The 69,793-nt window shown below is 37.1% G+C and overlaps 11 protein-coding genes across 11 annotated transcripts; 6 read left to right on the top strand and 5 right to left on the bottom strand.

The window, feature by feature from the left end:
- The first annotated feature begins 10,296 nt into the window (after positions 1-10,296).
- Positions 10,297-17,380, top strand: LOC106401980 (E3 ubiquitin-protein ligase UPL6-like). Its single transcript, XM_013842609.3, has 26 exons — positions 10,297-10,706; positions 10,980-11,077; positions 11,159-11,286; positions 11,669-11,780; positions 11,930-12,110; positions 12,242-12,424; positions 12,615-12,797; positions 12,924-13,005; positions 13,133-13,251; positions 13,359-13,654; positions 13,784-13,880; positions 14,051-14,191; positions 14,291-14,374; positions 14,472-14,558; positions 14,742-14,882; positions 14,986-15,111; positions 15,235-15,333; positions 15,545-15,612; positions 15,710-15,776; positions 15,927-16,097; positions 16,197-16,286; positions 16,413-16,493; positions 16,588-16,661; positions 16,769-16,840; positions 16,916-17,005; positions 17,126-17,380. The coding sequence occupies exons 1-26, from the start codon at positions 10,548-10,550 to the stop codon at positions 17,190-17,192; spliced, it is 3,096 nt and encodes a 1,031-aa protein (XP_013698063.1). The 5' UTR covers positions 10,297-10,547; the 3' UTR covers positions 17,193-17,380.
- Positions 17,381-17,848: 468 nt separating this feature from the next.
- On the top strand, positions 17,849-18,841 carry LOC106397045 (stress-response A/B barrel domain-containing protein HS1). The gene is made up of 2 exons (XM_013837585.3): positions 17,849-18,155; positions 18,450-18,841. Exons 1-2 carry the CDS (start codon positions 18,016-18,018, stop codon positions 18,631-18,633), a joined length of 324 nt encoding a protein of 107 aa, XP_013693039.1. The 5' UTR covers positions 17,849-18,015; the 3' UTR covers positions 18,634-18,841.
- LOC106397044 (pectinesterase inhibitor 2) lies at positions 18,714-24,722 on the bottom strand. Its single transcript, XM_048744347.1, has one exon. The coding sequence runs from the start codon at positions 24,705-24,707 to the stop codon at positions 24,255-24,257; it is 453 nt and encodes a 150-aa protein (XP_048600304.1). The 5' UTR covers positions 24,708-24,722; the 3' UTR covers positions 18,714-24,254.
- LOC111201789 lies at positions 22,276-23,738 on the top strand. Its single transcript, XM_022694112.1, has 4 exons — positions 22,276-22,688; positions 22,955-23,151; positions 23,252-23,515; positions 23,701-23,738. The coding sequence occupies exons 1-4, from the start codon at positions 22,276-22,278 to the stop codon at positions 23,736-23,738; spliced, it is 912 nt and encodes a 303-aa protein (XP_022549833.1).
- A 4,667-nt stretch (positions 24,723-29,389) lies between the features above and the next one.
- On the top strand, positions 29,390-30,218 carry LOC106397046 (stress-response A/B barrel domain-containing protein HS1-like). Its single transcript, XM_013837587.3, has 2 exons — positions 29,390-29,625; positions 29,864-30,218. The coding sequence occupies exons 1-2, from the start codon at positions 29,486-29,488 to the stop codon at positions 30,045-30,047; spliced, it is 324 nt and encodes a 107-aa protein (XP_013693041.1). The 5' UTR covers positions 29,390-29,485; the 3' UTR covers positions 30,048-30,218.
- A 41-nt stretch (positions 30,219-30,259) lies between these two features.
- On the bottom strand, positions 30,260-30,917 carry LOC106454958 (pectinesterase inhibitor 2-like). Its single transcript, XM_013897030.3, has one exon. The coding sequence runs from the start codon at positions 30,864-30,866 to the stop codon at positions 30,342-30,344; it is 525 nt and encodes a 174-aa protein (XP_013752484.2). The 5' UTR covers positions 30,867-30,917; the 3' UTR covers positions 30,260-30,341.
- LOC106397043 (F-box/kelch-repeat protein At3g17530-like) lies at positions 30,913-35,544 on the bottom strand. The gene is made up of 2 exons (XM_048744348.1): positions 32,226-35,544; positions 30,913-31,918 (listed from the first exon to the last, which is right to left on the bottom strand). The coding sequence occupies exons 1-2, from the start codon at positions 33,464-33,466 to the stop codon at positions 31,795-31,797; spliced, it is 1,365 nt and encodes a 454-aa protein (XP_048600305.1). The 5' UTR covers positions 33,467-35,544; the 3' UTR covers positions 30,913-31,794.
- Positions 35,545-45,138: 9,594 nt separating this feature from the next.
- LOC106451564 (stress-response A/B barrel domain-containing protein HS1-like) lies at positions 45,139-45,996 on the top strand. Its single transcript, XM_013893508.3, has 2 exons — positions 45,139-45,360; positions 45,599-45,996. Exons 1-2 carry the CDS (start codon positions 45,221-45,223, stop codon positions 45,780-45,782), a joined length of 324 nt encoding a protein of 107 aa, XP_013748962.2. The 5' UTR covers positions 45,139-45,220; the 3' UTR covers positions 45,783-45,996.
- A 2,307-nt stretch (positions 45,997-48,303) lies between these two features.
- On the top strand, positions 48,304-52,520 carry LOC106453727. The gene is made up of 4 exons (XM_013895943.2): positions 48,304-48,398; positions 48,440-49,198; positions 49,343-51,507; positions 51,982-52,520. The coding sequence occupies exons 1-4, from the start codon at positions 48,304-48,306 to the stop codon at positions 52,518-52,520; spliced, it is 3,558 nt and encodes a 1,185-aa protein (XP_013751397.2).
- A 57-nt stretch (positions 52,521-52,577) lies between these two features.
- Positions 52,578-53,312, bottom strand: LOC106451563 (pectinesterase inhibitor 2). The gene has a single exon (XM_013893507.3). It carries the CDS (start codon positions 53,252-53,254, stop codon positions 52,730-52,732), a length of 525 nt encoding a protein of 174 aa, XP_013748961.1. The 5' UTR covers positions 53,255-53,312; the 3' UTR covers positions 52,578-52,729.
- LOC106453726 (F-box/kelch-repeat protein At3g17530) lies at positions 53,304-56,016 on the bottom strand. Its single transcript, XM_013895942.3, has 2 exons — positions 54,616-56,016; positions 53,304-54,308 (listed from the first exon to the last, which is right to left on the bottom strand). The coding sequence occupies exons 1-2, from the start codon at positions 55,854-55,856 to the stop codon at positions 54,185-54,187; spliced, it is 1,365 nt and encodes a 454-aa protein (XP_013751396.2). The 5' UTR covers positions 55,857-56,016; the 3' UTR covers positions 53,304-54,184.
- Between the last annotated feature and the right edge of the window lie 13,777 nt (positions 56,017-69,793).

Below are 69,793 nucleotides of genomic sequence, written 5' to 3'. Positions count from 1 at the left end.
CCTAATTTAAACGTAAATCGACTGATGCGAATTTCGGTTCCCACAACTGCCTTCATTTTTTTAATGAAAATTGTCCGTATTTATTGACCAATCAGAAATAACTTAACTATTTTAAAGTTCAATTACAGCAACATTAAAACCAAAACAGATTCGACCCAATCACAACACCTTTTAAGCTCAATCTAATAAAATTCAGAACAAACCCTATATCCTAATACCATAAAATTTGAAACTTTTGTTTATGAATTTTAAAAATACATATAGTATTTACATTGTACTACCAGCATAATGAAACCATCAATTTAAACCCACAATTTTAAAAATATAGTATTTACATTGTACTAAAAATAATAATAATGAAACCATCAATTTAAATATCAATTTTGAACTAAAGTTAATACAGTATATATACAATTTATTAATTAGTGGATTTATAAGAATAAAACATGTATTTTTAGTTGAATTAAACTCTTAAACAACGACTAATTCCAATATCCCTTGCAAACCAAATCTTTCCCCAGATATATACCTTTACTCATTCAATTATTGAAATCGATTCAATAGATTAGAAAGAATATTCTGATTTTTAACTACTTGGTCATTAATCGATACAATTTATTTCTAATAAAGAAAAGATTTGCTAGAAGATTATACAAGTTACCTGATATCACGGTGCAAAGGATTCAACTTATAAACTTAACGTGAGAACACCCACCGAATATTATGAAGCTTTAAAAATGGCAACAATATTAACAATAAATTATATCGATTTTATAGTTTAGCAAATCTGGTGGGATACAATTTGGAGTAGGCCCCAAGGTTTCGTAATAACCTAAGCATCTCCCCCTTTAACCTCTACATATTATAAATATCCAAGATTCTCTTCCTATTGAAACCACTACCGTCAAAAACTCTACTGTCAAAGACACCTATGGCTTCTAACATGCAAATCCAAATTGGAAAGCTTCTAAGGAGAAAGTGACATGCATTAACGATCTGAAGCCCTGGAAGAATACTTGGTTTGTTCATGTGAAGGTTCTACACTCTTGGAAACAAAACATATCAGGGGAAACCACTGAATTCATATTCGCTGATGAGAATGTAAGCGTTCATTTGTGTTCCCTAGCCTAGTAGTAAACTATCCAAGTAGTCAACTCATTTCCTACTTATGTTTCTCAACATCGTTGATGTCTTTTTAATATTGTGATTTGTTCTTAATAATTTTCCTTCCTATTGTAGAAAAAGAATATTTTGAGTCTCTAAAATAGAAAAGAAGTATACTTATCTTGGTAATCATTTTTGATAATCTTAATGTCCATATTCACTTTCATTTGGTGTTGAAGTTCGAAGCATCTGTATGTAAACAAATGAGGTGCAGTGAGTAGCGATAATATCATACTCGATCAAGTTGAAAGAACAAAAAATTATCAAAAGACGTGAGTTAGTTTTACCTCCATGGACCAAAGAAGAAATGTTATTTTATTTGTTTTAAGAGTGGCTTCAAAGAACTCTTCAACTCTCTTTTCAAAGTGAGTCAACCCAAAGACTTTTCTGAATGCTCTTTGCTTTCCTTTGCTAATGTCGTCATTTTTGGCAGTTGCTCCCAGCAGTTTAGTTTAAACTTCTTGCAAAATAAAATCAGAACATGTATTTGAAGTTGTCTGAAGAGACTTCAAGTCTTTTAGTTCCAGTTGCTCATTCCCGACAAATAAATAAAAATTTAGATATACTTCCTGAAGAACAAAGACAACCGATACTTATATTATTGTAACTGAAAAAGGACTTATCTAAAAAGCTCCTTCATTCGTCTTCATTACTTCCAACAACTGCAAACAAAGATTTTTATTAAAACGATTAAGTCAAACTAACTTTCACTTTGAACCAAAATATTTTTTCAGACACATATTTTAATATTTGACCCGAATAAAACTTAGGCAAATTTTACATATTGAAAGAGATAACCAAAGCCCATATTTTAATTTTGCGTAAGTAGATTAAAGTTTTATTCGCTGAAATTTACTTCACACACATAAAATAGCTCTATGAAGAACAGCTTCGCTTAGATCGACCATCGGAATCAACAGAGGAGGAGTCTGATCTGACATGCAAAAGATTTACAAAATGAGAAATTTTAAATCTTTCAGATTCCAGCTCAAAAATAGTTCCGATGATCCCTTACAGATCCATGGAGTTTATTCTCAGACGCCCCTAAGACCTTTGAAAAATTCTAACTTCTCCCATCATAAAAATATAATTTGTTTTCTATTTTTTTTAAATATGAAAACGTGTTAAATACATCTATAACCCTAACTAAATCAGATAATTACATAATCCAACCACCCAAACCTGACCCACCCAAACACATACGAGTATAACCCAGTTCATAAACTTAAAATATGCGTTTCAGTTTCTTCTCTCCTCTGTCTCTTTCTCTCGTGTTCTCCCCCCTTTCCTTTTGATTCTCAGAAACGACGACAAAGAGACTCTTGTCTTCTCTCCAACAAAAACCCTAAATCGAGACTCATTGTTTCTTCTCCTTTCTTCTTCTTCCTATGTTTTAATCAAGACTCTCGAATCGACATTCTTCATCTTTGTAAGTAATTTTTTAACCTTGATTTCATTTTATTTGATATTTATGTCAGATAAAAAATTAGGGGAAATTGAAGATTAATTTGAGTGAATGAATGGTTTTGAGATTACATAAAGTAATTATTCTGGATTGTGCATGAATGTGTGTTATTTGTGTTATTTTTGGATGTTCAGAGGAAGGAGATAATGGCAGGCAAGCGTGGAAGAAAAAAACCGACTCAGAAGAAAAGTGGGAACTACACAAGAGCCCGAGAAAACGTTGCTCCTGTTGTAGAAGAGCATGTGGAAGAGCAATCCGACGGGAACAATAGTGATGATCTCTCTCCTGATCAGTGTGAACCCTCTAAGGTATAATATTCTTTTGGTTTAACTAGAAAAGGAGAAATAAAAATCATGGTGAAGTTTTATTGATGTTGCTATTGCATATAAAGTAATTGAGTTGTTCTGATTAACATTTTGTACTTGAAATAAAGGGCCGGAAAAGAAAGAATCCATCTAGTATATCCGGTGGAGTCTCCACTAGAACTAGAGCTAGAAAGGCGGACTCAGATGGGAATGAGCCGGTTGGAGAAGATGTAGTCCATGAAGAGAGTACTCGAGTGAAAGAAAACACTGCAGTTTCGCTCTCACTTGATTCTGAAAGTGAAGTCATGTCTGCTGTATCATCTAAGGTAATTTTTTGCATTTATATTAATCATTGTTAGTGAGAAAGTATAATAGTTTTAGTAGTAATGAATGACTAATACATATATATATATATATATATATATATATTATGGTTGCAGGCAAGGCAACCACCGCAGCCCCTTGAATTTTATTTCAAGAGCAAAGAGCTTACGAAGACTTGCAAGATTCAAACCAAGTGCTCTGTGAAGGACATAGTCGACATGATTAAGAAGCTTAAGGAGGAGGTTAAATGGTTCACAAGCCATCCTCAGTTTCGTCATTTCTTCCACATGTCTTCAGAAAAATACTTGAAGCTCCAAGCAATGTGGATGTTACTAATGCGCACCATTCGTACTGAAGAAGAAGAATATGTTGCATGGTTTGCCGTGAATGGTGTGCCCATCCGCTATTCTATGAGGGAGCATGCCCTCATCTCTGGCTTAGACTGCCATAAGTATCCGAGGAAGTATTTGAAGCTCGGGGGTACGAAGTTTGTGGATTATTACTTTGGTGGACTAAAGAAAATCACCATAACAGATGTTGAGCAGAAGTTGTTGTCTATGAAGACGGCATGTAATGATAGATTGAAGATGGCTATTTTGTTCTTCCTTGGTTGGGTTATCAGAGGACAGACAAAGGATACCGGATCAGTAGACCCGTTCATCTTAAGGATTGTGGAAGATTTGGAAGCTTGCAAAACATTTCCTTGGGGTCGTCTAACATTTGAGGATGCAATAAATAACATCAAGCATATGATGGAGCTTTTGAAGGGTGAAGTGCACCCGACATGCGGCTTTCCTGGATTTGTAATTCCATTACAGGTAAAGCATACAATTTAGTAAAATATTAGTTGTTTTATGACCGGAGATCTGATACTGTGACAATATTTGAGTAGGTTTTGGCTTTTGAGTGTATTTCTAAGCTGAGAAAAAGATTTAGACTCTCTCAGACAGCCCCTGTGAAGATTGTCCTAGGATGTGCAAGAGCCGGTTTACCAAGAGTAACATGAAGGGTTATTCTTTAGAAGATATATATGCTGCTCTTGGAAAAACAAAGGTATATGTATATATACTTTTTAGTAGAAACTAGAAGAATATAAACTGATCTTACTGATTGTGTTTTTTTTCCAGGTTATTAACAGTGTGTTGGTTCCAACTCTAGATGAGGAAACTTTGTTGGCTCGCATCATTGATGAGGAGCCAGAGTGTAATCCTGAGAGTAACGCAAGTGATACATGGAACCACTGGTTAGTTGTGAAGGAGAAGAAAATTTGGTGGAAAGAACTTTATGAGCAAGATACTGGTGCACGAGTGTTTACAAAGCAGAAAGACAAAGAAAATGTGACGTTTGTAGAAGGAGGTTCATCTTCTTATTCTGGTTTGGAGTCGAGTTTAAATGGTCTGGAAGAGAGGATTTTAGCGTTTATGGATAAAGGATTTTCTGGTGTTTTGTCATCGGTGGAGCCAAAGTTGGAAGTGATGGACTGGTGGTGTCAACATTGTACCTATCTCCTTCAAAGTAACATCTAGCCCATTTCCTCTCTTCAACATTTTTGTCAAGATACTCCGTTGCAGAAGGATACTTTCTGCGAAAAGCATCATAAAGGTTTAAGAACTCAGCCACTGTATAAGCGTGTGTGCACTCTATAAACTTAAATGCACAAGTGTCTCTGTGGTTACGGACGTGACCTTTAACATTTTGAGACAAATGCCATATATAATACCCATGAGCGGCCTGAGGGAACACTACACCTACTGCATTGATTAAGCTTTTGTTTCTATCTGAAAGAAATACCAATCCCGGGACATCTCCTATCATTGATTTCAACTGTTCCATAAACCACATCTAGCTATCATTTTTTTCACCATCTGCGACACCGAAAGCAATTGGGTAGGTGTGATGATCAGGATCCTGAGCAGCCGCAACAAGTAGAACTGCACCATAAACATTCTTGAGGTGTGTTGCATCCACAATGAGGACTTTCCTCATCGCGCTGAACCCTTCTATGCTAGCTCCCAAGGAAAAACAGATACTTAAGTTTGTTGGCCTCATCCACTACCACACGAGTTACAGTGTCAGGATTCGTCTTTTCGAGCATGTACATGTAACTGTGTAATAAAGAAAAGCTCTCTTCTGGAGTTCCTCGCACTTCATTAGCAGCTTGTCTTCTTCTTGTCCATGCTGTTGGGTATGATACCTGCACACCAACCCTGCGATGAACCAAATCGATCAGAGTATTGGGAACTGGTGTGTCAAAACTACCGGGATAATCTTGAGCCAACATAGCCGCAACGATTTGTGGTGTGCCTCTCCTTCTATTAGACAGTGTTCTTGTCGTAACAACAGAACATGTATGCTGCTTGATGTAACTATTAACCGTGCAACGATTTGAGTTCACTAGCTTTGCAACTCGCACAAACCACTTGCAGCCGTCTTCGCTCCTCGGCATTTTATCACATACCTCACTCTGTCCGACTGAATTATGTCATACTCAAAACATTTCTGATGAGAAGCCGTCTGAATATGAACTTGTGCTTCCTCCTTAGATCTAAATTCTTGGTTTAAAACCAAATCCATACCATCATCCCGAGTCTTATAAACAACAGGTGTGACTTCAACTGATGGTCTTACTTCTGTATCTCCAAACACATGCTCATCTCTTTCGGTTAAATCCTCATGCATCTCAACGTCTTCGTAGAATGTGACCACACCATCATTACCATCTTTCTCAGTACCATATTCATCAGTACCATATTCACCACCACCCTCTGTATCAGTAGCCTCTCTATTAGTAGCATCTCTATCAGTAGTCTCTCTATCAGATAGACCGGCATAGACATCAGTTTCATCATTATCTTCTGAAAGTTGCACTTCTTCATTCGTTTTGTATATATCATTGATGAACTCCACATGTAGAACACTTCTACACTGCTCATGATATACTTGCAGTAAATATCCAAACACGTCTTCATCATTCAAGATATATGATGGCTTGTTCGAATTTAACACCATTGGGAAGTAACTAATCCTCGCTTCCATCTTAGATTCATCTACCTTTATCTTTCTGAAAATACGCTCAACCAAACAAGTGTATGTCACCTCCTCCATTGATTTTTTCAACACAATCGTGTGAATTTCATCTTCTCCTTCACCATCTCCCGATATCCATTTTATTTCAGCCCCATCCTTCATATAATATCCCCCGTAATCAAAACAAATGATTGTGCAATGCGGATTTTGCATTTTTTCTGAAATAAAATGGAATTATCATAAAAATTATCAATATTAAGGCAAAGATTTCATTCTCACGCCCTACAGTCTTCTCTTACTAATACTAGTTCTTTCAAATCTACAAACATAGTAATACCCGTAATACTAGTAGAACTTGTAAACATAGTAATATCAGTAATACCAGTAAAAACATTTTTTCTTAGTAAAACTAGTTATCTTTGTAATATCCAGAAATTGTCTTTCCACTAACTAATAAACTTTTAAAGACGAATTTGTTCAAATATTTACTCTATCTTAATGAGATTAAAAGAAATTAAACAAATAAAAATCATCAAAAACAGACTTAAATATATATCTCCATCCAAAACTCATAAACATAGTTTCATGAAACCTTACATTTTTAACATTATCCACCATATACACTACATTTAAATGATATTTTTTTTAAACATTTAATCATAAAAGTACATAAAATATACCTAAAATCAATTAACACAGTATTCAAAATCGTCTTTAAAATCTCAATTTTTTCATGAAATCTTATATTTTAAACATTACCCTTGATATACACTATATTTAAATAATATTTCTTAAAAAAATTCATCAAAAACAAACTTTAAATACCTTTTTTAGAAGCTTCAAAATCACCTACGGAGAATGAAGAAGAAGAGCTGTACGTACGAGGAACAGTAGGAGAGTGAAGACATGTGGGGCCATCTCCAATTTTATTGGTTAAGGTTGTTTGTGGGTCATGATGGTGTTTGATTTATTTAATTCAAGATATAAATGTTTATGAGATGGATGATATATAATAAATAAATGGAAGGTTAGTTTAGGGTTTGCAAATACAAAAGAGTATTGAGAACAGGATACGGAAAATAGATATAGCGTCTGAGAATAAAGTCCCAGATCCATTAATGTTCTGATATTTTCCAACTTTCAAATTTCTAGAAAGAGACTCCAAAGGTCTCGACAAAAAAAAAAAGACAACAAAGGTAAATGAGTTTTTTTTTTATCTAAGATGTTTTAAAGAGTCAATTAGGCTATTATCCTAAAAGAATCAACTAATTAGCAAAATACCCAAGATCAGATTTGTGTGGGGTGAAACCTGCAAGTAGGAAAATAAAAATGACTAAATTATCCTTATTTTGCATAGAAATGATTTATGTTAGGTATGTTAGAAGTTAGAGGGGGTTTAAAGATAATTGGTGGTTTTCGTAATGATTAGGTAAAGTATAATTCCTCCGCTCCAAGTATGTGGGATAAGTAATTTCGGCCAATCAGACGCGATTGAAACTTCCGAGCACCAAATGTGAATGCAGTTCGTATGCGATTGAAGGCTAAACAATTCAGTAACAGACCTTGAACGATAGAAGTATATATTTTATCTCTTCTCGGGACGGTTAAAACGAGAGTTTAGCAATGTGTCTGGTTGTTTTGGTTTGATAAGTTCACTTATAACTATTGGTGTAATGAAGTGTCTGTTGCTGGCTTACATCTTCATTGGTCGGTTACTTGGTGTGTTAGCCTGGTAGTTTGTTTTGTTAAAGCTAAACATTTTAGTAACCGAATTTGGATGATAGCAGTATGTTTAATCTTTTATCGGAACTGTTAAAAAGGGGAGTTAGCAAGGGGTCTGGTCGTTTTGGTTTGTTAACTCCACTTGTAACAGTTCATGTAATATATAATCGTTTGTTGTATTGTGATCTAAAGAATATCTTAGTCATGACAAAATTTTATAACCAGCTACAATTCCTTACGTGATAAGAAGATATTAAGTTGGTTGATTCATAGGCTAATAAATTGTGTAACAATTGTCATGGAGAAGAAAGCTACAATTCTGTTATGATGCTCATGACCATATCAAATGAAAGACGCCCCAACGGTCGGATACACTAAGAAATCATCCAAATGTTTAATCTTCTCAACATGGTCTTATGAAATTCAAGGAGTGTTTGACGTCATCAGATGAGCTTCAATCTTGAACCACTTTTGTTATTGAAGTAACTGACCGATGAAGATGAAACCCCCGTATTTCCGCAACCACCCTCTGCGTTGCTCCCTTCAAAGGATGTCTCCTAATATAACTGACCCGCTTAAAGAAAATAACAATCTTGGTCGCGGCGTGAACAAAGGTTGGGATTTTCTTTTCTTAAACCATGGCAGTATTTTTCTTCTTCTAATGTTAGCAATGCTTTGTCCATGGAGTTTGGTAAAATTATAAAGCTCATGGATATTGCTTTCTCTTACACAGCTAACTTCAATTGCATGCAAACTTCAATCGCATTTGGTGCTCGGAAGCTTCAATCGCGTCTGATTGGCCGAAATTACTTGTCCCACTTACTTGGGACGGGGGGATTATACTTAGCCTAATCATTACGAAAACCTTCAATTATCTTTAAACCCCTTCTAGCTTCTAACATTCCTAACGTAAATCAATTCTATGCAATATAAGGGCAGTCTAGTCATTTCTCTTCTCCTACTTGCAGGTTTCACCCCCACACAAATCTGCTCTTGGGTATTTTGTTAATTAAAGCATAAAGCTTGTGTGTAGAATGCAATTAGTCTTTTAAAATTAGGTCTTGGGCCTCGACTATTAATAAAATCTAATAATTTGTAACATTTGGTTTGATTACTACGGGCCTTTTAAATTGCTATTGTTTTAATAATACTTTTTCATTAAGATTGATTGCCTAATTGATCTCCAATTAGATAATAGTAATATACATTTTTATACTAAAATTTGAACTATAATTTGATATTCGCTATGAAAAACAGTAATATCATTGTTTAGTATATAATTTGAGCAATAATTATATATTATTAGACAATAGTCACAATATTAAGAAAAAAATTATGTTATGAAAGTTAGGAATAAAATTTAAAATTAATGTGTGAAATGGCTATGGTATAAGTGTATAGTTATGTAATTTCACAAATTCAATATTGTTAGCAAAAACTATAATAATTATAATAAATATTATACACAAAATATAAAAATTAAAAAATTCTACTCGATAAAAAAAATTTGTCAAACAAAAAATAGCTCTTGCCTCTAATATTTCAAAGGTAAAAAAAAATTGTCAAACAAAAAATAGTTCTAAGGAATGACATTAAAAGGCCAATATTTGTGTGGATATGCATATATCTCTTTCAAACTAGTATAAAGTCTACGAGCATGATTAACCCGGGGTTCTTAGGAGGAGGTTTTTAGCGGAAGTTAAGAAACTGTTTCTTAACTTTTAACTAAAAAATATAAGATCCGCTAAGAACCCCACTCTAAAAACTCCGAATTAATCATGGTCTAAAGTCATAGCTCTTGCCTCTAATAATATGATTAGCTCTTAACATATATCCTCAAAAGCTAATATCTGAATGCACGCGTATCTCTCTATCTAAAACTGCTTCTTTGAACTCTATGATCCCTTAAATTCATAGCCATGTTTCAATAAAATAACCTTCACAAAAAGAAAAGCAACCACCTAACAACGTCGAGTTGGTCTAGTGGTAAAGGAGTTGCAACTGTAATTTCCGCCACTCATGTTCAATTTGCGCTGGGAGGAACTATTTACAATATTTGGTTTCCCGGCAAAGAGGTGAAACCACCTTTTTCTTAACATTTTTACCGAAAAAAAAAAAAAGAGCAACTAGCTAGCCAAAAGTATATTTTCTAGCATAAAGGATTTTCCGACCCGACCCGACCCGACCCAGCCCAACATAGCCCAATCCAATCTTTAACCTAACCCAGCCCAGCCTAAATTTTATACTACATTTCAAAAGATGCGAAAACGACGTCGTATGACTCACGAAGCTTCCGTCTGCTTCATGTAGAGGTTTTTTTTTTTTTTTGTTCAGCAAGTCGGCTTGCTTCGTCCAGAAAATTTCTCAGCTAGATTCTTTCCTCTTTGCACGCCATCATTCAAAATCGGGATCGTATATAGATATACCTGGAAAGAAACCATCTCAAGGTGCTATCCACCGATCACATCCCTCGGCTCCCATCGAAGCGTACACTGGAAAGAATCGTGTACTGTTAATTCTAGGGTTTTAGCTCCAAAACCATGTTTTTCTCCGGCGATCCGTCGACTCGGAAGCGTGTCGATTTAGGTGGCCGGAGCACCAAGGAGGGAGATGCTCGCAGGCTTCTTGAGCAGACCAGGATGGAGCGTAATCGTCGTCTCCTGCAGAAGCAGCACAACTCCGCCGCCCTCAAAATTCAGGTCAAAATTCTTCAATTGAGAGACTGTGTGTGTGCTTACTAAGCAATGTAGAACCAAACATATGCCTTTGGATGAATGAATGTTGAGCTTAATTTTATTTATATCCACGTTTCATTAGCATTGAAGTTTTATTAAATACATTTCTATTGCTACTTGCTTCTCGCTGAAGATGCAACATGTGTTTTGGCTAAAGTTAATAGCTTTTTCAACGTTTCATGCTCCTTTTGTTGTTGGTTAGGTGCTGACTAGTTTTTTTTTTGTTTTTTTTTTTAGAAATTCTTTAGAGGTAGAAGATCAATGGCCATTGAGCGCTTCAAGGTGAGGCGTGACTTCTGTGAAACCTATGGTGATAATTGCCAGAATGTCGATAGGTAATTTGCTTAAAATTGTTCTGTGGTTACTACTTATTTGTCTTTTGACCCTATTGAGTACCTTTTCTTTTTTTCATTCAGGCATTGCTTTGAGCCAGCTTCTAGTTTCCTCCCTCAGTTTCTGTTTTTCTTCAAGGCGCAAAGCTCGGGAGATTTTGTGATGCTTGTGGAGACGTGTCGTCTACTGCGACAGTTTGCGCACAGCTGTGGTATTTTACAATATCTATTCATGTTTCTTTTGTTGATACCTGTTGGTCAGTTCGTTCTTGGGGTTGATCAGTTTGCTTTTAACTCTCTAGTCAACTCTTGTGTAAGAGGAAGCATAGCCTGAGTCTTCGTTTTTTTCTTTATTAGTTATTAATGGCTTTTTTTACTCTTCTTTACCATGTGTATATTATGAGCCGTTAAATTAGAACGTTGTGTGAGGAATGTCCCCTTACCCTAAATTAAATTCTCCCGTTTGCTGTTTACATCTTCGCAGATTTACATTATATTATTTTTTTTCCCTTAAAAACAATCTTTTCTCTAGTTTCTTCTCATTCATGTGTGGGTTCTTGCTTAATGGTGTTAGAACTTCTCATCGTTTTACAGGTGACATTCTAAGCTTTTTCTCTGGCTTGGACTACTCTACTGAGCATAATACGGTGGATTTTAGAGTAAAGAAACTTGCATTTACCTGCATCGAGGCTATACATCAGAATAGGTAAGTTTTTGTTTTGGCTCTCTCTCATTTGTATAGCATATCCAAGAAATAGCCCTTCTGGTATCAGACTGTGATCAACTGTTGTTTATCTCATGGCTTTTCAGTTCTGTTATTGAATTTTTAGTTCTGCATCCTTATGATTTAAGCAGGGAACGTTTAAGGGATCAGCTCTTAGTTACTCCCGAAGAAGCTACCATTTCAACAGCTATCTTGATGGATGCGATGTCGTTGTTGCTAGATCCTAAGCTGCCTTGGGTTTGCAAAATAGTTAGCTATCTACAGAAAAGAAACATATTCAAACTGGTCCGAGAAATTGTGACTACGGCTAAGGTAATTTCCAATAGCTCCCCATGATTATCCACCACCACCACCACCTAGTTCTTCTAATTTACGGCACATTTTCGGATTGATGTTACTTAGTTGGCAACCTCTCCTTTGAAACAAATCATTGTTTTTTGCAGGAAGGCTCAAGAAGTCCGACTATGAACGGCAGCATCCTTTCGCTAGAAAGTGTATTGTTTCTGGTAGTACCACACGTTGGCCGTGAGCCATGTTGCTGCCCTGTTGTTGATCCACGTTGGAGTTTCTCATCTATGATCCTTACCATACCCTTTATATGGCAGCTCTTCCCAAACTTGAAAGTGGTTAGTTCCTCAACTCATGTTTTTAGTCACGGATATACAGACACTAAACATAGCAAATTCAGTATCATGTAGGCTAAAATGACAGCTTTTTTTTTTCCCCCAAGTTTATGTTTAACACTGAGCTAAATATTATCCACCTGCCAGCATCTATTCATTCAAACTTTGGCAAACTCATAATTTCATGGTCCAGGTCTTTGCTAACCCAAGTCTAAGTCAACACTACGTTCACCAGATGGCTTTATGTATCCAAAAGGATACACATGTTCTCCCAATAGATACAAACACAGAATTTCCTGGTTATGCTTGTCTTCTTGGTAATACATTGGAAATTGCAAACGTGGTCTTGTCACAGCCTGAATGTTCATTGGACATGGTAGGTTCATACTTCTTAGTGCAGTTTATTTACTTCTTAGTGCAGTTTATTTGTTTTTAAACACAATTTGCTCCCACATCTGTTTGAGTCTAATGCTGTTTTGTCTTCGTTCTTTATCTTGACCAGGCAATTGACATTGCATCAGTTGCAACTTTCTTATTGGAGACACTTCCTCCTATTAAGTCATCAGAAAGAGAAAGCAGACATAGTATGACATTTTATTCTTTTACATGGCATTGTTTGCTATTCTTAAGTTCTTTTTCGATTCTGCTCGTAGTAGTTCTTCATGAATTTGATCTTATTCTGAAATGGAAATGTACTTTTTCGTGGTTCAGGCTCTTCTGAAGAGGATGATGATATGTTGATTGACGATGTACAAGAATTAGTCTTGAATAGGACTTTGGAGCAGCAGATAACTACCAATGCTATAGACTCACGTTTTCTTCTGCAGTTAGTATGTACACATTCCCTGTCATATGAAACCACATAGAGTGCTATTCTTCCTTTGGACCAAGTGACGCTTTAATTTTAACATAACTTATTTTATTGCCAACTATGCAGACAAATATTTTGTTCCATCAAGTTTCGGGTGTTACGCAGTCATATGACGAAGATAAAGAAGCACTAGCTATTGGCACAGGCAGTTCTTTTCTGTATGCGGCATTCAACATTCTCCCTCTTGAGCGAATAATGACAGTTATGGCTTATAGAACCGAGCTTGTAGCTGTGTTGTGGAATTATATGAAGCGATGCCATGAGAACCAGAAGTGGTCATCCATGCCTAGTGTCCTAGCTTATCTTCCAGCGGATTCCCCGGGTTGGCTATTACCTCTGGTTGTGTTTTGTCCTGTTTATAAGTAAGGTTTGCTTGATTTAATGTCAAATTTTCTTTAGTATTACGTGAAAGTCAATCTCTCGTATGACTATCAATTGAAGTGAAGTGGTTTAATACTTAAATCTGTTTTAACATTGTTGTCACTGATCAGGCATATGCTTACGATTGTCGATAATGAGGAATTTTACGAACGAGGAAAGCCACTATCGCTACAAGATATCAGGTTGCTCATCATCATTCTCAAGCAAGTAAGTTTTTCTTTGACGGGTTCATCAAGTAAATCGTGTAACTTTGATGCTATGAGTTTTAGGAGATATGAAAGACACGCGACAAAAAATTTAAGACATGCATTTAATAGCATCTAATATACCATGCATTTAATTTTCCACTTCTTTTTGTGTATGCGCGTTTATTCCAGGCTTTATGGCAGTTACTGTGGGTGAATCCACTTACGCAACATAACTCTGGGAAATCTGTCTCCAACGACCTCTCAAAGAAGAACCGTGTTGACTTAATTCAGAACAGGGTTGGGGTTGTAGTCGCCGAGTTACTTTCACAGGTCAGTTTTCTCTTCACAGATATATTGGCTGTAAGTCAGTATAACTTGGCGAAGGTAATTGCTCATTTTATTCTCTTTGCTGATGAAATCTTTCGGCAGTTTCAAGATTGGAACAACCGGCAACAATTCACTTCCTCGACCGACTTTCAAGCTGATACAGTCCGTGAATATTTTATCACTCAGGTGACTACTTCACTTAGATTTTGTTAGCTGTTTGGTCTTAGTTAACTTGAATGATTTGGTCTTAATTGTCCCCTATCATTGAAAACCCTTTCTCCAGGCTATAGTGGAAGGTACAAGAGCCAGCTACATACTGATGCAGGCTCCTTTCCTGATTCCGTTTACAAGCAGAGTCAAAATATTCACAGTGAGTGGTTGTTAGGGCATGTATATCTGGTGATGGATTGTCATTTGTTGGATTTGAGGAACCTAGGTGTGCTAATTAGCGTATACATGCGTGAGTAATCTCTTTAAATGGGAGAAAAAATGTTTGTATTTGTCGCTGATTACTTTGCTGCGGCTGCATTTATTGGCTGAACATCATTTGTAGACACAATTAGCAACGGCGAGGCAGAGTCATGGATCTGAAGAAATGTTTGCTGGAAATCGGTTTAGAATACGAAGAGATCACATCTTGGATGATGCTTACAATCAAATGAGTGCATTGTCAGAGGATGATCTCCGAGGACCAGTAAATTCTCTCTCTTGCCAGATACTTGTCTTCAAGCAATTGCTTGTTCAGAATGCAAAATGCAAAATGCAAAATGCAAATTTTCTTTCCTGTGTCGCTTTAGATTCGTGTGACATTTGTCAATGAACTCGGAGTTGAGGAAGCCGGTATTGATGGTGGTGGCATTTTCAAAGACTTTATGGAGAAAATTACCCTAGCAGCCTTTGATGTGCAATATGGGTTGTTTAAGGTCCGTATGTCTATAGCTCTGCTCACTCAAGTTTTTGTGGATTTCATAATTTACCACACTTCATCATTTTTGCATGTAGTCTATCTATAATTCTTTATAAATCTCCAACATGCTTTCTTTCAGGAAACCGCTGATCACATGCTTTATCCTAATCCTGGATCAGGAATGATACATGGACAGCATCTCCACTTCTTTCATTTTCTCGGCAGTCTTCTCGCAAAAGTAGGATATTTGAGTATGAAAGTCGTATAAGTCACCAATCTTTCCTTTACTAGTTCTTCTCGCCATGTATTCATCATGCAAATAGCACAGTTGGGGTATAATTGTCTTGATGCTTTCATATATATTTGTTTTATTTGGCTTTTTTTTCTTTATTAAAGTTGATTTCCATCTGTTATATAAGACTCACTAAATGTATTGTATCTTGTTGCAGGCTATGTTTGAAGGGATTCTAGTTGATATACCATTTGCAACTTTTTTCGTCAGCAAATTGAAACAAAAGTACTATAAACCTCAACTTCCTGTCAGTTCATTTTTTTTTGTTAATCCCGCCTAGACCTTGTGAATACTCTAAAGCTTCTACTTTTTCGTTGGCTAGGTACAACTATTTGAACGATCTGCCCTCTCTGGATCCTGAGTTGTATCGGCATCTTATATTTCTGAAGGTTGGTTTTTCTCGACATTCTGTTTTCCCGTTGCTTCGTGGAACCGAGAAATAGCTATATGCATAGTCATGTTCCTGGTTGTTTTCTGGATGTTCTTTTGAGCTCTGTCCACCAATTTTATGTAATACAGTTATATTATGAAACTTGCAGCGTTATAAGGGTGATATATCAGACTTGGAGCTTTACTTTGTTATTCTGAACAATGAGTATGGAGAGAGAACAGAGGAAGAGCTACTTCCAGGGGGCAAAGACATGCGAGTCACAAATAAGAATGTTATAACTTTCATTCATCTGGTTTCCAATCATCGGTTAAACTTTCAGGTACCCGGGAACCACTTTCCTCTCGTTTATCTTAGCATCATACTTCAGTGCACCCTGTAAAATCAATAGCTTTTGATGCAATCCATTTTTATATTGTAGATACGTCAGCAGAGTTCTCATTTCTTGAGGGGGTTTCAGCAACTCATTCCGAGGGAATGGATAGACATGTTTAATGAACATGAGCTCCAGGTGCCCATTGATCCTATGCTTTAGATGGTTAAAAATAAAATATGTTATTATGCCAGCTTTGTTAATTGTTTCCTCAAAGAGCATGAAGAGATAGGTCTCTTACCGTTTGTGGGGTTTGGTTTACAGGTTCTCATATCTGGTTCAGCTGATAGTTTGGATATTGACGACTTGCGAGAGAACACCAATTATTCTGGAGGCTACAACGCTGTGAGTAATTCTTTCCTTGTCATCCAAAATACCATATCCCATTGTGTGTTTGAAACATTGTTATATGATTGCATCGTTGTTGTGTTATTGACAGGGACATTATGTGATTGATATGTTCTGGGAAGTAATGAAAAGCTTCTCAACCGAAAACCAGAAGAAGTTCTTGAAGTAAGTCAAGTTATGACACTTTTTTACTCAGTCTCCATAGGAGTCTTTTGTGTGTGTTCTTGAACGGAACTGAGAGGGTAACTAACATCTGACATCCTTAATTTCAGATTTGTAACGGGTTGTTCAAGAGGACCACTGCTCGGTTTCAAGTACTTGGAACCTGCATTCTGTATACAGAGGTAACCTTACACAGATTCAACATAGTGCTTTGGGAAGTGACACAATGTATAAAAGATAAATCATGTGTGTTTCAGGGCTGGTGGTAGCGTGAGTAATGAAGCAGTTGATAGACTACCGACATCAGCCACTTGTATGAACCTTCTTAAGCTCCCACCCTATCAAAGGTTTGTCCTCTCTCATAACACATCATCTCCTTTGGTTTTTGCACTTCATCATTTGTCTCGAATAAATCACTCTGGAGAAAGAAAATTGAACATCTTTTTTTTTTTTGTCGAATGATGCAGTAAAGAGCAACTTGAGACCAAATTGATGTACGCCATAAGCGCAGAAGCAGGCTTTGATCTGAGCTGAATAGCTTTTGTGAGTTTTATCACTCGGAGAAAAAGATTGAAGACAAGAGGAGGGTGCTTGATAGAAGACCTACCTAGAAGAAAAGAATTGAAAGCATGCTTTGTCTTCTTTGTTTTTGTTAATATTGTAGGATGTTGGTAAATATATCTTGAGTGCAACTCATAATACAAAGGAAAGAAAACGGAACATTTTGGCCGGAGAATAAGCGAACCAAGTCATCAAGATTTCAAAAAAAAAAAACAATTGAAAACGAAACAAATTTTGTAAATATTTGAGTGGACACTATATCTCTGAAATAAAAAAAGCGAAAGTGGTACTCAAAATTTTAAAACATAGTTTATATACTTAAAATATTAATTATTTTAAGTTCTGAAAAAACTAAACATCATAAAATTTTATTTGTAAATTAAATTGTCTTAAAAGGATGAATCATCTTGATATTTATATCTGAAATATCACAAATTATCCAAACTACTTGATATTTAATCTGAGAAATTCAAACTGTCCAATATTTTTCTAAAATTTTTAAATCATCCAAAATATTTATCTTAATTAACATAAATTATTCAAACAAATCGTATAGAACCAGAGCGGAATTGAACCTGAAATTTTCTCAGGTATTAATCGGTTTTCAACATTATTATCTGAATCGAAAACAAAAAAGTTTTTATAATAATGCGACGCTAGTGTTTACTGTTTAGCACGTTTTTATTACAAAAGTCTTCTTGTAGATCAGATCTCGACCGTCATTTATATAAACTGCGACATAATAGAGAGAGAGAGAGAGCGAGAGAGAGCACTGGAGCATCATCCCAGGGAGAAAATGGAGGAAGCAAAGGGACCAGTGAAGCACGTTCTGCTTGCCAAGTTCAAAGATGACGTAACCACAGAGAAGATCGATGAACTTATCAAAGGCTACGCGAATCTCGTCAATCTCATCGAACCTATGAAAGCTTTCCACTGGTAATTAAATCTCTTCTCTTGCATTTCTGCTGATTTTGTATCTGATTGTTATTGGGATTACTGTCATGAGCGCACGATTTATCCCAAAACCTAGATCTGAATTGCATCTCTACGGTTATATAATTTGCTTAATTTGATCATCTAACCAAGTATGCTTTTGGATAAGGTTAATAGCAAAGAAATAAAACCAAACTGATTGAATCTTGTTAGAATATGCTTCTCTTGTCTTTACTGATTTTTTATTAGTTCTGTCTTAAACTTAAATTCATGTAATAAAAAATAATAATTTTGTAGGGGAAAAGATGTGAGCATAGAAAATCTGCATCAAGGTTTCACACACATCTTTGAATCCACTTTTGATAGCAAAGAAGCTGTAGCTGAGTACGTTGCTCATCCTATTCACGTTGAGTTCGCCAACATGTTCCTAGGCAGCTTGGATAAAGTGCTGGTCATAGACTACAAGCCTACCTCTGTTTAAATTCATCATCTTGTGATCTTTCTTTGCAATAAAGTATGTTCCCTTTTGATGTAACGGCCTGCGTTATTTCTGTCAATCTCTTTCTTTTTTTTTGTTGTATCAGACCAAGTGTGTAAACGATCGTGAGGGTTTGCTTGTTTTCTTTTTTATGATTTTGAGTACTTTTGTGTCTCTTAATATCTTGTATTATATCCATAATTAATGGTGATATGGTGAGCTATGTAAAAATAAATAGGGAAGAAACTATAGGTTAATTATTGACTGTGTATATGTAACATACATGTATAACGAATTTTTTTTAAAAAACGCTGCGTTCTGAGTAAGGCGATTATTTTGGCGATTTCGAATACGACTGTGAAGAGAGTTACGGTGATGGATTCGGAGTCGGCGCCGCCGCCGGATTTATCGGAGCATCCAAAGGGGGGATAAGGTGACTAAGGAGATGGGGGTGTAAGATCGGATTGAAAGGAACCAAGATCGTGGTGATTTGAAGAAGGTAGATCTGAGCTGGGTATCGGTGGCTCAAGATAAGAAAAGGTTGACGAAATATGAAGTTGAGGTTTCGAATGAAGATGGGAAGCATAGGGTTGAGATTCCAGATGAGATACTTGCGAGTCCAACACCATTGTGGAAGACTTTGTGATTGGAAAATTTCTGGATCGCGCTCCTCATGTCGGGAAAGTTCATATGGTGTTAAATAAGATATGGCGATATGGTGATGAAGCTGCAAAGGTGGAGGTGTATGAGGTTAATGACATGGCGATGAGATTCAAAGTTCCAAATCCGAAGGCAAGATAAAAGATTCTTAGAAGAGGTATGTGGAATATAATAGGAGTGCCGATGATTGTCTCAAAGTGGACTCCAACAATTGAGGAAGAGAAAAAGGAAGATGAAGCAATTCCAATGTGGGTATATTTGGAGAAAGTTCCACTCCACATGTTCTCTTGGGAGGCGCTTAGTTTCATCACCAGCACAGTGGGATTCCCAGTGAAGTTACATTCAGAGACTATATCTTGTTCGAATCTAGAAGTGGCTAAAGTATTTGTGAAGGTTGATGTTTCTAAGGTCCTTCCAAAAGAAATCACTTTCACAAAGGAGGGTAAGGAGTTTATAGTGAAGTTCTATTATCCATGGCTGCCATCTAGATGCAGTTCATGTGACAAATGGGGTCATGTAGAGAAAGTATGTGGAACAAAGGGTAAGGGGAATAAACAAACCTCGAATAACAAGAGTACGAGTGTTAAAGAGGTGGAGGTAGAAATTGTGGGGATAGAGGAGACAGAGAAGAGAAGTAGTGATCAGAAAGAGAGTAATCAAATACAGGAAAAGGAGGGTAGATATTTGGGTCAGGAGATTAAGGAATGGTCGTTGGTTTCACCGACTAAGACTAGAAGGTCTCAAATGCCGATACTGCAGAAGAATATGGAGGAGATTCAGATATCTGCTTCCAAATATTCTGTGCTTGATGTGGAAGAAGTGGAGGAAGGTGAAATGTCAGCGGGAGAACAGAATGCTATGGAGGCAGAGGAAAATGAAATGAGTGATCAGTCAGGAAGGTCAAAGGATGATCTGTTAGAAGATAGTATTCTGGATCAGCAGGAGAAGGTAAAGAACATAGCAGGGGAGAAGAAGGGGTTGAGAGGAGGTCAGAAGGCTAAGACTCAGGATGTAAATCCTATGAGTAAAAGCTCTTCTCGCCGTAAACACTAGCATGTCAAGCTTCTTTTGGAATGTGCGCGGATTCAACAAAACTTTGAAACATTCCATTGTAAAATAGTGGGTAAACAATAATGAGATGAAGTTTGGATGTATAATTGAAACAAGGGTGAAAGAAAGGAAGTCTACGGAGGTGTTAAACTCGGTGTTTAGTAGCTGGTCTTCGATGACTAATTATGAGCACAGTCAAGGTGGAAGGATTTGGTTAGTTTGAAGCGAATCTGTTAGAATGTCTCCGGTTTATAAGACAGATCAGATGATCACCTGTTCTGTTGGATTGAAAGAGGAGGATGAGTTCTTTTGCACGTTTGTATATGCGAATAATCTGGTAGAAAATAGAAAGGAGCTATGGGAAGATTTATGTCACCATAAAAATTCTATGCTGTTTCACAACAAGGCATGGATTGTTATTGGTGACTTTAACGAGATACTTGAAGCGGAGGGAAGTTCAGGGTTTGAAGACTTGGGAAGAATTCCGAGAGGTATGAGGGATTTTCGGAGGAAAGTTCTGCATTGCAACCTTACAGACATGGGCTATCAGGGACCTAAGTTCACATGGTGTAATAAAAGGGATGAAGGTATTATTTGCAATAAGCTGGATAGAGTACTCATAAATGATGTGGCGTTACATATCTCTAATGCATTCTCTGTATTAGAAGCTGGTGGTTGTTCCGATCATCTTCGCTGTAAGGTTCAAGTACTTCCTCCGAGAGAAAAATTAAAGAAGCCGTTCAAGTATGTAAATGTTATTGGAGGTTTACCAGAGTTTCTACCGATGGTAAAAGAGTATTGGGATTCTACTCCGAAGCTATATCAATTTACATCTGCTATGTTCAGATTCTCAAAGAAACATTTGCTATGTTCAGATTCTCAAAGAAACTGAAGAATCTGAAGCCGCTTATAAGAGAACTTGGAAGAAATAAGATGGGAAATCTACCAAAGAGAGTTGTAGAGGCCTATAAAGAATTATGTGAGAAGCAGGAAAGAACATTATCAAACCCTAGTGAAGTGGCGGTTCAGGAAGAGGCAGAAGCATATGCGAAATGGTTACACATTGCGAGTCTAGAGGAGGGTTATCTAAAGCAAAAGGCGAAACTCCACTGGTTAGATGTGGGTGATCAAAACAACAAAACGTTCTATAACGCAATCAAAACCCACCATGCTCAAAATGCTCCGAATGGGGTCACGGTCAAAACACAGTTGGAGATAAAGAATGAAGCGGAGAGATTCTTTTCTGAGTTTTAAAACCAGTCCCCTGATACTTATGTAAGCACAACGGAGGAAGAGTTAAGAAATTTGATTGATTTCAGATGTACTTCTGAGGAGTGCAGGTTGTTGGAAGCAGAAGTAACAATGGAGGAGATCCGAGAAGTGCTTTTTGCTATGCCTTCAAACAAGTCTCCGGGTCCAAATGGCTTCCCCTGTGAATTCTTCAAAACTACCTGGTCTGTAATAGCAGAGGACTTCACTGCAGCAGTTCAATCAGTGTTCAAGTATGGTTTCCTCCCCAAAGGTGTAAACTCTACAATTCTGGCATTGATTCCAAAGAAAGTGGACTCTATGGAGATGAGAGATTACCGCCCCATAGCTTGCTGCAATGTTCTTTATAAAGTGGTATCGAAATTATTGGCGAATAGATTGAAGTTGATCTTGCCGCGCATAGTAACTGAGAATCAGTCTGCTTTTATTAAGGGGAGACTGTTGATGGAGAACGTGTTGCTTGCGTCGGAGTTAGTCAAAGACTATCATAAGGAGGACATATCACCAAGATGCTTGATGAAAATTGATATCTCCAAAGCATTTGATTAAGTTCAATGGAGGTTTGTATTGGAGAGTTTAGTGGCATTAGGAGTTCCTGAGAAATTTATCCACTGGATAAGATTGTGTATTACAACTCCATCTTTCTCAGTGCAAGTTAATGGTGAGATGGCGGAGTATTTTCAGAGTAAGAGAGGTTTGCGACAAGGATGCTCACTCTCTCCTTATTTGTTTGTACTTTGTATGAATATCCTCTCCCACAAGATTGATAGAGCTGCTAAAGAAAGGAAATTTACATTTCACCCAAGATGTAAATCGTTAGCTCTTAGCCATCTCTGCTTTGCAGATGATTTGATGGTGATTGTGGAAGGTACTAAGGAGTCAATTGAAGGAGCATTGTCTGTGTTTGATGAGTTTGCTGCTTGGTCGGGATTCAGTATAAGCATCGAGAAATCAACAGTATATATGGCGGGAGTTTCTAGTGCTGAAAGAAGTAGAATACTGGTGATTTTTTCCTTTGCTGAAGGGACCCTTCCTGTTCGATATTTAGGCTTGCCTCTGATGACTCAGGTAATGAGAAGGCAAGACTATATTCCGTTGGTTGAAAGGGTTAGAAACAAGATCAACACTTGGACGTGTCGGTTTTTATCATATGCAGGAAGACTTCAATTAATAAAACCAGTCTTGATGAGTATTGTGAACTTTTGGTCGGCAGTATTTAGACTCCCAAGTAAGTGCTTGAAGGAAGTGGAGCAACTCTGTTCTGCTTTTCTTTGGACTGGTCCAAGTCTCAAAACAACATGAGCAAAAGTAGCATGGAAAGATGTCTGTTGTCTAAAAAATGAAGGTGGTTTGGGGATAAGAGAGCTGAAGGATGTAAATCTGGTCTATGGGTTGAAGTTAATATGGAGGATGGTCTCGGGAAAATCTCTATGGGAGAGATGGATAAAAGAGAATTTATTAAAGGGGAAAAGGTTTTGGCAAGTGAAAGTCAAAACTCAAATGGGCTCTTGGATGTGGAGGAAGATGTTGAAAATGAGAGAGGTGGCTAAGACGTTTTATAGAAAGGAAGTGGGGAATGGTTGACACATATCATACTGGTATGATAACTGGTCTACTAAAGGAGTACTGTTTGATATATTAGGAGATAGAGGGATCATCGATATGGGGATAAAACGTGAAGCCACGGTAGAGAAAGCAGTGTTTAGTGCAAGACGAAGAAGAAGGCACCGTACACTGGAGCTTAATGAGATAGAAGAAGAGTTATTGGCAGTAAAGGAGAAAATGAGAAGTAATGCTGAGGATGTTGCATTATGGAAGAGGAAATCAGATTTTAAACCGACATTCTCAACCCAGGAAACGTGGATGCTTATACGAGATACTAAGTCTACCTGTAACTGGGCAAAAGGTATTTGGTTCTCCCAAGCCTCTCCAAAATTTTCTTTCATAACCTGGCTTGCTAAATTAGATAGACTATCTACTATGGATAGAGTATCTAGGTGGTCTCAGGATATTGATGAGACTTGTGTGCTGTGTAAGAATGCTGTCGAAACACGGAATCATTTGTTCTATGAGTGCTCATATTCTGGTCAGGTCTGGGAATATCTTGTAAGAGGGATTCTGAGAAGTGAATTTACAAATATTTGGTCTGAGATTGTGGAATTGATCTCGACTGGAAGGCGGGAGAAGAACAGTTTATTCTGTATCAGATATGCGTTTCAGGCGAGTGTACATGCATTGTGGAGAGAAAGAAATAAGATTAGGCATGGAGACAAGCCACTTCCGTTGCCGTGTCTGAAGAAGTTCGTTGATAAAGAAGTAAGAAATAAACTCAGTCTATTGAGAACTAAATGTGGGAAAGAGAGGGAAGGAGTTCTCCAATTTTGGTTTACTACAACAGTATAAATAGCTACAAAAATTATGTCTAGTTACAAAGTTGTATTGAGTATATTCTAAGCTAAAGCAACTCTAGTTGTAACAAGGCTTTTTTTGAATCAATTTAACATTCATTCAAAAAAAAAAAAAAAACATACATGTATAACTGTTTCATGTAGCCCTTTTTTTTTTATCACATCATCGTCTTGGAGATGACAAGAACGATGCTACAAATATTCTGAAAATCACCACCGTCCTTCACAACCGACGGATCACCTTTGACTTTTCAACATTTCATCTTGACAGTATGTAGATGATTTCATAGCGTCTGAAACATTGATGTTCTGCCCTCGGACATCTCCTGACGCTAGGCTCTTCTTAGCTTCACCGAGATATCTGATTGTACTCCTGTAATTCTGCACGCACAAGACGTATCCACTCCTCAAAGGGCGTTTAGGTTCTTTTTCGGCAAAAGGTGTAATCTTGTTCATAGCTCCTGATGCGCTTGTTTGTGCAGAGTCTAATGTGATCGTTGCAAGCGTTTTGATATCAGCACCTGATGTCTTTGGGTTTGATTTCATGTAGTTTGTGCAGAAGGATGGGTTTTTTGCTTTCCCGCAAATTGCTTTTATGTCTGCAGGTTTTGCGTTTAAGGAACCAGTCATTACAAAAAAGATCAGACAAGACAGTACAAGTACGTACTTGTTCATCATATTTGTTGCCATCTTTGGTTTTTTTTTGGTAAAGTATTTATAGATGCTTGCGATTGATTGCATCCACTAGAATTATGAATTAAAGTTCTTGGACAGGATTGTTACTGTTTATGATTCTTGGTTAGACCACAAGTTCTAATAAAAGATAGAGAAATAACTTTGCTATTCTTTAGAAATAAGGCCGAGATTATAGGTTATCTGATTAGTAGTTTGACTATTAATATAAGTTATATAAGACATTATAATGTGACTATGCGTGTGTATGCATCCATTGGCTTTTAGGTCATTAGACCAGAGTCAATGACATTTAATAGATTTTTGCCATAGAATCAAAACGTCAAAAGGTCTGGAGAAAACCTTATTCAATGTTACACATTTTTTCAAACATCAAATTGCGTGGATACACGTAAACTGGCATTGTCTGGCCTTCATGCACAGCTTCGCTATATAGTTATACTATCAAATGCGTTAAAAGCTATCTTACTTGCTAACAGGTATTCTCCTCAGAGCTCACAAACTCTTTAGCTCCCTCGAGGGCTTTAATGGATCGATAACTCATAACCTGTCGCGCAAGACCCATATGGAATCTGGAGGTTTGGATCAGTGGTGGTTCTCGCTAAGCCTTTTGTCATCTTTAGGTTCTTGTACCCCAGCGAAGTCTTTTGGATGACCTTACCGACTAGACCGTGTAAGTCGAGGGTGAACGTTTTCAGGTCAGAGTTCAGCCAAAGCGATGTAGACGTGTTTGTAAAATTTTGACGGTGTTGAGCAGAGTTGGTACACAGTGTACACTAGTGCCTTTGTTGACTTTGTCAGTCGGAGAAAAAGATTATGACAAAGGAGTGACTAATAGACGAATTAGAATTGAGGAAATATCCAAGTGACTTTGCATTGCTGATGTCGTGCTCTTAGTTCGAAATCAGGTGGAAGCAGTGTTTTACGCCGTATCATTGGTATCAACAAAGCTTGCTCCTAAGCCAGGTCTAAACTCTTCCTAATTAACCTCAAAAAAACTATATGGAAAACATGTTTCTTGTTACGCAAGGAAAAACATTATTTGATGTAGAAGAATAGTTGTGTGTATTCTAATATGTGATGTATATTAGATAATAACAGTTTATCACCGAAAGATAAAATAATTGTAGATGCTCAAAAGATAAAATGAACAACAAAAGCATTGCATTTACTCTGGTTTTGAGAATCAAAATAGAATTAAAAACTTAAATATGCGTTACAATTTATTACAACCTTTAGGGTTGTCCAAGAAAAAAGAAAAGAAAAAATAGAAAGCTTTGGGACATTCAAAGCAACATCATCAAGAGTAGTTCGATATACTTTAGGCATGGTGTCACTTTCATTTCCTAAACCCTTTTGGGACCTTCAAAGCAACCCTAGGAACTCGTTTGGCTTTGGCTATGGGCGTCACTTTCGTTTCCTTTACGCTTCTTGCAGAGTGACCTCCAGTTCATGCCTGGTAAAGCTCACACACAATTAAAAAGAACTCTAACCTGAAACATAAGATATATATAACTTAAGCAGTCTTTTAAACATGCAGTTTTCGTTACAAGAGAATAATCCTTGTGTGAGATTTAAACATTCCGCTTCAAGCTAAGGAACAGAGAATGAATCTATGAAATGCTGATGTTTAGTTTCTTAGTAACTACTCTTCTTTATATGCATCCAATGCAAATATAAAGTCTTTGAGTACTATCATTAATTAGAACAAAGAAAAGCAAGAAAGAAACTTAGTTAATATATTTGACTAACTTCCTTGTAATTCGTTTCCTTTTGCCTTCGGGCGTACTCTTCTTTAAAATATGAACCGGACTTCGAACGTAGTTCAGAAGATGTGGCCATGATCCCTCTATAATCCCTTCACCATAGACATATCTATGCATCTTCTCTCCGATAATACAAATGCTGGTACACTCTTTATCACTAGCATCCTTTGTTATGATGTTTCTTTCATTCTCTTTCCTTTTTGTTGTATCAGATCATGTGTGTAAACGATCACGAGTATTTGCTTGTTTTCTTTTATGGTTTGAGTACTTTGTGGTCTCTTAATCTCATGTACTTTTTAGTAAATAATGCCAAGAACTAGTTCTTGACTGTATTTATTAGATTTAACCCCTGTTCGGGAATGCGCTAGGCGCTAATCGGGCGGTCGGGTTGGTCTTAGCGCCTAAAGAGAAAATCGGAGATTAATCAGAAATTATGCGGGGAGGAATTTTTAGATGGTTTACTATGTTATAAAACAGGTTAATCTTTAATTGTATATAACATTAATACATTTTCATGTTTAAGATTGTATAAAACACACAAATAGAATACATAAACTTAATATAGTGTAATGTTCATAAAAGTTATGAATATAAATGATATTTATAAAATTTTAGATCAAATAAACAAATAAAAATATTATTTAAAATAAAATAAAAATAAAAATAAAATAAAAAATAATAAAATAATAAAAAATAGATTAGGCGGCCGCCTAGGCCGCTAAGCGGTCATTTAGGCGGTCAAGGCGGAAAAGTTCAGATATCCGATTTTTTAAACCGATTTGGCATAAATCGGGACGGAAGAGTGACGCATAGCGCCTAGGCGGCCGCTTTTTAGAACAGGGGATTTAACTAGATATTTTATCCGAAAATCCGAACTACCTGATTTTTTTCTGAAACCCCTTAATTATCCAAAATTTCTACCCAAATTAACAGAAATTATAAAAAAAATTTGAAACCAAATTAGAACCTAAATCGAGAACCGAATGAATAATAGAATTTTTAAAATATTCTTAAAATATTAATGTGTTATTTTTTTTAAAAAATAAATAAATATTCTAAAAATACAATTTAGAACGAATTATCCAAATATTTTATTTAAAATATTATAAATTATTCTAATTACCCTATATTTTATCCAAAATATCTGAACTAATAAATATTTTCTAAAAACCCCAAATTATTTGAATTTTATGTAAATTAACAGAAATTTCTAAATATAGTTTATATATCTAAAATTATTAATTATAGATATCTTAAAAATACTATTTCTAAACTGAATTATCCTAATATTTTCTAAATGAAATATTTTCTGAAAGCTCTGATCAGTTGGATTTTACCCAAATCAACAAAAGTTATTCAAAAACCAGAACTAAACCAATAATTGAATGGATACCATTTAAGAAAATAGTTTATTACCTAAAAGCATGCAAGTATTAATTGTATTTAGTTTTAGATTAACCAAATATTCTACAGATACTATTTTTTTTATTCTCTTAACATTATTATATAAGTTAACCATCCAAAATCATGAAACTAATCTTTTTTTTAACGCTGGATAATTATGCTATTACAACTATGTGAAATATTACAGACAATTTTACAGCTGACAATATTACAACTATGTGAAATATTATAGACGATTTTACAGCCGACAATTCTACCTCCCGTATGAGGATTCACGCCTGACTGCATCACCTGAGCCGCCCTATGGGATTCATACTTGACGGTACTTCTTGCGCCATGCTGTAGATCTCTTGTAAGCATTAATGAACTCTTGGTCAAACCACTAGACCAAAGGGCTTCCACAGCTACACATGCTATTTATAAATCAAATTGATAGAAAATTTTATTTGAAATATTATAAATTATTCAAATTATCCGATATTTAATTTGAGAAACCCAAGCTGTCTTAATTTTTTTCTAAAACCCGATTTATCCAAAACAAATTGAAACAGAACCGAAACCAAAATTCCAGGTTCTATGAGATTTTATTTGTGCTTTGATATTTTTTTTGATAAATCATACATGAAAAAAGATTCTCTCTCTTCTTCGTTCTCTCACTATCATCTTTTACAGAGAGAGAGATGAGATGAACCTTTTCCTTTCGCCGGTTTGTTTCCGGCGCCTTTCAACTGGTTTCGGGTTCTCCTACCGGTCCCTGCTTCCGGAGACGCGCCTTCTCTTGGTGGTCTGTCGGCTCTGCCTCCGGCGTCCTTGCCTTCTCTTGCGGTGATGGACGTCCGGCTTTTGTCTCCGCGTCATTCTTCGTTGGTGTTGATGGCGGCTTTTCACCGGGGTTCTCCCGGTTTCTTTGATCGGCGCTTCTCTCAGCTTCATCGCTTAACCGTCTCTCCTTTCTCCTCTCCGATCGATCCCTCTTCCCTTGATTAGGATTGATTCATCTTCAAGCTTATTCTCATCTTTAAAGATGTCTGATATTCATGAAGGTAGATCGGAGGCTGTAGACTGGATTAAAGATGATTGATTCCAGTTTTGAAGCGTTGATCCGGTATGCGACTTTGTTCGTTGAAAAGATGGCTCTGTGTGAGCGATTCTTCATCATCGGTTTCCGCTGTCGGCGGATTCCGTCGTATCACCTCGTTTTCTCCGGAGGAAGCAAATTGCGCCTCGGCCTGACGCGTGTCCATTGATCGCCGGTCGATCGAATACGTGGTGGTGTTGCCACCTTGCCTTTCTTCTACGGTTTTTCTCTTTGGGCTTACGGTCCAGAGTCATTTGTAAAGTGTTGGTCTTTTTTGGGCCTTTATGTTTTAAAATTTGTTGGGTTTTGTCTTTTTAGGGCTTTGACCGTTTAATAAATTCCGGTTGAAAAAAAAAATATATATCTTTTTTGATACGGAAGGTAATAATGCGACGCACGTGTTTAGCACGTTTTATTTATAAAGTCTTATGTAGATCAGATCTTGACCGTCCATTTATATAAACTGCAACATACAGATAGATTAGAGAGAGAGAGAAAAAGAGAGCACTGAGGATCGCAGGGAGAAAATGGAGGAAGCAAAGGGACCAGTGAAGCACGTTCTGCTTGCTAAGTTCAAAGACGACGTAACCCAAGAAAAGATCGACGAACTTATCAAAGGTTACGCGAATCTCGTCAATCTCATTGAACCTATGAAAGCTTTCCAATGGTAACTTCTCTGCTTCTGTTTTGATTGTTATTGGTGTACTGTAGATCTAAATTGAATCTTTAGGGATTAATTTTATCATCTATCAATAATATGATTTTAGATAACGTTAAAACCAAACTGAATGAGTCTTGTCTTTACTGATTTTCATTGGTTCTGCCCTTTTTTTTTTGTTTGGGCAACTCATTGGTTTTGTCCTAAAAATTAAATTCATGTAATAAAAATAAAAATAATATTGTAGGGGAAAAGATGTGAGCATAGAGAATCTGCATCAAGGTTTCACACATATCTTTGAATCCACATTTGAGAGCAAAGAAGCTGTAGCTGAGTACGTTGCTCATCCTATTCACGTTGAGTTCGCCAACATGTTCCTAGGCAGCTTGGATAAAGTGTTGGTTATAGACTACAAGCCTACCTCTGTTTAGATTCATCATCTTGTGATCTATTTTTTTTTTTAAATAAAGTATGTTCCTTTTGAGGAATCATGGCCTTTTGTTTGCTTGTGTTGTTATAATGTTTCTGCCGATCTCTTTCTTTTTTGTTGTATCAGACAATGTGTGTTTTCTTTTATGGTTTGAGTACTTGTGGTTTCTTAATTTCTTATATTTTTAATCAATAATGCTAATAGAACAGCAAATAGGGAAGAAAATAGGTTCTTGATTGTGTCTATGTAATATACATGTATAACTGTTTGATGTAATCGCAAGCCCTTTCTTTAATCACATCATGTTGGAGATGACAAGAATAATGCCACAAACATTCTGAAAATCACCCGTGTCCTTCACAATTGAAGGATCAGCTTTGACGTTCGACAAGCCATCTTGACATGTTGTATAACCTTCCATAGCTGCTGAGACCTTGATGTTCAGCCCTGGACCATCTCCTGACGTTAGGCTCGTATTAGCTTCATCGAGACTGCTGATTGTATTCTTGTACTGCTCCACGCACGAGGTGTATCCTTTCTTCAAAGCAGGGTTAGTTTCTTTCGTGGCAAGAGACTGAATCTTCGTCAAAGCTATTGATGCGCTTGTTTGTGCAGAGCCGAGGGTGATCGTTGCAAGCGTTTTAATATCAGCACCTGAAATCTTTGGGTTTGATTTCATGTAGTTTGTGCAGAAGGATGGGTTTTTTGCTTTACCGCAGATTGCTTTTATGTCTGCAGGTTTTGCGTTTGAGGAACCAATCATTACAAAAAACATCAAACAAGATACAAGAACGTTGTTCACCATGTATGTTGTTGCCATCTTTGGTTCTTTTTGGTAAAATATTGTCCCTGAGGTTAAATATTTATAGACGCTTGCGATTGATTGCTTCCACTAGAACTATTAATACAATTTCTTGGACAGGATTGTTGTTGTATCTGATTCTTAGTTAAACCACAAGTTCTAAGGAATGATAGAGAAAAAGTTTGCTGTTTTTAGAAATAATGTTGAGATAAGTTATCTGACCACAAGTTCTAATATAAGACATTGCAATTTGACTATGAGTGTATGCATGGCTTTTAGGTTATAACACCAGAGTCAATGACATTTAACAGTTTATTCCATTAAATATATAGAATCAAAACGAGGAGATAAAATCGAAAACATGTTTCTTGTGACGCAAGAAAGGCCATTTTCTTGGATATAAAAGCCATACGTATGGACAAACAAATAAGTGTTGAGTGCATAATGGTTAATTGTCAAGAATATTTCTAGAGTAGTCCATTAAAGTACGTATATACGAGACTAGAATGAAGTTTTGAGTTCGTGTTAATACCGTAAACAACCGCAAAGACCATTACTTGTCGAAGCTTTACAGTTAAGCCACAAAGTTGTGGTGTTGATGGAGCGTTTTACTAAGCAATTCTATTGTCTCAACTAGAAAAAAATCTTCCCTTGGTCCTTGAAGAAGGTTCAACTACAGTTAGTGTGTGTTTCATTCGCATTTATCTGATGTATATTCGATACTGATAGTAATCACCGATAAATACAATCAATACAGATCCTCAATGAAATACAAAGCCATTGCATTCACTCTGATTTTAAGAGTCAAAATAAGATAATAAACTTCAATATGCGTTCAATTTATTACAACCTTTAGGATTGTCCAAAAAAAAGAGAAGAAAAGATAGAAATATTTGGGATATTCAAAGCAACAGCAGGAGTACTTCGATATGCTTTAGGTATGGGTTCACTCTCGTTTCCTAAACTCTTTTGGGACATTCAAAATAACCCTAAAAACTCGTTTAGCTTTGTCTATTGGTGTCACTTTCGTTTCCTCAACGCTTCTTGCCGAACTGCCCTCCGGTTCATAACTGTTAATTAAAAGCTCACACACAGTTAAAGAGAACCCATACCCGAAACATAATAATATATATATACCTTAAGCAGTGTTTTAAACATGCAGATTTTTCTTAAAAGAGAACAATCTTTGTGTGAGATTTAAGCATTCCGTTTTAAGAACAGAGTATATGAATCTATGAAGCTAAGATGCTGATATTTAATTAGTTTCTCAATAACTACTCTTCTCTATATGCATCCAATGCAATTACAAAGTATTTGAGTAAGATCATTAGAACAAAGAAAAACAAAAATGGAACTTAGTTAATATAATTGACTAACCTTCTTGTAGTTCGTTTCCTTTTGCTTTTGCGCGTACCCTTCCTTAAAATTTGAACCGGGTTTGGAACGTAATTCATGAGATGAGGCCATGATCCATCCATAGCCCCTTCATCATAAACAAGACTTTGTATATTCTTTCCAATAATTGAAATGCTGGTGCACTCTTCTTCACCATCATCATCAGGATCATCCTCATGATCAGGATCATCCTCATTATCAGGATCATCCTCATCATCAGGATCATCCTCATCATCAGGATCATCCTTGCCTGTACTACAACACACTGCCACTTTATGCTCCTCGTCAACCACGAAACTAACAACATTTAACAACACTACGTCCACTACCAAGAACTCGCTCCACGACACCTTTTTGGTGTCAATTGTATTGCTTACCCATATCTTCATCTCTGATGAATACACATGAAGATATTGATGTAACACCGAGAGTTGTTCGTCTCTAACAACTGACAGAACAGCTGTATCGTCATACTTATAATTAATGGAATCTTCAGTACCAACACTCTCATACGGAAGAGGGAGAAGCCCAAATCTCTCTCTAGTGAAATCAAAACTGAGTATGAACTGGTCGTCCTTCTTTTTAGCAACCCAGTAAGTGTTTCCTTTCACAGAGACGCCACGAGCAGATATTTCCCAATCGTGCTCATCAACATCTAAAACCCTCCATGAGTCAGACATGAAGTCATACAGTTCAAACTCAGAAACCGTACGCATCAGTTGCTTGTCGAAATAACGACAATACCTCAAGATCTTGTAGCTATTAACACAAGAAGACTTGCTGCCTTTGTATCCAAGAGCATATTCGAAACAGCCATGTCTTGTTCTAGGTTCGACATACCTAGTTTCACGGTTACTAGGGTTGCAAACCACGAGCATTTGTTTTCCCACCATAGTGCATAGCACTAACCCCTTGCAGTAGAAAATATCATGTATTTGTAAATCATTTGAATCTTGTAAAGATCCAAGTTTACCTCCGAACTCCATCACCGGATCAACGTTGTTATGGACTCCCTGGAGGTTGATGGTTGTTGAAAAAACATTAGTATTCAACAATAAGATGAACTCTCTTCCTGTTCGAGCCAAGTGTTTCTTGGAGAGTAGATCTTGGCGTACAGCGTACCATCTCTTGCAAGTAGTTTGCCATTGTGGTCGAGACTCTTTCGGAACACGGGCGAGTATCTTCTTTTCCTGATCAAATGGAAGGTCGGTTATCATCACCATCTTCTTCTAGTAGTGATTTCTGACCTAATATCTCTCCAGGCAGAAAGTATATAGGAGAAAGGATATAAACTAGGTGAACTTTTGTTTTGTTTTTTTGTTTGAACACCAAAACAAGGGTAACTAAAAGCTGTTTTTCATTGGGCTTCTATTGTATCTTAGTCGTATGATAATTGTTAAAGGTATTTTAGGGAAATGCATATTTTGTGGAAATTTCAAATCTAAATTATATCTTTCTTTTGGAGAAAAGATATCTATCTTAAAATACAAATTTATGGGAGACTAATTTCAAAAGAAATATGCTGAATAAAGTAAGGAATGATTATTTGTGAAACAGTGAATTCTTCTCATCAATTTATTTAGGCATATTTAGAAAAGGAAAGAAATATTTTTTTATACAAATGGTTTGTTGATAAAAGAATATTTTTTAAAAATTATTTGTTTCTTTTAAAATGTTTTTTTTTCATTCAACAAAAAGATGAGAATGGGAGGCGAGATAAGTTTAACGGTTGATATTTTCGATGTAGGCGGGAATGGGACTGAATGAACCGTTGGTAACACAAGGGGATTCAACTAGGTTTCTTTTCATGACATCATATCCGAACCCGATCTGAAAAACCCGAACCAAAATCCGAACCGAAGTATCAAAATACCCGAACGAGTATTAAATTAGTAGAGATTGGATATCCGAACCCGAACATATAATATCCAAACCTGAATGAATATTCTAAAATAACCGAACATATGAATACTTGACCCTATATTTCTAGTTTACTTCTCTAATTTAATTTAAAATATTTATACTGTTTCAACACATGGTTCAAAATCAAATAATATACATATAATTATGGACAAAATCATTTGTTACTCACTTAAAATACATATTAAGGTCTTGTTTCTTACATTAACAAAAGTTGCATCCAAATTTATAAACATACTAGCATTGAAAATAATGGTTTCAAACCGATGATGATGATGGTTTCTCACATAAGTAGGGATGAATAAAATACCAGAATCCGAAGAAGAAAACCGAATCCAAACCAAAAAATAGTACCAAACCCAAACCGAAATTAGTTTAATATGTGAACAACTAATATCACTGAAAACACCAAAAACTCGAATTACCTAATCATTCTTCATCAAAATATCCAAAAAATCAATTTTATGTTAATTTTAGGTAGTTTGACATACATTATTCAAATTTATATATTATTTTATTTATTGATTTTTGGAATTAAAAAATATATTTGGATTAAAAATAAATAAATAATTTAAATGGGTTATCCGAACCCGAAACCCAAAACAAACATGGAAAGATCAAAACCGAACCCGTACCAAAATTTTAAAATATCCAAATAGGTCTTAATCTCTAACCCCAAAAACCCAAAACCTCAGTAGATTCGAACCGAATCCGAACGGATACTTGAACGCCCACCCATTCACATAATCGTTAACAATGACTGCATTTTGATTTTTGACAAATCACTAATCGCTACAAGAAAACATAGAGATTCTGATGGCCGAAATCGTCAGAAATTCGTCGGAATAGACCGATTCCGACGAATTTCTGACGAACCAATTCGTCGGTATCATTTTGTCGGAAAAAAAGTATTCGTCAGAATTTCGTCAGACCTTCCGACGACTTTCTGACGAATACAGAGAAACGTCATTCTGACGAACTTCCGACGATATTCCGATGCGGACACACGAGACCAGAGTTCATCGGAAAAACTATATACCGACGGAGCACGTTCCTCGGACTATACCGATGAACGGAGTCCTCGGAAAATACCGACAGACTATGGTTCGTCGGAAGATACCGACGGACAATGGTTCGTCGGAATTTTTCGAGGAACCTGCTCCGTCGGTATTTTCCGACGAACCATAGTCCGTCGGTATAGTCCGACGCCCTCAATTCTTCGGAATATATCAATTTTAAATACGAATTAATTTTGCATTTTTTATATATTTTTTTATATTAAAAATTAATTAATAAATAAATAAAATCTGAAATTTAAAACTAATAATATTATAGAATTTAAATTCATACAAACCGAAATAGAAAAAAAAATTCAGAAAGTTTAAAATTCATACAAACCGAAATAGAAAAAAAAACATTCAGAAAGTTTTAAAAAGCAGAAAAAAGAACTCGAAGACATCAAACGATCTAGCTTCTGCATTATCTCGGCGTTGAACTTCTTCTGGGATGCCAGCTCAGCAAGGATAGTGGCATTCTCCAAACGGATAGTGGCATTCTCAGAAAGGATAGTGGTGTTCTGCTCCTCCAATGCTCCAATCCGTTCATCTTTGTCATGTAGCTCCTCGAGAATCATGGGATCGGCATACGGAGCTTGCGAAGAAGATGCCGGATACGAAGAAGCACGGCGGGCCAACCCAACTAAACGGCCTCCTTTCCTTTTAGGAACCGCCTACAAAAATATTTAAAGTTAGTAAATATGGACAAGTTAGTAATCGACATTATAAAAAAATATATTAATAAAAAAAATTACCTTTTCAACCATCTCATTTATTTGCAATAGGGACAAGTTGGTTGAAGCTCCCGTAGAATCGCCGTCATCAGAGAGAGGCTGAGATTGAGATGCTATTTCAGCTTCCACCAAATCAACGACACCTTTGATCACGAGGTCCTGAATTTGACCCGTCTTCTTGTTAGTGTGAGCCACCTTAATGAGTTGGAGACGATCAACGGGATTACCGTCATTTGCTTCGATCTAAAAAACTGCCATTATTAGCCAAGGAATATATAAAATATTTATTTAAAAAATATAAAGATAAATAATAATAAAAAACTTACAAGTTCATCCTGCTTAGTAGACATAGAGCAAGCGCCGAGGTTGTGCACATACATACCTTTCCCGCCACGATCGCTCTTCCGGTTCTTGGAGTTCCTAGAAGACGTCTCTGCAGTTTCTTCCTTCTCCCAATGAGCTATCAACTGCTCCCACACCGTCCCGTTGATGAACCGTGGCCTCTTGTTCTTCTGCCAAACTGTCTTCCACGCGTTCATCTGCTTCGTATAAGAGTCCATGGCCTTTTCGTTGAATTTCTTACGGACTGTTTTCGTGAGATCGGAGTGCTAGTTGATCTCTTGCTACAAAACAAACATAATTTAATAAGTAAATATATTAAAAAAAATGTAAATACTTTAAAAAAATGAAGAGTTACTACCGCAAACTGACGAAACCACAACTCTCGTTTGTCGGAAGGGATCACACTCCACTTTGAATATCCAAAACGGAGCATGGAGTACATCATCTGGTTGATGCTCCTGCTAATGCCATTTCTCGACTTGGTGAACCTTAAAAAAATACAAGTTAGCAAGTTAATTAACGAAAAAAAAGATAAGCTACAAATAAAAAAAATACTAACCAAGTGCTATGTCCTCGTCGTGGGTTGGGTTGGAGACCGGCGAGATGCTCTCGACCTGGTTGTTGAACCAATAGTTCAACTGGCATGACCCACGGATCCTGTTGAGCAGTAGCGGGAGGGGAAGCGGGAGCTGGAGCGGGAATATATGCGGGAACCGAATTTTGTTTGTGAGATGATCCCGATGCACGGGAACTGCTCACCGAACTACGTCGAAGACGGGCTGCGGGGCGGGGTTCATCCTCGGACCTAAAAAAAATTAATACATCAAAAATCCTTTCAAATCATTTCTATTTTTAATATTTTCATTTATATATTTACAAAAGGTTTTATAAACGTTTTTTAAAAAACTATTAAACCTTTTATTATACATAGTTTATTACTGGAAACTTATAAAAAATTATAAAAATTTTAAAAAATTTTATTATACATGATTTATATATATATATATATATATGTATACAAAATTATAAAAATTTATAAATATAGAAAAATGTTGTTAAATATTTTTAAAATTTTAAAAAACGTTTTATTATACATAGTTTATTACTGGAAACTTGAAAAACGTTTTTAAAAATCAAAAAACGTTTTAAAAATAGTAAAACGTTTTGAATTTTAACAAAAACCCAAAATAATTCGAAAAAAACTAAAACAACAATCCTAACTTATATATCCTAAACTATCCATTCAATCCTAAAATTTTCAATCAAACAACCTAAAATCCGAGATCTAACTTCCAAAACCCTAAACAATTGAGATAAAACAAGGTTGGGATGATTCTTACTTGATTTGGGGTTTGGGGAAGAGATATGAGGGTGAGAAGAGGATTCGCCGGTGATGGGAGCTCGAGAATGGTCGGAATCGCCGTGAAAGAAAGAGAAATCGCGGAGAGGATTGAGAGAGAGGCGGAGGCGGAAATAACGAAGAAGGAAGAAGAAGGGTAATTATATTTAACGTTTCCGACGGACACGGGTTCGTCAGTATTCCGTCGGGATAATTAAATATATACCAATTGGCGGTTCGCGAAAATTTTCACGCGGTTTGGTTTTCCCGGGTAAATTGAAATTCCAACGGAATTGGTGTCCGTCAGTATATTCCGACGGAATACTGACGACCTTTTCCGAAGGAATTCCGACGACTTAGTGTTTAGGGTGTTGATTACAAGTTTCTAAATGAAAAATCCAAATCTTTGATAATATATATAGTATTTGCATAAAGATTTAACAATAAAAATGTTTTTATAACACGATTTTACACAACAACATTTTTTGTAGTGTAAGATTAGATGCATATGATTGTATAAGTATATGAGTGTTAAGATGAGATGTTATGAAAACAATGATATGCATACATAAATATTTTAATGAGTTGTTATATTTGAACGGTTGCGATCTAATACTATACTAAACACTTATTATGTGTTATTTTCATAGTTTTGGCATCTAAATTTATAGATTTTTATGTTTGAAATTTTTAGAAACACATGTCCTCGGTAATTCGTCGGAATATTCCGACGACATTTCCAAACTTCAATGAAACCTTTTGTCGTCGCTATGTCGTCGGTATTTTGCGAGGGATTTCCGACGGACCAATAAAAAAAAAAAACTAATCAGAATCTTCAGAATCTTCATCAAACTCCCCAACCTCGGCTTCTGGCTCCGAATGTACAACAACATCAAGTCCAAACACAGTCAAATTCTCATTGAGTTCAACATTTGCCAAATCTTCAACTGCCTGGGCGTTGCTGGTAGACTCTGGTTGCAATGGTTCATCATCATCAGAAGTTCCATCCACTCGTCCTCTTGGGTTGATTTGCGTTACAGTAACCCATAGATCGTCTCTGTACGTCACCCGAGGGTAACTGATGTAGCACACCTATACATATCAATTATACACGTATTAGTAAAATATATAACATTAATTAATTATATTGGTAAAATATTATGAATAGATTGACATACCTGATCAGCTTGCGAACCAAGAATGAAGGGATCATAATATTGAAGTTTCCGCCGCGAATGAACTGATGTAACACCAAACCCATCAATCTTCACTCCTCTATCTGGGGTGGTGTCATACCAATCACAATAGAATACTACACAACGCAATCCAACCATTCCAGGAAATTGGATTTCCAATATTTCTTTTATGTTGCCGTAGTAGACATCGTCACCGGAAGAAGATGAAACACCAGCATCATATGTTGTCTTAGAATGACCTTTCCTTGTGAATGCATATCCTCGCGTACAAAATTTTGGATATGATTTGACCACATAGTTTGGTCCCTGCACAAATTCGCGTATCCAATCATCGAACACAAAACCTCTGGCCAAACCATCATTCACCTATAAATTAAAAACATATATGATTGAAAAGTTAATTAGTTTATATTAAATTTAAACTACTCATTTGCATAGGGTGATATGATATATGACTCACATAACTACGAAGCCACGCAGCAAATCCGTTATCTCTAAGTTGTTGAAGCTCATCTTCTGTTGCATGCCTGTGAGTCATACGCAACTCCGCCATATATACACTATATACAAAAATATTATCAATATGAAATAAATTTATTGAATATTAATCTAACAATAAATGAATAAATATTTTTACCTCTCATATTGTAGAACATCTTCACAGTTGGTGAGCAAATATGTTTGCAAATGAGCGTGCTCAGTGTCCGTAAGTCTCCGCTTCGTGAATTTTCAACTAAGTCGTCATATTTCCTTGAACATGCTTGAGACAGTAACATGATGTGTTGCTCTCTCCCCTCTGTCATCATGCCGAGCAGGTCTTCGGTGTTTTGTATGCACTTCTGGTGGAAAATAATTTTCAGCAAAGATTGCAGTTTATTCATTGATCACATGTGCCACTATAGATCCTTCCACCCTGCTTTGATTTTTGACCATCCTCTTCAGATGATGCATATAACGCTTAAAAATATACATCCATCTGTACTGCACAGGACCACCAAGTTCCAATTCTCTTGCGAGATGAATAGCAAGATGTTCCATTACATCAAAGAATGATGGAGGAAATATCTTCTCAAGGTTGCACATGCTGACTGGTGTGTTTGTCTTCAAATTATTAATACCCTCTTCAGTCACTACTCTGCTGCATAAGTCGCGGAAGAAAACACGTATCCCTACATAGATAAAAGACATAATTTTCATAAGTATTAAGTTTATATAAGCATAATTGTTAAATATAAAAATAAATTAAATTGTAAAATTATAAGATACCTGCAATTGCCTCATGAACATTACGTGGCAATAATGCTGAAAACGCAAACGGAAGGAGGCGCTGCATAATTACATGACAATCATGACTCTTCAAGCCAGTAAACTTTCCTTCGCTTCTATCAACGCAGTTCCCCAAACTTGATGCATATCCGTCAGGAAATTTCACTTTATCTGTAATCCAATCAAAGAACTCTTCTTTTCTAGCACCATCCAGCCGATAAATGGGAAAAGAGGCCGTACCGTTCTCATCAACGTGAAGTTCAGAACGATCACAGATATCGACTAAATCCAACCTTGACTTCAAATTATCCTTCGTTTTACCTTGGATGTTAAGGACTGTGTTCATCAGATTGTCGAAGAAGTTCTTCTCAATATGCATGACATCTAAATTATGCCGCAATAGATGACTCTCCCAATATGGCAGATCCCAGAAAATACTCTTTTTGTGCCAGTTATGTCGCTCTCCAACCGCACTGACTCGAATGTTTTCATGTCCACCTACATCTGACGTCCTTTCTGCATCAAAATCCCTAAACTGCTTCAACAAATCTTTCCCACTAACTTCCTCAGGTGGACCATCAAACACCTGCTTGTTCTTCGTAAACGAAGTATTACTCCTGCGGTATGGATGATCAGGTGGTAGAAATCTTCTATGACAGTCAAACCAACACGTTTTCCTTCCGTTCTTTAGTTGGAAAGCACCTGTGTCATCTTGACAATATGAACATGATAGCCTCCCATGTGTTGTCCATCCAAATAACATACCATATGCTGGAAAGTCACTTATTGTCCACATAAGTACTGCCCGCATCTGAAAGTTTTCTTTGCACGAAACATCGTATGCCTCAAAACCATGCGCCCATAGTTGTTGTAACTCATATATCAGTGGTTGAAGAAACACATCTAGTGATCTTTTAGGATGATATGGCCCGGGGACGAGAATTGAGAGAAGCAAAAACTCTCGTCGCATGCACAAGCTCGGCCGTAAGTTGTACGGTGTCACAATGACTGGCCATAGAGAATACTGTCTTCCATGCTTTCCAAATGGGCTGAAACCATCAGTAGATAATCCAAGATAAACATTTCTTCTCTCTTCCGCAAATTCTGGATATGTTGACTGGAAATGTTTCCAAGCCTTCGAATCTGAAGGATGTCTAATCTCACCATATGTGGAATGCTCTGCATGCCATCTCATTGCTTTTGCTGTACGCTCACACTGATACAACCTCTTCAATCTTTCCGTCAAAGGCAAATACCACATTCTTTTGAACGGGATTGGAACTCTTCCCCTCGTCTCCTGATAACGAGGTTTCCCACAAAATTTGCATACATTTCGTGTCTCATCCGCTCTCCAGTAGATCATGCAGTTGTCAATACATACATCTATCACTTCGTACGGTAGTTGAAGACCGGCAACCAGTTTCTGAACCTCGTAGTATGAACCCGGTGTAAGGTTATCCTCAGGTAGAATACCTTTGACAAAATTAGTAATCGCATCCATACATTCTTCAGCCAAATTATAGCCTGTCTTAATACCCATTAATCTAGTTGCAGATGATAAGGCTGAATGACCATCTCTACAATTTTGATACAAAGGCTGTTTTCCTGCATCCAACATGCCAAAAAATCTCATAGATTCGGGATTTGGTTCTTCCCCTCTATAATGATCATGTACCATCTGCTCAGTACCTACACCATAATCTATATCCGTTCTAGATTCTTCTAACCTAATATCAGGCTGAAGTTCACTAACAGGCTGAGGTTCACTAGTACTACCATATTCATAACCAGTTTCCCCATGAAGGTACCAAACTTTATAATTGCGTGAAAACCCTTTCATATACAAATGAGTCCAAACATCAAATTCTTTTATAACCTTATTATTATTGCAAGTAGAGCAGAGACATCTTAACAGACCACTTTTTGCATCCGGTTGCTGTTGAACAAGCCTCATGAATTCTCCAATCCCTTGAACGTATTCTTTCGTAAGCAAATTGGTGTTGGGATCCAAATGAGGTTTATCCATCCACGAACGATAATAAGCTCCTGAAGACATGATTTTCACGGAATTGTTATGACTAAAGAGAATGAAGAGAGAATGAAGTGTGAATGAGTTGAATGAGGAGGGGTTGCATTTATAGGAAATTGCTTACGGCCATCCGACGACTTTCCGATGGAATTCTGACGGATGTAAAGCAGTCCGTCGGAATACTGTCGGTATTTTCCAATCTCAAACGGCTATAAAACGGTCATATATATTTGTCGGCAACGGTCACATGGTTCGTCGGAAATTCGTCGGAAAATTGCGACGGAATACCGACGACGGTAACGGTTATATCTGTTAATCGGAATATCGTCGGAAGTTCGTCGGTATATTCCGACGAATTTCCGACGACTACAACAGTTATATGTTTTATCGGAATGTCGTCGAAAAATCGTCGGAAAATTCCGATGAGCCATGTTTCCTCGGATATTCGTCGGAAATGGCCGACGGAATTCCGACGACTTCAAATTTTTTGTTTTCGTCGGAAATTGGTCGGAAATCGGTCACAAACGTCCGACGACATTGAAGTCTGTCGGAACCTCCGTCGGAATTCGGCGTGTTTTCTTGTAGTGAATGATAGTTTCCAACATCATTGTTGAAAATGACTGCATATATGTCGATAATGATGATTTTGAAAACCATATTTGTCAACGATGATATGACAGCTTTTGTAAAAAAATCTTATAAACTTTTTTAGAAATTAAGATTTCATTTTAATTATATTTAAAAATAGTTTGAATTTGAGTCAAATTTTGTGATTTTAAAGAAATTTTATTTTTTATATATTTTCTTTATTGCATTTTAATTTATTTTATTAATAAAATAGTTATTTAAAAAACACTCTCATCGTCGTTTTTAGTTATATTACTGGACAATTTTTTACTTGATGAACAAGTAGATCATATTGGAGGTTTTTTATGATACAATCACGCAAATGTCAATTTGATGGTTAAAAATTAAAACACATAATCAAAATTTTCAAAGTTTAAATATTAGTGAGTGCCGTTTGAATGGTTTTTAATGCGATTTTCCTATTTGTTTTATATCAAAAAATAATAATGCGACACATGAGTTTTGCACGTTTTATTAATATAGTCTTCGGTAGATCAAATCTCGATTGATTGCTTCCACTATAACTATTAAGACCATGTGCAAAGGACCTGTTGAATTAAAATTTCAACATTTGAATGCTCACAATGAGCTAGTTGAAAACAAAAATAAACACATTTGTATTCAATTGTGTTGAAAACTTTCAATCAACCCATAAAAAAAATTATATGAGACCACATTGACACATGTCACTCTATTGAAGCAATATGTTTTGAATAAAATATAAATTAAATATATGGTGTTTTCTTATCGACTACCTATTCTTTTGGTATTATTTGTTTACCCAAATTGTTTACCCAAATCAACAAAAGTTATTCAAAAACCAGAACTAAACTAATAACTGAATGTATACCATTTAAGAAAATAGTTTATTACCTAAAAGCATGCAAGTATTAATTGTATATAGTTTTAGATTAATCAAATATTCTACAGATACTATTTTTTTTATTCTCTTAACATTATCATATAAGTTAACCATCCAAAATCATGAAACTAATCTTTTTTTTAACGCTGGATAATTATGTTATTACAACTATGTGAAATATTACAGACGATTCTACATCCGACAATATTACAACTATGTGAAATATTACAGACGATTCTACATCCGACAATTCTACCTCCCGTATGAGGATTCACGCCTGACTGCATCACCTGAGCCGCCCTATGGGATCCATACTTGACGGTACTCCTTGCGCCATGCTGTAGATCTCTTGTAAGCATTAATGAACTCTTGGTCAAACCACTAGACCAAAGGGCTTCCACAACTACACATGCTATTTATAAATCAAATTAATAGAAAATTTTATTTGAAATATTATAAATTATTCAAATTATCCGATATTTAATTTGAGAAACTCAAGCTGTCTTAATTTTTTTCTAAAACCCGATTTATCCAAAACAAATTGAAACAGAACCGAAACATAAATTCCATGTTCTATGAGATTTTATTTGTGCCTTGATATTTTTTTTGATAAATCATACATGAAAAAAGCTTCTCTCTCTTCTTCGTTCTCTCATTATCATCTTTCACAGAGATAGAGATAAGATGAACTTTTTCCTTTTCGCCGGTTTGTTTCCGGCGCCTTCCAACCGGTTTCGGGTTCTCCTACCGGTCCCTGCTTCTGGAGACGCGTCTTCTCTTGGTGGTCTGTCGGCTCTGCCTCCGGCATCCTCGCCTTCTCTTGCGGTGATGAACGTCCGGCTTTTGTCTCCGCGTCACTCTTCGTTGGTGTTGACGGCGGCTCTTCACCGGGGTTCTCCCGGTTTCTTTGTTCGGCGCTTCTCTCAGCTTCATCTCTCAACCGTCTCTCCTTTCTCCCCTCCGATCGATCCCTCTTCCCTTGATTAGGGTTGATTCATCTTCAAGCTTATTCTCATCTTTAAAGATGTCTGATATTCATGAAGGTAGATCGGAGGCTGTAGGCTGGATTGAAGATGATTGATTCCAGTTTTGAAGCGTTGATCCGGTATGCGACTTGGTTCGTTGAAAAGATAGCTCTATGTGAGCGATTTTTCATCATCGGCTTCTGCTGTCGGCGGATTCCGTCGTATCACCTCGTTTTCTCCGGAGGAAGCAAGTTGCGCCTCGGCCTGATGCGTGTCCATTGATCGTCGGGCGATCGAATACGTGGTGATGTTGCCACCTTGCCTTTCTTCTACGGTTTTTCTCTTTGGGTTTACGGTCCAGAGTCTTTTGTAAAGTGTTGGTCTTTTTGGACATTTATGTTTTATAGTTTGTTGGGTTTTGTCTTTTTAGTGCTTTGACCCATTAATAAATTCCAGTTGACAAAAAATAAAAAATATATCTTTTTTGATACGGAAGGTAATAATGCGACGCACGTGTTTAGCACGTTTTATTTATAAAGTCTTATGTAGATCAGATCTTGACCGTCCATTTATATAAACTGCAACATACAGATAGATTGGCGAGAGAGAGAAAAAGAGAGCACTGAGGATCGCAGGGAGAAAATGGAGGAAGCAAAGGGACCAGTGAAGCACGTTCTGCTTGCTAAGTTCAAAGACGACGTAACCCAAGAAAAGATCGACGAACTTATCAAAGGTTACGCGAATCTCGTCAATCTCATTGAACCTATGAAAGCTTTCCAATGGTAACTTCTCTGCTTCTGTTTTGATTGTTATTGGTGTACTGTAGATCTAAATTGAATCTTTAGGGATTAATTTTATCATCTATCAATAATATGATTTTAGATAACGTTAAAACCAAACTGAATGAGTCTTGTCTTTACTGATTTTCATTGGTTCTGCCCTTTTTTTTTTGTTTGGGCAACTCATTGGTTTTGTCCTAAAAATTAAATTCATGTAATAAAAATAAAAATAATATTGTAGGGGAAAAGATGTGAGCATAGAGAATCTGCATCATGGTTTCACACATATCTTTGAATCCACATTTGAGAGCAAAGAAGCTGTAGCTGAGTACGTTGGTCATCCTATTCACGTTGAGTTCGCCAACATGTTCCTAGGCAGCTTGGATAAAGTGTTGGTTATAGACTACAAGCCTACCTCTGTTTAGATTCATCATCTTGTGATCAATTTTTTTTTTTAAAATAAAGTATGTTCCTTTTGAGGAATCATGGCCTTTTGTTTGCTTATGTTGTTATAATGTTTCTGCCGATCTCTTTTTTTTTTTTTTTTTGTATCAGACAATGTGTGTTTTCTTTTATGGTGTGATTACTTGTGGTGTGGATTTATCTCTTTTACATATAAGGGGTGATGTTTCGGTGAGATTTCTCTCCCAGACACAACTTACGAGGTAAGGTGAAGCTAGCTAGGTGACCAGTGTGTAATAGCGTTATAGTGACTACTCATTTTCTTCCCAACAAAGGAAAGTTTTCACCGGTCAACTCTTCCTTCCCGTTGGAAAACCCTATTTCTTTACTTGAAAAGGCGTCCTCCACAGAAGCTCTTCATCGAATTTGAACTTCAAGATACAGATCTCACAATACAATCTATCGGTGCAATCTGCTCCCAGTGTTTTGCAACCATAGAACTCATCAACGCTCAACCAACATTTACCCTCGTATAAAGTTTCAACAAAGAAGCTCCCAATCTCAAATTCTCCAAGACAAGCTACCAGAAACCATCTTGGACGTGAGCTCGGAGTCGACACTGTACTCCTCCAGCTACGGTTTTTACGGGAGCTACGGCTACTAAGGAACCTCGAGACTCTCAATTCCCTCACCAAAATGGCACCTAGATTCACGGAAGAAGAGAAAGGAAAACACCAGATGAGTGAAGAACCGTCAAACAGAATCAAGAGGATCAAGGCTCCCTGTCTTAACAATGAAGCGCTAATAAGAGACAATGCACTTACGCTTATTGGACGACTAACCAACCCTCAAGAGCAAAAGATCTGGGCTCTCATTCCGTCGCTACCACGAAAGTGGAACCTTCGTGGTCGCGCTGTTGGCTCAGATCTGGGGAACAGCTGTTTCCAATTTCGCTTTGAGAGAGAAGATGACCTGAGGAGAGTTCTTGACAACAGACCCTATCATTTTGCCTACTGGATGGTCATCCTGCAAAGATGGGAACCTATCATCTCCCCCACCTTCCCATCAATAATCCCGTTCTGGATTAAAATCAAAGGACTTCCGCTGCACTATTGGCATGAAGATATGATCTACAGAGTGGCTCAGGAGCTGGGAACCTTGGAGAACCACGAACTGACAAAAACCACAGCAAGAATCAGAGTTCATATCGACGGTCTAAAGCCACTAATCAAGGAATCCATCGTTGAATTCGACTCTGGAGAAGAGAGTGTTATCACACTTGAGTATGAAAAACTGGAGATGCACTGCTCTGTCTGCGCTTCACTCCTCCACTCATGGAAGAATTGCCCTGAAAAAGCGAGAGAGGACTCTGTTAGAGTTACTACAAGACTTCTAACAGAAGCTAACTACGGGAGCAGGGAAGCAACAAAAGCTTACAAAGAAGTCATGCCTCGACTCCCATCAGAAAATCGCTCCAAGGGTTTTGACCGAAGAACACCAACTGAGGTACAACAAGGAGCTAGGAATCAGGACAATGCAGAACCCACAGACCGCAATTTTCAGGAGAGACTAGACAGACACGGGAGGGCTTTTGGGGTCAGAGTGAGCACTAAACAGACCCGAAACCCCCCTCCTTCTGAGAAGGCAACACAGCAAAGGGATGATTCCACAACCTGGCGCCATAAATCTACATATGAGAAAAGGCAAGAATACTCATCTCCCTCTTACGTAAAAGATAGGGATTTTACCTCAAGAGCCTCTCAACGAAGTCGAGATCTCTTTCCACAAAGAAGCTCGGGACAGTGGCGCCCAATACAGGCGAAGGTACCTACAGCTCCACCTGCTAAAGAACCAGAAGGCCATGAGCCCCCAATGAACATGAATACTCCAAATGGGATGAAACAACAACTCACACATATCAACCAAGCCCCAGCAATGGAGGATGTCATGGAGGAACTACAGGAGGTTACAAGACAGTACCTCAGCTGCGCCGATCCAGTTGAAGCAGCTGCAAGAAGACAACGAGTCATGTATGGGGACGCCAACGGACTCATGGAAGAGACTGCAGCAAGAATCATCTCAGCAGCGTCTCGGGAACAATGGGGGCCTAACCCACCTAGTGAAGGAGATGCTAGTAATCCTAATACACCCCCACCAGCGTGTGAGTACTCAATTCAAGATTGCCTCATCCCGAACCCCTCAATTACCATCAACCCGATAGTTGGTGATGACAAAGAAGAAGATCCCAGACCGGTTCCTCATGACGGTGGCGCTACACAACATAAACCCTTAACACCCTCTGAAAGGAGGAAGGAAAAGGCTCGGAGATTAAAGTCAATAGTTATTAGCCCCACTAATAAATCAGGAGAAACAACAAGAGCAAATCAAGAGCAGCAACCTCAAGAAGCCGAGAAAGAGGAGACACTAAGAGAATTCCAAAACAAGGTCTGAGGAAAGAGCAATCGTAACGCTGTCAGCAGGAACTCCAAAAACAGCCCCAACATCCTGAGAGGAGCAGGTTCAAAGAAAAGAAAAATCTCACTGATGAGAAACTCTCCAGGATCAGGAAGTAGAGATTCAGGGAACATCTCAGGGGAAGGAAACAAGAGAAACAGAAGTCTCACCGATGATGGAGAGCGGTCACTAACAGCGAGTAACCCTCCTATCAACTTGATCCCAGCGATAACTCGAAAGAAGGCGGATTTTCGGGTTCCGCAACCCCAGGCTCCTTAGTCGCACTGAGCTGGAACATTTGCGGGTTGGGGAACCCTGCAACGGTCCAGCGTTTACGGGAGATTCACAAGAGAAACGCTCCCGACATCTACTTCCTCATGGAGACCAAAAACGACCTGGATATGATCAAGAAAACTCTTCATTGGCTCCCCCTTGACAACTACCACGAAGTTCCCCCAAACAGCCCGGGAAGTGGAGGACTATTCCTTACCTGGAAGAATGACATCCAACTCACAGTTAGAGCAAGCAATAAAAATTTCATTGACACGCTAATTACTGAGAAATGCATGACTTTCCAGATGACTTTTGTGTACGGTGAACCAGATCACACAAAGAGGCTGGTGGTTTGGAATGAGCTCTCTACTCTCCACCCACCAACGGGAAAACATTGGCTGTTAACTGGTGATTTTAATGAAATCACGGACAACAGCGAGAAGAAGGGGGGAGCGGAAAGAGCAGAAGGTTCGTTCTGTGCTTTCAGAACCTTCTTGTCTGAAAACGAGCTGTTTGACGTTAAGCATTATGGAAATTTCCTCTCCTGGAGAGGCAAGAGGAATCAACATCTAGTCCAATGCCGCTTAGACAGGTCCATAAGCAACAGCGAATGGATGGATATGTTCCCTTCTTGTAGAAGCCAATACATGAGATATGAGGCATCTGATCATCGCCCTCTCTTGAACTTCCTAGACACACGAAGGAAAAAGGGGTAAAAAATCTTCAGATTTGACCGAAGATTGAAGGACAACAATGAAATAAAACAACTTGTGAAAGAAGTTTGGGAATCAAATACCCACCTGGATGTGGAAGATAAATTATCACTTTGCCGACAGGCAATTTGCAAATGGAGCAGGAAATTCCGGGAGAATAGTAGAAAAAAGATAAAGGAGCTTCGAACTAAACTTGATGAGGCTATGTCAAATCCCGTCTTAGATGATGACCTGATTCACAGAACCAACATGAGCCTATTAGTGGTGTACAAACAAGAAGAGGAGTATTGGAGGCAACGTAGTAGACAACTATGGTTAACGTTGGGTGATGCCAATACTAGATATTTTCACGCCACTACTAAAGCCAGAAAATCAAAGAACCGGATGACAGTCATAGAAAATGAGGCAGCCGTACCTTGGTTTGAGGAAGAACAGATAGCTAAGGCAGTATGCAACTACTATGAGAAGTTATTTGCCTCCACCCAAACAGAAGACCTCCACATTCTCAATGAAGCCCTTCATCCTTGCGTAACCCAACAAGTGAATGAAGGATTAATCAGAGATCCAACTGCGGAGGAGATTAAAGAGGCTACCTTTGCGATCAATCTAGACAAAGCCCCCGGACCTGACGGTTTTTCAGCCAGTTTCTTCCAAGCAAACTGGGAGGTCGTGGGCCCGACTGTCATCAAGGAGGTCCAACATTTTTTCACCACGGGAGCCCTCAGACCCTCACAAAACATAACATACGTGAGATTGATTCCAAAGATAGTGGGAGCAAAGACAGTGGCAAACTACCGCCCTATAGCTCTTTGTAACGTCTTTTTCAAGATTATATCAAAGCTACTGACATTACGGTTAAAACCAGTCCTACAGCATATAATCTCGGAGAATCAATCTGCATTTATTCCGGGGAGAGCCATAGCAGATAATGTTCTTATCACACATGAGGTTCTACAATTCCTAAAGACATCACAAGCGCAAAAACGATGCACTATGGCGGTGAAGACTGATATGTCTAAGGCCTATGACAGATTGGAATGGACTTTCATCACAAGAGTTCTACAACGTCTAGGTTTTCATGAAAAAAGGATAAATCTGATCATGCAATGCGTTTCAACGGTGTCCTATTCCTACCTCATTAATGATTCAGCGCATGGAATGGTGAAGCCTAGAAGAGGAATAAGACAGGGAGACCCGCTCTCCCCGTACCTCTTCATTCTATGCAGCCAAGTATTATCAGGGCTTTGTCAAAAGGCAGAAAGAGACAGTACCTTACAAGGCATCAGGGTAGCAAGAGGCAGTCCAAGAGTGAATCATCTGCTTTTCGCAGATGATACTATGTTTTTCTGCCAAACATCCCCAACTAGCTGCGCCAAACTGAAAAGCATCCTAGGGCTTTATGAACAGGCCTCAGGTCAGCAGATAAACGTTGGCAAATCCTCCATCACTTTCTCCACGAAAGCACCTCCTGAAATAAAGAGAGCAGTTAAAGAAGCATTGGGAATTGAAAAAGAAGGAGGCTCGGGAAAGTATCTGGGCTTACCCGAGCTTTTTGGAAGAAGGAAAAGGGACCTCTTCACAACCATAGTTGACCGGATCAGACAACAGGCCTCAAACCGCTCCACAAGACATCTTTCCAAAGCGGGAAAGTTGACTATGCTGAAGTCAGTGCTCACTGCAATACCCACTTACACCATGTCTTGTTTCGAGTTACCTATCAGCCTGTGTAAAAGAATCCAATCAGTTCTAACTAGATTCTGGTGGAACTCCTCGGATGGCAAAAGAAAAATGTGCTGGATAGCGTGGGATAAGCTAACTAAACCTAAAAACAGAGGGGGTTTAGGTCTCAGAGACATCCAACTCTTCAATCAAACATTACTGGCTAAACAGGCATGGCGCTTACTTACAAACCCAAACTGCTTATTGGCTAGAGTGTTACTAGGCAAGTGCTGCCACAAGAAATCATTCCTAGAGGCCCAACTACCTAAGGTTTGCTCCCATGGCTGGAGAAGTACCCTACATGGGAGAGACCTACTCAAAGGAAACGTTGGCAAAGCTATCAGAAATGGGGTAAAGACAAAGGTTTGGAAAGAATCTTGGATCTCCCTAGACTCTAACCTCAGACCTTTTGGACCTATTCCAGAGAATGCTCTAGACCTAACAGTGGCAGATCTACTTACTACTGATATGAAGTGGAACAGGAAGATAATTGAGGAATTACTACCCCAGGTTGCAAAGGAGATCCAAATGATACAACCAGGTCATGCTCACGCGGAGGACATCTTTGTCTGGCATCCACTCCAATCTGGTACCTACACCACAAGATCGGGTTAATACACAGCTGCCACGGAAACTTTAGCTCCCATTAATCAAAACTTGGAGAGCTTCCAATGGAACAAAGATGTATGGGCTACAAAATACGCACCGAAGATAAAACTGTTCCTCTGGTCTATTGTCCAAGAAGCACTACCACTGGGAGAGCTCCTACAAAAACGAGGCATTAACTCAGAGGCCCTTTGTGTTAGATGCAAGGCAAAGGAAACGGCAATGCACACCTTCTTCTTATGCCTGTTTCCCTAAGAAGTTTGGAATCTAATCCCACTGAAACAAGTAGTTCACCTAGTTACGGACTGCTCCTTCAAACAAGCATTAGTGGAATTTAGGAAAGCAATCTGCCTCCCCCCAACGGGCATTCCAACAGACATACTACCATGGGTTTGTTGGGCTCTTTGGTCTGCTCGCAACATCTACATTTTCGAGAATCGGATCCTCACATCTGTAGAAACAACAACAAAAGCCATTAGCTTAGCTAGAGAATGGAACAGTGCTCAACATCAAACGAAACTACCCAATCAGACACTACCTAGAGAAAGGCGGGCTCAGACAACCAACAATGAGGAAGGCTACATGATTTGTAAATCGGATGCGGCATATGAAAAAAAGGCGAAGCGGGCACGAGTCGCCTGGATCTTCTCAGACACAACCGGTAATTGCATCAATCAGGGGACCACGACCTTCAACTCAATTAGCTCACCACTCATCGCAGAAGCAATTGCCCTCCGAGCTGGTGTTCTTTCCGCAGTGGATCTAGAGTATCCAAAACTCAAAGCATTCTCTGACAACTTAACGCTCATCAGAGCTATCAACAACGACATGCAGGTGAAAGAGATCTTTGGTATTGTCAAAGATATACAACAGATCTCTTCTGTTTTTGTCGAGAAATCTTTCTCTCATGTCTCTCGAGCTCTCAACGGAGAAGCCGATCGACTAGCAAAATTCTCCCTTTCAAACTCCTTTGTTTCAGACCCATTAGTGGGCTAAGTAGGGGCCTGAGGCCTCTTGAACTTCTTTTAATTAATGAAATGCAAGTGTTACAAAAAAAAAAAAAAATACTTGTGGTTTCTTAATTTCTTATATTTTTAATCAATAATGCTAATAGAACAGCAAATAGGGAAGAAAATAGGTTCTTGATTGTGTCTATGTAATATACATGTATAACTGTTTGATGTAATCGCAAGCCCTTTCTTTAATCACATCATGTTGGAGATGACAAGAATAATGCCACAAACATTCTGAAAATCACCCGTGTCCTTCACAATTGAAGGATCAGCTTTGACGTTCGACAAGCCATCTTGACATGTTGTATAACCTTCCATAGCTGCTGAGACCTTGATGTTCAGCCCTGGACCATCTCCTGACGTTAGGCTCGTATTAGCTTCATCGAGACTGCTGATTGTATTCTTGTACTGCTCCACGCACGAGGTGTATCCTTTCTTCAAAGCAGGGTTAGTTTCTTTCGTGGCAAGAGACTGAATCTTCGTCAAAGCTATTGATGCGCTTGTTTGTGCAGAGCCGAGGGTAATCGTTGCAAGCGTTTTAATATCAGCACCTGAAATCTTTGGGTTTGATTTCATGTAGTTTGTGCAGAAGGATGGGTTTTTTGCTTTACCGCAGATTGCTTTTATGTCTGCAGGTTTTGCGTTTGAGGAACCAATCATTACAAAAAACATCAAACAAGATACAAGAACGTTGTTCACCATGTATGTTGTTGCCATCTTTGGTTCTTTTTGGTAAAGTTATTGTCCCTGAGGTTAAATATTTATAGACGCTTGCGATTGATTGCTTCCACTAGAACTATTAATACAATTTCTTGGACAGGATTGTTGTTGTATCTGATTCTTAGTTAAACCACAAGTTCTAAGGAATGATAGAGAAAAAGTTTGCTGTTTTTAGAAATAATGTTGAGATAAGTTATCTGACCACAAGTTCTAATATAAGACATTGCAATTTGACTATGAGTGTATGCATGGCTTTTAGGTTATAACACCAGAGTCAATGACATTTAACAGTTTATTCCATTAAATATATAGAATCAAAACGAGGAGATAAAATCGAAAACATGTTTCTTGTAACGCAAGAAAGGCCATTTTCTTGGATATAAAAGCCATACGTATGGACAAACAAATAAGTGTTGAGTGCATAATGGTTAATTGTCAAGAATATTTCTAGAGTAGTCCATTAAAGTACGTATATACGAGACTAGAATGAAGTTTTGAGTTCGTGTTAATACCGTAAACAACCGCAAAGACCATTACTTGTCGAAGCTTTACAGTTAAGCCACAAAGTTGTGGTGTTGATGGAGCGTTTTACTAAGCAATTCTATTGTCTCAACTAGAAAAAAATCTTCCCTTGGTCCTTGAAGAAGGTTCAACTACAGTTAGTGTGTGTTTCATTCGCATTTATCTGATGTATATTCGATACTGATAGTAATCACCGATAAATACAATCAATACAGATCCTCAATGAAATACAAAGCCATTGCATTCACTCTGATTTTAAGAGTCAAAATAAGATAATAAACTTCAATATGCGTTCAATTTATTACTACCTTTAGGATTGTCCAAAAAAAAAGAGAAGAAAAGATAGAAATATTTGGGATATTCAAAGCAACAGCAGGAGTACTTCGATATGCTTTAGGTATGGGTTCACTCTCGTTTCCTAAACTCTTTTGGGACATTCAAAACAACCCTAAAAACTCGTTTAGCTTTGTCTATTGGTGTCACTTTCGTTTCCTCAACGCTTCTTGCCGAACTGCCCTCCGGTTCATAACTGTTAATTAAAAGCTCACACACAGTTAAAGAGAACCCATACCCGAAACATAATAATATATATATACCTTAAGCAGTGTTTTAAACATGCAGATTTTTCTTAAAAGAGAACAATCTTTGTGTGAGATTTAAGCATTCCGTTTTAAGAACAAAGTATATGAATCTATGAAGCTAAGATGCTGATATTTAATTAGTTTCTCAATAACTACTCTTCTCTATATGCATCCAATGCAATTACAAAGTATTTGAGTAAGATCATTAGAACAAAGAAAAACAAAAATGGAACTTAGTTAATATAATTGACTAACCTTCTTGTAGTTCGTTTCCTTTTGCTTTTGCGCGTACCCTTCCTTAAAATTTGAACCGGGTTTGGAACGTAATTCATGAGATGAGGCCATGATCCATCTATAGCCCCTTCATCATAAACAAGACTTTGTATATTCTTTCCAATAATTGAAATGCTGGTGCACTCTTCTTCACCATCATCATCAGGATCATCCTCATGATCAGGATCATCCTCATTATCAGGATCATCCTCATCATCAGGATCATCCTCATCATCAGGATCATCCTTGCCTGTACTACAACACACTGCCACTTTATGCTCCTCGTCAACCACGAAACTAACAACATTTAACAACACTACGTCCACTACCAAGAACTCGCTCCACGACACCTTTTTGGTGTCAATTGTATTGCTTACCCATATCTTCATCTCTGATGAATACACATGAAGATATTGATGTAACACCGAGAGTTGTTCGTCTCTAACAACTGACAGAACAGCTGTATCGTCATACTTATAATTAATGGAATCTTCAGTACCAACACTCTCATACGGAAGAGGGAGAAGCCCAAATCTCTCTCTAGTGAAATCAAAACTGAGTATGAACTGGTCGTCCTTCTTTTTAGCAACCCAGTAAGTGTTTCCTTTCACAGAGACGCCACGAGCAGATATTTCCCAATCGTGCTCATCAACATCTAAAACCCTCCATGAGTCAGACATGAAGTCATACAGTTCAAACTCAGAAACCGTACGCATCAGTTGCTTGTCGAAATAACGACAATACCTCAAGATCTTGTAGCTATTAACACAAGAAGACTTGCTGCCTTTGTATCCAAGAGCATATTCGAAACAGCCATGTCTTGTTCTAGGTTCGACATACCTAGTTTCACGGTTACTAGGGTTGCAAACCACGAGCATTTGTTTTCCCACCATAGTGCATAGCACTAACCCCTTGCAGTAGAAAATATCATGTATTTGTAAATCATTTGAATCTTGTAAAGATCCAAGTTTACCTCCGAACTCCATCACCGGATCAACGTTGTTATGGACTCCCTGGAGGTTGATGGTTGTTGAAAAAACATTAGTATTCAACAATAAGATGAACTCTCTTCCTGTTCGAGCCAAGTGTTTCTTGGAGAGTAGATCTTGGCGTACAGCGTACCATCTCTTGCAAGTAGTTTGCCATTGTGGTCGAGACTCTTTCGGAACACGGGCGAGTATCTTCTTTTCCTGATCAAATGGAAGGTCGGTTATCATCACCATCTTCTTCTAGTAGTGATTTCTGACCTAATATCTCTCCAGGCAGAAAGTATATAGGAGAAAGGATATAAACTAGGTGAACTTTTGTTTTGTTTTTTTGTTTGAACACCAAAACAAGGGTAACTAAAAGCTGTTTTTCATTGGGCTTCTATTGTATCTTAGTCGTATGATAAGACTTATTCTTGGGTTCACCCAACCAATAGGATTATGTTATTTCATATTCGATATCTTTTAAAAAAGGAAACAAAATATTGTCAAATTATATTGTCTTTTTAAAATTAAAAGGTAAAAAGAAATAAATAAAAAATAGTAATAATTACAAAAAAAATATTTTTAACGTCGTCAGCAAAACATTAAACCCTAAATCCTAATCCTAAACCCTAAATTTTAAACCCTAAACTATTGGGTAAACCCCAAACTCTAGGATAAATCTTAAACTCTAAGATAAATCTTAAACTCTAAATCAAAATCACTAAACACTAAAACACTCAAGGGTTTAGGGTTTAGGATTTAGGGTTTAGAGTTTTAGGGTTTAGTGTTTTTATTTAGAGTTTAGGATTTATCCAAGGGTTTAGGGTTTACCCAAGGGTTTAGAGTTTACCCAAGGGTTTAGGGTTTACCCAAAGGTTTAGGTTTACCCAAAGGGTTTAGGGTTTAGGGTTTAGGGATTAGGATTTAGGGTTTAGGGATTAGGATTTAGGGTTTAGTGTTTTGCTGACGACGTTAAAAATATTTTTTTAATTCTTTTTTCTGTAACTGCTATTTTTTTTTAACTTTTTTATTTTAAAAACATAATATAACTTGATAATATTTTGTTTTCTTTTTTAAAAGATATCAAATTTGAAATAATGAAATCCTATTGGCTGGTGAATCTAGAGGTTCACCCTAGGGGGTGAATCTAGAGGTTCACCCCCTAAGGTGATAATGAGAAATTCTTGGGTTCACCCCCTAGGGTGAACCTCTAGATTTACCAACCAATAGTGTTTGAGTATTTGATATTTGATATCTTTTAGAAAAGAAAACAAAATTGAATTTCCAAATAAGATTATATTCTTAAAATAAAACAATAAAAATACATAAAAAGAGTTACAAAAAATAAATAAATAAATATTGATAAACTTTTAGAAAAATACTAAATCTTATACCTTAAATCCTAAACTCCAAACCCTAAATTATAAACCATAAATCTTGGATAAACCGTAAACCATTGGAAAATTTTAAACCCTAAATTATACATTAAAAACTAAATCTTAATAACACTAAACCCTAAACCCTAATCAATAAACCCTAAACCCTAATCACTAAACCCTAATCACTAAACCCTAAACCCTTGGATAAACCCTGAACCCTTGGATAAATCATAAACTCTAAATCAAAAATATTTAAAATTAAACCCTAGAGTTTATGATTTATCCAATGGTTCAGAGTTTACCCAAGGGTTTAGGGTTTACCCAAGGGTTTAGAGGTTAGTGATTAGGATTTAGGGTTTAGTGTTAGTAAAATTTAGTTTTTAATGTATGATTTAGGGTTTAAGATTTTCCGACGGTTTAGAGTTTATCCAAAGTTTAAGGTTTAACGTTTAGGGTTTAAGGTTTAGGATTTAGGGTATAGGGTTTAGTATTTTGCTGAAGATTTAACAATATTAATTTATGTATTTTTTGTAACTATTTTTATGTATTTTAATTATTTTATTTTAAAAATATAATCTAATTTGGATATTCAATTTTATTTCCTTTTTTAAAAGATATCAAATATCAAATACTCAAACACTATTGGTTGGTGAACCTAGAGGTTCACCCTAGGGGGTGAACCCAAGAATTTCTCTATGATAATTGTTAAAGGTATTTTAGGGAAATGCATATTTTGTGGAAATTTCAAATCTAAATTATATCTTTCTTTTGGAGAAAAGATATCCATCTTAAAATACAAATTTATGGGAGACTAATTTCAAAAGAAATATGCTGAATAAAGTAAGGAATGATTATTTGTGAAACAGTGAATTCTTCTCATCAATTTATTTAGGCGTATTTAGAAAAGGAAAGAAATATTTTTTTATACAAATGGTTTGTTGATAAAAGAATATTTTTTAAAAATTATTTGTTTCTTTTAAAATGTTTTTTTTTTCATTCAACAAAAAGATGAGAATGGGAGGCGAGATAAGTTTAACGGTTGATATTTTCGATGTAGGCGGGAATGGGACTGAATGAACCGTTGGTAACACAAGGGGATTCAACTAGGTTTCTTTTCATGACATCATATCCGAACCCGATCTGAAAAACCCGAACCAAAATCCGAACCGAAGTATCAAAATACCCGAACGAGTATTAAATTAGTAGAGATTGGATATCCGAACCCGAACATATAATATCCAAACCTGAATGAATATTCTAAAATAACCGAACATATGAATACTTGACCCTATATTTCTAGTTTACTTCTCTAATTTAATTTAAAATATTTATACTGGTTAAACACATGGCTCAAAATCAAATAATATACATATAATTATGGACAAAATCATTTATTACTCACTTAAAATACATATTAAGGTCTTATTTCTTACATTAACAAAAGTTGCATCCAAATTTATAAACATACTAGCATTGAAAATAAAGGTTTCAAACCGATGATGATGATGGTTTCTCACATAAGTAGGGATGAATAAAATACCAGAATCCGAAGAAGAAAACCGAATCAAAACCAAAAAATAGTACCAAACCCAAACCGAAATTAGTTTAATATGTGAACAACTAATATCACTGAAAACACCAAAAACTTGAATTACCTAATCATTCTTCATCAAAATATCCAAAAAATCAATTTTATGTTAATTTTAGGTAGTTTGACATACATTATTCAAATTTATATATTATTTTATTTATTGATTTTTGGAATTAAAAAATATATTTGGATTAAAAAAAAATAAATAATTTAAATGGGTTATCCGAACCCGAAACCCAAAACAAACATGGAAAGATCAAAACCGAACCCGTACCAAAATTTTAAAATATCCAAATTGGTCTTAATCTCTAACCCCAAAAACCCAAAACCTCAGTAGATTCGAATCGAATCCGAACGGATACTTGAACGCCCACCCATTCACATAATCGTTAACAATGACTGCATTTTGATTTTTGACAAATCACTAATCGCTACAAGAAAACATAGAGATTCTGATGGCCGAAATCGTCAGAAATTCGTCGGAATAGACCGATTCCGATATCATTTTGTCGGAAAAAAAGTATTCGTCAGAATTTCGTCAGACCTTTCGACGACTTTCTGACGAATACCGAGAAACGTCATTCTGACGAACTTCCGACAATATTCCGATGCGGACACACGAGACCAGGGTTCATCGGAAAAACTATATACCGACGGAGCACGTTCCTCGGACTATACCGACGAACGGAGTCCTCGAAAAATACCGACGGACTATGGTTCGTCGGAGGATACTAACGGACAATGGTTCGTCGGAATTTTTCGAGGAACCTGCTCCGTCGGTATTTTCCGACGAACCATAGTCCGTCGGTATAGTCCGACGCCCTCAATTCTTCGGAATATATCAATTTTAAATATGAATTAATTTTGCATTTTTATATATTTTTTATATTAAAAATTAATTAATAAATAAATAAAATCTGAAATTTAAAACTAATAATATTATAGAATTTAAATTCATACAAACCGAAATAGAAAAAAAAAATTCAGAAAGTTTAAAATTCATACAAACCGAAATAGAAAAAAAAACATTCAGAAAGTTTTAAAAAGCAGAAAAAACTAAGAACTCGAAGACATCAAACGATCTAGCTTCTGCATTATCTCGGCGTTGAACTTCTTCTGGGATGCCAGCTCAGCAAGGATAGTGGCATTCTCCGAACGGGTAGTGGCATTCTCAGAAAGGATAGTGGTGTTCTGCTCCTCCAATGCCCCAATCCGTTCATCTTTGTCATGTAGCTCCTCGAGAATCATGAGATCGGCATACGGAGCTTGCGAAGAAGATGCCGGGTACGAAGAAGCACGGCGGGCCAATCCAACTAAACGGCCTCCTTTCCTTTTAGGAACCGCCTATAAAAATATTTAAAGTTAGTAAATAGGGACAGGTTAGTAATCGACATTATAAAAAAAATATATTAATAAAAAAAATTACCTTTTCAACCATCTCATTTATTTGCAATAGGGACAAGTTGGTTGAAGCTCCGGTAGAATCGCCGTCTTCATAGAGAGGCTGAGATTGAGATGCTATTTCAGCTTCCACCAAATCAACGACACCTTTGATCACGAGGTCCTGAATTTGACCCGCCTTCTTGTTAGTGTGAGCCACCTTAATGAGTTGGAGACGATCAATGGGATTACCGTCATTTGCTTCGATCTAAAAAACTGCCATTATTAGCCAAATAATATATAAAATATTTATTTAAAAAATATAAAGATAAATAATAATAAAAAACTTACAAGTTCATCCTCCTTAGTAGACATAGAGCAAGCGCCGAGGTTGTGCACATACATACCTTTCCCGCCACGATCGCTCTTCTGGTTCTTGGAGTTCTTAGAAGACGTCTCTGCAGTTTCTTCCTTCTCCCAATGAGCTATCAACTGCTCCCACACCGTCCCGTTGATGAACCGTAGCCTCTTGTTCTTCTGCCAAACTGTCTTCCACGCGTTCATCTGCTTCGTATAAGAGTCCATGGCCTTTTCGTTGAATTTCTTACGGACTGTTTCCGTGAGATCGGAGTGCCAGTTGAACTCTTGCTACAAAACAAACATAATTTAATAAGTAAATATATTAAAAAAAAGTAAATACTTTAAAAAAATGAAGAGTTACTACCGCAAACTGACGAAGCCACAACTCTCGTTCGTCGGAAGGGATCACACTCCACTTTGAATATCCAAAACGGAGCATGGAGTACATCATCTGGTTGATGCTCCTGCTAATGCCATTTCTCGACTTGGTGAACCTTTAAAAAAAATACAAGTTAGCAAGTTAATTAACGGAAAAAAACATAATGCTACAAATAAAAAAAATACTAACCAAGTGCTAGGTCCTCGTCGTGGGTTGGGTTGGAGATCGGCGAGATGCTCTCGACCTGGTTGTTGAACCAATAGTTCAACTGGCATGACCCCCGGATCCTGTTGAGCAGCAGCGGGAGGGGCAGCGGGAGCTGGAGCGGGAGCTGGAGCGGGAATATATGCGGGAACCGAGTTTTGTTTGTGAGACGATCCCGATGCACGGGAACTGCTCACCGAACTACGTCGAAGACGGGCTGCGGGGCGGGGTTCATCCTCGTACCTAAAAAAAAAATTAACACATCAAAAATCTTTTCAAATCATTTCTATTTTTAATGTTTTCATTTATATATTTACAAAAGGTTTTATAAACGTTTTAAAAAAAAACAATTAACCTTTTATTATACATAGTTTATTATTGAAAACTTATAAAAAATTATAAAAATTTTAAATTTTTTTATTATACATGATTTATATATATATATGTATACAAAATTATAAAAAATTTATAAATATAGAAAAATGTTGTTAAATATTTTTAAAATTTTAAAAAACGTTTTATTATACATAGTTTATTACTGGAAACTTGAAAAACATTTTTAAAAATCAAAAAAAATTTTAAAAATAGTAAAACGATTTGAATTTTAACAAAAACACAAAATAATTCCAAAAAAAAACTAAAACAACAATCCAAAAACAATCCTAACTTATATATCCTAAACTATCCATTCAATCCTAAAATTTTCAATCAAACAACCTAAAATCCGAAATCTAACTTCCAAAACCCTAAACAATTGAGATAAAACAAGGTTGGGATGATTCTTACTTGATTTGGGGTTTGGGGAAGATATATGAGGGTGAGAAGAGGATTCACCGGTGATGGGAGCTCGAGAATTGTCGGAATCGCCGTGAAAGGGAGAGAAATCGCAGAGAGGATTGAGAGAGAGGCGGAGGCGGAAATAACAAAGAAGGAAGAAGAAGGGTAATCATATTTAACGTTTCCGACGGACACGAGTTCGTCAGTATTCCGTCGGGATAATTCAATATATAACAATTGGCGGTTCGCGAAAATTTTCACGCGGTTTGGTTTTCCCGGGTAAATTGAAATTCCGACGGAATTTGTGTCCGTCAGTATATTCCAACGGAATACTGATGACCTTTTCCGAAGGAATTCCGACGACTTAGTGTTTAGGGTGTTGATTACAAGTTTCTAAATGCAAAATCCAAATCTTTGATAATATATATAGTATTTGCATAAAGATTTAACAATAAAAATGTTTTTATAACACGATTTTACACAACAACATTTTTTGTAGTGTAAGATTAGATGAATATGATTGTATAAGTATATGAGTGTTAAGATGAGATGTTATGAAAACAATGATATGCATACATAAATATTTTAATGAGTTGTTATATTTGAACGGTTGCGATCTAATACTATACTAAACACTTATTGTGTGTTATTTTCATAGTTTTGGCATCTAAATTTATAGATTTTTATGTTTGAATTTTTTTAGAAACACATGTCCTCGGTAATTCGTCGGAATATACCGACGACATTTCGACGAACTAGACAAGTTCGTCGGAATGTCGTCGGTATATTTCGACGAATTACCGAGTACATTTCCAAACTTCAATGAAACCCTTTGTCATCGCTATGTCGTCGGTATTTTGCGAGGGATTTCAGACGGACCAATTAAAAAAAAAAAAAATAATCAGAATCTTCTGAATCTTCATCTAACTCCCCAACCTCAGCTTCTGGCTCCGAATGTACAACAACATCAAGTCCAAACACAGTCAAATTCTCAACGAGTTCAACATTTGCCAAATCTTCAACTGCCTGGGCGTTGCTGGTAGACTCTGGTTGCAATGGTTCATCATCATCAGAAGTTCCATCCACTCGTCCTCTTGGGTTGATTTGCGTTACAGTAACCCATAGATCGTCTCTGTACGTCACCTGAGGGTAACTGATGTAGCCCACCTATACATATCAATTATACAAGTATTAGTAAAATATATAACATTAATTAATTATATTGGTAAAAAAATATGAATAGATTGACATACCTGATCAGCTTGCGAACCAAGAATGAAAGGATCATAATATTGAAGTTTTCGCCGCGAATGAACTGATGTAACACAAAATGCATCAATCTTCACTCCTCCATCTGGGGTGGTGTCATACCAATCACAATAGAATACTACACAACGCAATCCAACCATTCTAGGAAATTGGATTTCCAATATTTCTTTTATGTTGCCGTAGTAGACATCGTCACCGGAAGAAGATGAAACACCAGCATCATATTATGTCTTAGAATGACCTTTCCTTGTGAATGCATATCCTCGCGTACAAAATTTTGGATATGATTTGACCACATAGTTTGGTCCCTGCACAAATTCGCGTATCCAATCATCAAACACAAAACCTCTGGCCAAACCATCATTCACCTATAAATTAAAAACATATATGATTGAAAAGTTAATTAGTTTATATTAAATTTAAACTACTCATTTGCATAGGGTAATATGATATATGACTCACATAACTACGAAGCCACGCATCAAATCCGTTATCTCTAAGTTGTTGAAGCTCATCTTCTGTTGCATGCCTGTGAGTCATACGCAACTCCGCCATATATACACTATATACAAAAATATTATCAATACGAAATAAATTTATTGAATATTAATCTAACAATAAATGAATAAATATTTTTACCTCTCATATTGTAGAACATCTTCACAGTTGGTGAGCAAATATGTTTGCAAATGAGCGTGCTCAGTGTCCGTAAGTCTCCGCTTCGTGAATTTTCCACTAAGTCGTCCTATTTCCTTGAAGATGCTTGAGACAGTAACATGATATGTTGCTCTCTCCCCTCTGTCATCATGCCGAGCAGGTCTTCGGTGTTTTGTATGCACTTCTGGTGGAAAATAATTTTCAGCAAAGATTGCAGTTTCTTCATTGATCACCTGTGCCACTATAGATCTTTCCACTCTGCTTTGATTTTTGACTATCTTCTTCAGATGATGCATATAACGCTCAAAAATATACATCCATCTGTACTGCACAGGACCACCAAGTTCCAATTCTCTTGCGAGATGAATAGCAAGATGTTCCATTACATCAAAGAATGATGGAGGAAATATCTTCTCAAGGTTGCACATGCTGACTGGTGTGTTTGTCTTCAAATTATTAATACCCTCTTCAGTCACTACTCTGCTGCATAAGTCGCGGAAGAAAACACTTATCCCTACATAGATAAAAAACATAATTTTCATAAGTATTAAGTTTATATAAGCATAATTGTTAAATATAAAAATAAATTAAATTGTAAAAATATAAGATACCTGCAATTGCTTCATGAACATTACGTGGCAATAATGCTGAAAAAGCAAACGGAAGGAGGCGCTGCATAATTACATGACAATCATGACTCTTCAAGCCAGTAAACTTTCCTTCGCTTCTATCAACGCAGTTCCCCAAATTTAATGCATATCAGTCAGGAAATTTCAGTTTATCTAGTAATCCAATCAAAGAACTCTTCTTTTCTTGCACCATCCAGCCGATAAATGGGAAAAGGGGCCGTATCGTTCTCATCAACGTGAAGTTCAGAACGATCACAGATATCGACTAAATCCAACCTTGACTTCAAATTATCCTTCGTTTTACCTTGGATGTTAAGGACTGTGTTCATCAGATTGTCGAAGAAGTTCTTCTCAATATGCATGACATCTAAATTATGCCGCAATAGATGACTCTCCCAATATGGCAGATCCCAGAAAATACTCTTTTTGTGCCAGTTATGTAGCTCTCCAACCGCACTGACTCGAATGTTTTCATGTCCACCTACATCTGGCGTCCTTTCTGCATCAAAATCCCTAATCTGCTTCAACAAATCTTTCCCACTAACTTACTCAGGTTGACCATCAAACACCTGCGTGTTCTTCGTAAACGAAGTCTTACTCCTGCGGTATGGATGATCAGGTGGTAGAAATCGTCTGTGACAATCAAACCAACACGTTTTTCTTCCGTTCTTTAGTTGGAAAGCATCTGTGTCATCTTGACAATATGGACATGATAGCCTCCCATGTGTTGTCCATCCAGATAACATACCATATGCTGGAAAGTCACTTATTGTCCACATCGTATGTCTCAAAACCATGCGCCCATAGTTGTTGCAACTCATATATCAGTGGTTGAAGAAACACATCTAGTGATCTTTTAGGATGATCTGGCCCGGGGACGAGAATTGAGAGAAACAAAAACTCTCGTCGCATGCACAAGCTCGGCCGTAAGTTGTACGGTGTCACAATAACTGGCCATAGAGAATATTGTCTTCCATGCTTTCCAAATGGGCTGAAACCATCAGTAGATAATCCAAGATAAACATTTCTTCTCTCTTCCGCAAATTCTGGATATGTTGACTGGAAATGTTTCCAAGCCTTCGCATCTGAAGGATGTCTAATCTCACCATTTGTGGAATGCTCTGCATGCCATCTCATTGCTTTTGCTATGCGCTCACATTGATACAACCTCTTCAATCTTTCCGTCAAAGGCAAATACCACATTCTTTTGAACGGGATCGGAACTCTTCCCCTCGTCTCCTGATAACGAGGTTTCCCACAAAATTTGCATATATTTCGTGTCTCATCCGCTCTCCAGTAGATCATGCAGTTGTCAATACATACATCTATCACTTCGTACGGTAGTTGAAGACCGGTAACAAGTTTCTGAACCTCGTAGTATGAACCCGGTGTAAGGTTATCCTCAGGTAGAATACCTTTGACAAAATCAGTAATCGCATCCATACATTCTTCAGCCAAATTATAGTCTGTCTTAATACCCATTAATCTGGTTGCAGATGATAAGGCTGAATGACCATCTCTACAATTTTGATACAAAGGCTGTTTTCCTGCATCCAACATGTCAAAAAATCTCATAGATTCGGGATTTGGTTCTTCTCCTCTATAATGATCATGTACCATCTGCTCAGTACCTACACCATAATCTATATCCGTTCTAGATTCTTCTGTCCTAATATCAGGCTGAAGTTCACTAACAGGTTGAGGTTCGCTAGTACTACCATATTCATAACAAGTTTCCCCATGAAGGTACCAAACTTTATAATTACGTGAAAACCCTTTCATATACAAATGAGTCCAAACATCAAATTCTTTTATAACCTTATTATTATTGCAAGTAGAGCATGGACATCTTAACATACCACTTTTTGCATCCGGTTGCTGTTGAACAAGCCTCATGAATTCTCCAATCCCTTGAACGTATTTTTTCGTAAGCAAATTGGTGTTGGGATCCAAATGAGGTTTATCCATCCACGAACGATAATAAGCTCCTAAAGACATGATTTTCACGGAATTGTTATGACTAAAGAGAATGAAGAGAGAATGAAGTGTGAATGAGTTGAATGAGGAGGAGTTGCATTTATAGGAAATTGCTTACGGCCATCCGACGACTTTCCGACGGATGTAAAGCAGTCCGTCGGAATACCGTCGGTGTTTTTCAATCTCAAACGGCTATAAAACGGTCATATATATTTGTCGGCAACGGTCACATGGTTTGTCAGAAATTCGTCGGAAAATTCCGACGACGGTAACAGTTATATCTGTTAATCGGAATATCGTCGGAAGTTCATCGGTATATTCCGACGAATTTCCGACGACTACAACGGTTATATGTTTTATCGGAATGTCATCGAAAAGTCGTCGGAAAATTTCGACGAGCCATGTTTCCTCGGATATTCGTCGGAAATGGCCGATGGAATTCCGACGACTTCAAATTTTTTGTTTTCGTCGGAAATTGGTCGGAAATCCGTCACAAACGTCCGACGACATTGAAGTCCGTCGGAACCTCCGTCGGAATTCGACGTGTTTTCTTGTAGTGAATGATAGTTTCCAACATCGTTGTGGAAAATGACGGCATATATGTCGATAATGATGATTTTGACAACCATATTTGTCAACAATGATATGACAGCTTTTGTAAAAAAATCTTATAAACTTTTTTAGAAATTAAGATTTCATTTTAATTATATTTAAAAATAGTTTGAATTTGAGTCTACTTTTGTGATTTTTAAGAAATTTTATTTTTTATATATTTTCTTTATTGCATTTCAATTTATTTTATTAATAAAATAGTTATTTAAAAACTGTCTCATTTTAGTTATATTACTGGACAATTTTTTACTTGATGAACAAGTAGATCATATTGGAGGTTTTTTATGATACAATCACGCAAATGTCAATTTGATGGTTAAAAATTAAAACACATAATCAAAATTTTCAAAGTTTAAATATTAGTGAGTGCCATTTGAATGGTTTTTAATGCGATTTTCCTATTTGTTTTATATCAAAAAATAATAATGCGACACATGAGTTTTGCACGTTTTATTAATATAGTCTTCGGTAGATCAAATGTCGATTGATTGCTTCCACTATAACTATTAAGACCATGTGCAAAGGACCTGTTGAATTAAAATTTCAACATTTGAATGCTCACAATGAGCTAGTTGAAAACAAAAATAAACACATTTGTATTCAATTGTGTTGAAAACTTTCAATCAACCCATAAAAAAAAATATATGAGACCACATTGACACATGTCACTCTATTGAAGCAATACGTTTTGAATAAAATATAAATTAAATATATGGTGTTTTCTTATCGACTATCTATTCTTTTGGTATTATTTGTTTACCCCAATTGTTTAAAGATAATTATTTGATAGTATATTTTTTTATTTATTTTTATATTTGTACCAAAATTTATCATTTTAAAAACTCTACAAATATATATTTGTTTCATTTTATTTCGACATTAATTTTTTCTTTTTTTGAAACAGATTCAGTAATAAATATTTTAATATTTGATCATAATTTTTATTTGAAAAAATATAAAAACATAGTTTATTTTCTAATTTTTTTTAAATATTAGTTATTTTGATTTAATTACAATTTATTATTTTTGTTAATATGTAAATATGAAATTATAAAAGAAAATAAAAAATGGGGTAAGATGTTGAGATTTATTAAACAAAACTATTATAGATGTAGAATTTGTATGAGTTGTTGAATGAATAGATGTAAGAATACTTATAACCATTTTTGATAGTCTAATGCAATTTCTTGGACATGACTGCTGTTGTATCTGATTCTCAAGTAAACCACAAGTTCAAAGGTATATTCCAGATGCGACTGATAGAGAAAAAGTTTGCTATTTTTAGAAACAGAGAAGACACAAGAACGTTATTCATCATGTATGTGATAAGTGCCCAATGTTGAGTGAGGAGCTAGAGTATGAAGCAATAGGAAGCTGCCATGGCATTATGTGACATGGACTGGCCGTTAGAGTCAACGATGCAGATGGATTGGTTGTTACAATCAACAAGTCAACATCCAAGATAGTATATAACTGAGTCGTCTTCTTCATTTGTTGGTTGGCTATTTCCTGGGGAAGTATATGGGACACTGAGAGAGATCCCATGTGTATGGGCTCAAGGTCTTTTTGAGATCCTGAGATTGTAACTCTTTCATATCAATTGTATTTCGATAGCTTGTGCTCTATCGGTATGTTGCTATCTGTTAAGGTTCTAGGAGTCTAGAACCGAGATGCTCGGTAGAGAGAATATTGGAGAGAATATTGTTGTTGAGAGTTAGAGATAAGTATGAAAATATATGAGAAGATATGTGTAGATCTCGGTAGAGACTTGTGTATATATAACGATGTATGTATGATGAAGTAAATAACAAGTATTCTTCTAGACTTTCTCTTGTCTTTCATGGTATCAGAACCACACAAAGATTAAAATTGGCTGTGTGATCTGAGACGAGAGAGAAAAATGGTTGAAATTAAAGAGCTAGTGGGTTCATCCAGTGCAGTGGGAGGCACGATGTCGCCTTACTACTTGGGTCCGTCAGATAATCCTGGCACAGAAATCACGCCGGTGACTCTGAATGGAGATAACTATGCCGAGTGGGCATCAGAACTTGAAAACGCCTTACGTGCTAAGCGCAAGTTCGGTTTTGTGAACGGAAGTTTGAAGATGCCAGATGAGAATGAGAAGCCAGTGGAGGCTGAGATGTGGAGGACGGCTAATTCTATGGTTGTTGGTTGGATCAGGGTAACGATCTCGCCGGCAATTCGTTCAACAGTGCCGTTCTCGCCGGATGCGGCCAAGATGTGGATAGAGCTCCGTAAGCGTTTCTTGGTGGGAAGTGCTGTTCGTGTGCATCAGCTCAATGCAGAGCTAGCTTCGTGTAAGCAGAGCGGATCCAGTGTCATGGACTATTTCGGGAGATTGTCACAGAAGTGGGAGGAACTCTTGAATTGTAAACCTATTCTAACTTGTACTTGTGCGGCATCAGAAATCTATGCAAAGGAGTACGAGGAGGAAAAGGTGCATCAATTCCTTATGGGCCTAGATGAAGCGAGGTTTAGCAATGTCTGTACCAATATCATTGGGATGGAAGCCTTGCCGGATCTCAACTCTGTTTATCAACGTGTGGTGAGAGAGGAGAAGAGGTTGGCGGCTTCACGTGTTGAGTCTAAAGAAGCGCCAGTTGGATTTGGGACTATGAGTGTGCAGAAAGATGGAGAGGATGGAGTGACTGCGATGGCTGCGGTGGCACGAAATAGAAGTTCGGTTGTGTGCAGCAACTGTGGTCGAGCTGGTCATGAAAAGAAGGAGTGCTGGCAACTGACTTGATTCCCTGAGTGGTTTACTGAGCGGAACCAAGCTAGTGGACGAGGAGGGAGAGGTAGAGGTCGCGGGAGATCAACCTCCAATTCCACGAGAGCAAACGTGGTGCAGGCGCAAGGAGGGTCATCTGCTAATACGTCTGCGAACCAGGGTCAGTCTTTGCCACAGTTCACCGCAGAGCAGTGGGCATCCTTGACATCGTTGCTTGATCGTC

The sequence above is a fragment of the Brassica napus genome, chromosome C1 (genome assembly GCF_020379485.1).
Source record: "Brassica napus cultivar Da-Ae chromosome C1, Da-Ae, whole genome shotgun sequence".
Classification (NCBI taxonomy): Eukaryota; Viridiplantae; Streptophyta; class Magnoliopsida; order Brassicales; family Brassicaceae; genus Brassica; species Brassica napus.
This window is presented reverse-complemented; position numbering and strand designations above follow the sequence as displayed.

Bases quoted from the DNA above. Each gene is read 5' to 3' on its own strand.
- LOC106397044 (XM_048744347.1), bottom strand. From the start codon at position 24,707: ATGGCAACAAATATGATGAACAAGTACGTACTTGTACTGTCTTGTCTG.
- LOC106453726 (XM_013895942.3), bottom strand. From the start codon at position 55,856: ATGGTGATGATAACCGACCTTCCATTTGATCAGGAAAAGAAGATACTC. The intron at 54,309-54,615 runs GTTAGTCAATTA...TTTAATTAACAG, and splicing joins AGGAAACGAACTACAAGAAG to TTATGAACCGGAGGGCAGTT.
- LOC106454958 (XM_013897030.3), bottom strand. From the start codon at position 30,866: ATGGCAACAACATACATGGTGAACAACGTTCTTGTATCTTGTTTGATG.
- LOC111201789 (XM_022694112.1), top strand. From the start codon at position 22,276: ATGGCGGAGTATTTTCAGAGTAAGAGAGGTTTGCGACAAGGATGCTCA. The intron at 22,689-22,954 runs GCAAGACTATAT...TAAAAAATGAAG, and splicing joins ATGACTCAGGTAATGAGAAG to GTGGTTTGGGGATAAGAGAG. The intron at 23,152-23,251 runs GTGGCTAAGACG...TTGATATATTAG, and splicing joins AGATGTTGAAAATGAGAGAG to GAGATAGAGGGATCATCGAT.
- LOC106397043 (XM_048744348.1), bottom strand. From the start codon at position 33,466: ATGGTGATGATAACCGACCTTCCATTTGATCAGGAAAAGAAGATACTC. The intron at 31,919-32,225 runs GTTAGTCAATTA...TTTAATTAACAG, and splicing joins AGGAAACGAACTACAAGAAG to TTATGAACCGGAGGGCAGTT.
- LOC106397045 (XM_013837585.3), top strand. From the start codon at position 18,016: ATGGAGGAAGCAAAGGGACCAGTGAAGCACGTTCTGCTTGCCAAGTTC. The intron at 18,156-18,449 runs GTAATTAAATCT...ATAATTTTGTAG, and splicing joins CCTATGAAAGCTTTCCACTG to GGGAAAAGATGTGAGCATAG.
- LOC106397046 (XM_013837587.3), top strand. From the start codon at position 29,486: ATGGAGGAAGCAAAGGGACCAGTGAAGCACGTTCTGCTTGCTAAGTTC. The intron at 29,626-29,863 runs GTAACTTCTCTG...ATAATATTGTAG, and splicing joins CCTATGAAAGCTTTCCAATG to GGGAAAAGATGTGAGCATAG.
- LOC106451564 (XM_013893508.3), top strand. From the start codon at position 45,221: ATGGAGGAAGCAAAGGGACCAGTGAAGCACGTTCTGCTTGCTAAGTTC. The intron at 45,361-45,598 runs GTAACTTCTCTG...ATAATATTGTAG, and splicing joins CCTATGAAAGCTTTCCAATG to GGGAAAAGATGTGAGCATAG.
- LOC106453727 (XM_013895943.2), top strand. From the start codon at position 48,304: ATGAGAAACTCTCCAGGATCAGGAAGTAGAGATTCAGGGAACATCTCA. The intron at 48,399-48,439 runs GTCACTAACAGC...ACTTGATCCCAG, and splicing joins CTCACCGATGATGGAGAGCG to CGATAACTCGAAAGAAGGCG. The intron at 49,199-49,342 runs GTAAAAAATCTT...CAAATGGAGCAG, and splicing joins GACACACGAAGGAAAAAGGG to GAAATTCCGGGAGAATAGTA.
- LOC106401980 (XM_013842609.3), top strand. From the start codon at position 10,548: ATGTTTTTCTCCGGCGATCCGTCGACTCGGAAGCGTGTCGATTTAGGT. The intron at 11,781-11,929 runs GTAAGTTTTTGT...TGATTTAAGCAG, and splicing joins GAGGCTATACATCAGAATAG to GGAACGTTTAAGGGATCAGC. The intron at 16,098-16,196 runs GTACCCGGGAAC...TTTATATTGTAG, and splicing joins ATCATCGGTTAAACTTTCAG to ATACGTCAGCAGAGTTCTCA.
- LOC106451563 (XM_013893507.3), bottom strand. From the start codon at position 53,254: ATGGCAACAACATACATGGTGAACAACGTTCTTGTATCTTGTTTGATG.